Source organism: Schistocerca piceifrons, chromosome 2 (assembly GCF_021461385.2).
Source record: "Schistocerca piceifrons isolate TAMUIC-IGC-003096 chromosome 2, iqSchPice1.1, whole genome shotgun sequence".
NCBI classification, from domain to species: Eukaryota; Metazoa; Arthropoda; class Insecta; order Orthoptera; family Acrididae; genus Schistocerca; species Schistocerca piceifrons.
In genome coordinates this window covers 49671950-49744038 of record NC_060139.1, presented here as the reverse complement: position 1 = coordinate 49744038, position 72089 = coordinate 49671950, and positions in this window count along the sequence as shown.

Below are 72089 nucleotides of genomic sequence, written 5' to 3'. Positions count from 1 at the left end.
CAGATAACTCTTCTTGGAAATGCAGTACTAGAAAGTAACACATGAAAGTCATGGAGGAACCTGCAAAACTCACATTCTAATAGAACAGCGAACTGTAGACATTCTATGGGTATGGTGACGAAGAAATGTTCTGGAAAATGTGATAACAGGGGAAAAAAGATAGCGACTGTCTATATTAGTGCACAACAGCGAATAGAATACGTATAATAAAAGATCATGTTGGAAGTAAAGCTGTGATGCTTGGATAGCTGAGTAAGGAGAGCATTCTCATACGAAAATTAAAGTTACTGGGATCGAATTCCGGTCTGACACAAAGTTTTGATCTGTCAGGAATTTCAGAATATTGCTAGATACTTAATATCAAGTATTGGAACTGATTTATTTTTGTAATTCGGCTTCCGCTATCTTTAGCTTTCTGTTGGAGATATTGATGGTTACGAGACAATCACTTTGTCCACAAGAAAAAAAATTTGAAAAATGTAGACAATTTTTTTTTAATCATTGATATGGCTTATGCGATGAATCTTCTGCAAGCATTATTCCAGACAATTTCCTTTTAAGATATTGGGAGGTAAGTTCATCACTCTCAGTAAAGGAAAGGAGAAATAAAGAGTACCACTGGCTGTAGAAAGTAATTGTCTCGTAGCAAACAACGTCTTAACCGCGGCAGTGAAAATCTTTCTCTGAGAAGGGCTTTCTGAAAGTGATTCATTCTCTGGACCAGTGGAGCATTAATGGGTCCTCCCGTGCCAGCAGCCGAAAGAACTGGAATATTCCAATTAACTGCTCTAACAGGCACCCGCTAAAATTCTCTCGGGGTAATGCAGCGAGGAAAGGGTAAAGGCGGCATCACGAAAGTTACCACAATTATCACACCTGAAGGAACCGCGTCCTCTGCACTGGAAATAACCATTACCGGCAGGAGGCTGGTGATTTAATTTCACCTCATTCTATGTGATTTCTGTAGACTAGGTCCTCTATTAGGGTTATTTCCACAATGGTGATCTTTGTTAGAGAGACGTCACTTCTCGGTAATGTAGGTCATCTGATTTACAAACAGAACTGAAAAGCAGACGTTGTAGCTTATATCGTTGGATTGGCCTTGTGTTTTAGTCGACATTCATATACAATCATCCACTGAAGATATTTAAAAACTTTCATCCATGTTCTTTAACAAATTACCTGTAGTGTTAGAACACCTTGACCCGGTATAGAGCTAAAAGTGTGTAGGAAATTACAAGACTTACGAATAGATTATGTTTATGGATACAGAATTACTTTAAACAAATTACATTATGGGAAATTAACGTAGTTCCCTGCCAACAATCTTAGTTTTTTTTCCTTTTCTTTCCATTTATTTATTTTAGAGGAACCATCTACAATTATCTTACGTCGTTACAGGAAAATAATGATATAGCTCTTCGCTTCTGGTGTACTAAAACTCTTTTCTTACTAACGACGATACCCATCTTCCATTATTAACCTGTCTGTGATATACTGAAGATGTTGAAGGATCAGAAATTAAAATCTGCTGAAGAGTATGCTTACATGTTCTCTAAGCTGAAGGTTTTTGGGAAGATACGATATTTTAAACACGAACCACTAATCAGTAAATTTCTATTCTACAAAGTTTTCTCTCATTCGAAATTGTTCGTTACGTTAACTGTTTAGAAAAATTAATTAACTGGGATGAAGAGTTGTTCATACATGAATGTATTTTCCTTTTGCCGTCCGGTGACACCCAGGTCTACGTTACCTGTTTCCAGCGCCTGTCCCTGAAAACCATCACACGTAAGGTACGAAAACACAATTATTGCCATTTAAAATGTTTATTTGACACCTGTAACGGTCGTCAAGCCACAGTCACTATGCCATTGAAACTTTTAAAAGGTTTCTTAACTAGTTTGAGTTGTCACAAACCCGAATAACTGAATTAATAGTTGCAACCACACTTCTTTCAATTATGACGAGAAATACACTAAAACCAGTAAACTGAAACTGAGTAACGGATGTTATCATAATGGTATCGTAAGATTATCACTTTCTACTGTATTCATAACAATTCAGTTTCAGTTTACTGGTTTTCGTGTATTTTTCGTAATATTTGAAAGAAGTGTGGTTGCAAGTATTAATACAGTTTTCCACGTTTGTGACTGAATTTGAAAATGACGACTCAGTGCGTCTAACTAGTTACCTAACCTTTCAAAAAATTCATTGTTTCAGTGACTGTGGCTTGACGATCGTTTGTGGTGTCAAATAAACATTTTAAATTTCGTTCAGTCACTCTCCTTGATGACAGTTATGTTTAAATACAATAAATAAAAGAATTACTGACGTATTTGACGCATTTTCTGTTGCTGCTTTTGTTGTTGGTGGTGGTGAGGTGGTCTCCAGCCCGTAGTCTGATTTATGAAGCTCCATGCTGATCTATCCTGTGCCAGCTACTTAGCCCTTGCAGCCTATATCCTTTCGAACCTGTTCGCTCTACTCAAGGATTGATCTCAGTCTACAACTTTTTCACTTACACTTCCAATACCCCTGTACCAAATAGACAAATCAATGACACCCCAGTATGTACAGTATCACTGAAAAGTATTTTGTAGTTTAACAAGAAGGTTGGCAGGCGTTTGTATCTTTGCATGGAGTCAAATCAGTCCTGTTGTTCATACAGAAGACTGCTTGACCTCGCCGCAATTGCATGTATTGATTGCTGAATGGAGGTAAGCATGGACTTTAGCTGTAATAGGTGTTTACAGAAGGGTTCATAAGTATTTTGTGGAATGGAAAGTGTCGTGTCCGGCCCACTCGTCTAATATAGTGGTGCATAGGCTACTGCGTGAAGAGTCTGACAGAGCACTGAAAGACCTAAATCGAAATAAGGCCCCGCGAGTAGACAACATTCCATTATAACTACTGACAGCCTGGGGAGAGCCAGCCCTGAGAAAACTCTACCATCTGGTGAGCAAGATGTATGAGACAAGAGAAATACCCTCAGATTTCGAGAAGAATATACTAATTCCAATCCCAAAAAAAGCAGGTGTTGACAGATGTGAAAATTACCGAACTATTCAATTAAATAATGTGCGGCTGCAAAATACTAACACGAATTGTTTACAGACGAATGGAAAAACTGATGGAAGCTGACCTCGGGGAAGATCAGTTTGGATTCCATAGAAACGTGGGAACACGTGAGGCAATACTGACCCTACGACTTACCTTAGAAGATAGACTAAGGAAAGGCAAACCTGCATTTCTAGCATTTGTAGACTTAGAGAAAGCTTTTGAAAATGTTGACTGGATTACTCTCTTTCAAATTCTGAAGGTGGCAGGGGTAAAATACAGGGAGGGAAAGGCTATTTACCATATGTGCAGAAACCAGATCACAGTTATAAGAGTCGAGGGGCATGAAAGGGAAGCAGTGGTTGCGAAGGGAGTGAGACAGGGTTGTAGCCCATCCCCAATACTATTCAATCTGTATATTGAACAAACAGTAAAGGGAACAAAAGAAAAATTCGATGTAGGAATTAAAATCCATGGAGAAGAAATAAAATTTTTGAGGTTCGCCGATGACATTGTAATTCTCTCAGAGACAGCAGTGGACCTGTAAGAGTAGTTGAACGGAATGGACAGAGTCTTGAAAGGAGGATATAAGATGAACATCAATAAAAGCAAAACCCGGATAGTGGGATGTAGTCGTGTGATGCTGAGGGCATTAGATTAGGAAAAGAGTTTTGCTATTTGGGGAGCAAAATAACTGATGACGGTCGAAGTAGAGAGGATATAAAATGTAGACTAGCAATGGCAAGGAAAGCATTTCTGAAGAAGAGAAATTTGTTAACGTCAAGTACATAAAAAACGTTCAAATGTGTGTGAAATGTTATGGGACTTAGCTGCTAAGGTCATCAGTCCCTAAGGTTACACACTACTTAACCTAAATTATCCTATGGACAAACACACACACCCATGCCCGAGGGAGGACTCGAACCTCCGCCGACATCAGCCGCACAGCCTCGAGTATAGATTTAAGAGTCAGGGAGTCGTTTCTGAAAGTATTTGTATGGAGTATAGCCATGTACGGAAGTGAAATATGGACGATAAATAGCTTGGGCAAGAAGAGAATAGAAGCTTTCGAAATGTGGTAGTACAGAAGAATGCTGAAGATCAGATAGGTAGATCACATAACTAATGAAGAGGTATTGAATAGAATTGGGGAGAAGAGAAATTTGTGGCATAACTTGACTAGAAGAAGGGATCCGTTGGTAGGACATGTTCTATGGCATCAAGGGCCACCAATTTAGTATTGGAGGGCAGCGTGAAGGGTAAAAATAGTAGAGGGAGACCAAGAGATGAATACACTAAGCAGATTCAGAAGGATGTAGGTTGCAGTAGATACTGGGAGATGAAGAAGCTTGCACAGGATAGAGTAGCATGGAGAGCTGCATCAAACCAGTCTCTGGACTCAAGACCACAACAACAACAACAATAGGATGCTGTTTTCTCGGATACGTAGACAAGAATTCAAGCAAGTCATATTCATGGAGTTTATTACAGTAAACTGAACTGGCAATACTTAACTTTGCGTATTTACAAAGTTGGGTAGCAAGCAATTGGCGGCATGGAAATAGTTGATGTCCTTCGACATATACAATTTCCATGCAAATAAACTACAACGGTTCATATGTCACTGCTATGGTGTTTACATCAAGGCGCCTCCTCTAGAGCAGCAGCGGCTAGGCGGAGAGGCACTTATTTTCTGTTTGTATAGGGGTCGCTCCTGTCGTGGTGGGGTCCTAGTCAGCGTGTTATTGACTGACGTCGTCTCTCAGCCCCTCTGCTGTAACGTTACAGGCCGACGTGCACGCGCTTGATGTTACGCCTGAACAGGAAGAGTGCAACAAACCTAACTGCCTAAAGCAAACATAATTCCATTTACTCACAGCAAAGCTAAAAACTAAAGAGTATTCAATAGATTTCAGACAAGCAGCCATAACAACAGTGAGAGAAGGCCAAATGCAGTACTTCTTTGCCAAGATGTTCGACATCTCACAACTTGTAGCGGGTGTCTGGGTCTGGCTTTTGTAGGAAAGGGAGACCACAGAGACCAATGCTCGAAGTGTTCAGCCCGAAAAACGGCCCAGAAGGCAATCGATGATTCTTCCCAAAAAGTCAGCCCCGCAGTACGTGATAATCTGCAGATAAAACATGGGGCGAAGGTCCATGTTCCGACACTTAGACATCGCTTAGCAGCTGTAGATCTGAATGGCAGACGACCCTCTCGAGAACCTACGATCATATGTTCGAATGTGTGTAAATCCATAAGGGACCGAACTGCTAAGGTCATCGGTCCCTAGACTTATATACTACTTAAACTAACTTATACAAAGAACAACACACACACACACACACACACACACACACAATCCCGAGGGAGGACTCAAAACTCCGGTGGGAGGGGCTGCGCAATCCGTGACATGGCGCCTCTAACAGCGCGGCCACTCCGCGCAGCAAAACCTGTAGTAAGTGCGAAAAATAGGAAGGCCAGACTAGAGATTACTTAGAAGTACGTATAATGGACCATTGAAAACTGGTCGAGAATTTCAGTTTGCATTTTCAAGTCTCTGTACTTTGGCCGTCATCAGCTATTCATCTACCCAACAGCATACTCATTGCCTAGTTTTAACGTCTCGATTCGTAATCTAATTTCCTCGCCATCGCCTGATTCACTTCGGTAACATTCCATTAGCCCTATTCTTCTACTGATATTGACCACCTTATTATCTCTTTTCAAGACACTATCCATTTCGCTGAGTTCCTTTTCGGAGTCCTCAGCTGTCTGTGACAGAATAACAATGTCGTCCATAAATCTCCCAATTTTTATATCTTCTCCCTAACATTAATTCCCTTTCTAAATTCCACCAGCATTTCCTTCACAGCTTGCTCAATGTACAGGTTGAATAAGTTCCGCATAGGCTACAACACTCTCCGTATTCCATCTCAGCTGTCGCTTTCCTTTCATGTCCTTCGATTTTTATAACTGCAATCTCGATCTCTACAAGTTGTATCGGTTTCGGTCCCTGTATTTTATCTGGGCTACCTACAGAATTTCGAAGAGTGTTGTGCAGCGAAATATTATCGAAAGCGTTCTTTAAATTTACAAATGATATAAACCTAAGTTTGCCTTTCTGCAACCTATTTTTTAGAATGAATGATACGGTCAGTCTTGCCCAGAGTGTCGCTATAAGTGTGCGGAACCCAAACTGATCTTCTCCGAGGTCGTCTAATACCTATTTCCGTTATCCTGTAAATAATTCCTGTCACTATTTTTCAACATATTAAACAGAAACATCTGTAGGTCTCACACCTTCCAGCACCTGCATCCTGTACAACAGCAATTATTATATATTTTCTGAAGTGTAAGGGTATTTCACGTACTTCATATATCTTGCACACTATGTGAAATACGCGTAAGTGCCAAAGAAACTGGTATAGACATGCGTAGTCAAATACAGAGGTATGTAAACAGGGAGATGCGGCGCTACGGCCAGCAACTCCTATAAAAGACAACAAGTGTCTGTCGCAGTTGTTAGATAGGTTACTGCTACTAAGAGGACAGGTTATAAAGATTTACGTGAATTTGAACGGCGTGTTGAAGTCGACCCTCGCGCGATGGGACATAGCATCTTCGAGGTAGCAATGAAGTGGGGATTTTCCCGTACGATCATTTCACGAGTGTACTGTGAATGTCACGAATCCGGTAAAACATCAAATCTCCGACATCGTTGAGGCCGGACAAAGATCCTTCAAGAACGGGCCCAACGACGACCGAAGAGGATCGTTCAACGTGGCAGAAGTGGAACCCTTCCGCAAATTGCTGCAGATTTCAATGCTGGGCCATCAAGAACTGCCAGCGTGCGAATTATTCATCGAAACATCATCGCTATAGGTTTTCGGAGCCGAAGGCTCTCTTGTGTACCCCTGATGACTGCATGACACCAAGCTTTACGATTCGCCTTGGGCGGTCAGCACAGATATTGGACTGTTGATGACTGGAAACATGTTGGCTGGTCGGATGAGTCTCGTTTCAGATCTATAGAGCGGATGGACGCGTATGGGTATGGAGAGAGCCTCATGAATCCATGGATCCAGCATGTCAGCGGTGGACTGTTGAAGCTCGTGGAGGATCTGTAATGGTGTCGGGCGTGTACAATTGGAGTGATACGTCTAGATACGACTCTGGCGTGCGACACGTACGTAGGAATCCTGTCTGATCATCTGCATTCATTCATGTCCATTGTCCATTCCGGCCTACATGGACAATTCCAACAGGACCACACGACCAGAATCGCTATAGAGTGGCTCCAGGAACACTCTTCTGACTTTAAACACTTCCGCTGACCTCCAAACTCTCCAGACATGAATACTGTTGAGCATATCCGGAATGCCTTGCAAGGTGGTGTTCAGATGAGATCTCCACCCCCTCGTACTCTTATGGATAGCCCTGCATGATTCATGGTGTCAATTCCCTCCAGCAGACATTAGTCGAGTCTATGGCACGTCGTGTCGCGGCATTTCTGCGTGCTCGCTGTGCCCCTACATGGTATTATGCAGGTGTACCAGTTTCTTTGGCTCTTCAATGTAAGTTTGTTATGTCTCTCTCTCACAAGAACACCTTAGTACTGAGGAAATGTCACCTAGTCCAGCAGCCTTGTTTCGGCATAGTTTGTGGTTTTTATGTCAAATCTCTGCCCACATTTTATTACATGTTGTTATTACGCTTTAACATACAGTATATAATGATTCATGTCGTTGAAAGCTATCAAGAGTTAATTTAGAAAGGCAGATATTAGACAGTGGTTAGTTGAAGAGGTGGGCATCTTTCTTTCAGCAGTTAAACTGATGAACTGCAAATACAAATAGATCAGTGCATATTAGAAGAGAACTCTGAATTTTAGTTTTGTTGTATTGTATGGTATATTATAAACATTGATTGTGAACATCCCATGTGATTATTGATTACGCATGATAAGCTCCCTGGACAAAAAATTATTCACCTCTACAGATATAAGAACAGGGATCATTTAACACCTTGTAATTCCACCCCTGAACTTGATAACCGCCTGGATTCGGTTAAGAAACGAATTCGCAAAGTTGTGGAGGTGCGCTTCATCCAGGTGAAGCCTCTTCCTGTGGTTTTGATGGCAGTATTCCACCAAACCCGAGACAGCTGACGTCGGTGCTTTACTCTCTGTTCTGCAGTGTCTATGAGATTCAAGTCAAGCGATTACGCAGGCCAGTCAAAATGTAATAGGACTGCCGTGTGTTCAGGAAACCTGTCACATATTAATCCAGCCCGATGGACTTTGCTGTTGTCTTTATGTGTCTGTGTTAGCTATAGTCTCTTGCGAGGTAAACGTCTTCAAAAGCTCATTGTATGCAGTTACCTTCGCAATGTTTTCTCGCTAACAGGTTGGGAAGAACCTCCATTCACTGTGTGTTGTCATTGCTGTCAGGTTTGGAAGCAATGTTGATTCACAAGCCGTCAAACGCGTCTGCTGTCCCTCTCAGTCCCAATCTGTTTTGTAGCACAATATGAAACGTCCCCTTAGAAAAATTAATGAATTACTGTGCTGATAAACCTCTAACATTATTTGATTTTCAAACAGCTGAGCAGAACTGAAAGTACTCAGACATTTCGCTCTTTACCTATTCTGATCAACACTAAACTGACACACAATATTTTTAGCGCAACGCAATCTGACTTTCAATAATCCCTACAAAAGAATGGCCCTGACTGATATTAACCTATACCTTTCACATATCAGGTACCTCACAAAAATCTTCATTACTCGAACTACTGCAATACAGCAAGCGTCACTGCCAGCTAAATAAAAGATTCAAACTACTGAAGGCACTAACTACTGATAGGCATAGTTAGCAAATGAAAGATTTTGGTAGAGAACAAGCAATGTATTTACCTTAATAGTGTTCAAAAGTCATAATATATATATATATCAGTTCATGACATCCAATCTTACAAATTTACTATCTCTGATGGACACACATCCAGATCATCCACTCTCAAAACTCCGCCATCTCTCTCCCCACATCCACCACTGCTGGCGGCTCACCTCCAACTGCGCAACGCTACGCGCTGTTAACAGCCAACTGCCCAACACTACAACAGCAAACAACAATGCAAACCAGCCACAGACTGCACAGCACAGCCAGTGATTTTCATACAGGGCGCTACGTGGCGTACCAACATAAAAAACCTAAACAGCCTACTTACATAGCCCTCATGCTCCCCAGAAAAAATTTTACATATTGTTTTGGTCAGTGGCCAATCATGATTTGATACAATTTTTCATAATTACAGTAACAAAGATATCAAATGCAGACACTTATTGATGCAATGTTGGTCAACGGCAAAAATTGTTCTCATAAAGACAGTCCTGATCATTTATCACAATAGTGATTGCATTGCACAAAGTCTGATCAGAAAAAGAAAATGCACACGGAATTAGTGGATTTCCATGCAGTCTTGAAGAAGTAGTGAAAGTGACACACAATATTTTTAGCGCAACGAAATCTGACTTTCAGTAATCCTTACAAAAGAATGGCCCTGAATAACAATAACCTATAACTTTCATGAATACTTACCTCACAAAAATCTTCGTTACTCGAACTACTGCAATACAACGAGCGCCAATACTGCCAGCTAAATAAATAGAGAAATGGAGCGGGCTGCAAATAATGGTGTAGACAGTGAAACAATTTGAACAGGGAAGCATTATCGGTCGATCGGTCGGCAACAGCTCGCCTCAGAAATCCGAAATGACAGGACACAATCTTGCACATACTGTTGATTCAGGTTTTGTGTCCTCACCGTTTTCTCAAATAAGTCAAGACACATTTTCTGCTTTTCAAAATGCGAATATTGCCGGTTGAAATGCACTGTCGAATAGCACCGAGGAACATGTTTCAGACACCAGTGCATTCTTATTACAGTTAATGCAACAAATGGGACGAAGGCTACAAAAGTTAGACACAACGCTTGAACAAAATCAGCAACAAATGGGACAAAATCTTCAAGAGTTAGACACAATGGAACAAAATCTTCGTAAGTTAGGCACAATAGAACAAAATCTTCAAAAGTTAGACACCACGCTTGAAGAAACACGTGAGGATTTAACTACTGAGTTACATAACATTGAATCGAAATGTCAAAAAGCCTGTAATGACGTAAAAACACAAATTTGTGAGCATTTTCAACCTATTTTTTCGCGGCATGAAAATGCATTACAGAATCACGAAGCAGCCATAAAAGAACTGCAAACTGTTTTAATGAAAATCATGAGAACTTGTGGGCTAAAATTGACTCAGTTGCATCTACCAATTCGGCTACGCTACTTGCAAAAGCTCAGGAAAACCTAAAGGACACAGAAGATACTCTGAAAATTGGTTTAGAAAGACACATGGAGGAAATTAGTTCATTATCAGAGAAAATAGTCGAACTTTCGGATCAGCTAAATTATTTATCTACGAAGGTACATGATAATTTGAATGACACAAGACCGGTAGTCCTTAATGACACAGAAGAGTACGAACAAATTAGGAAATTCAAACAAAATCAGAATCAAATTAATACGCAACACCAAAGAGAAATCCGGGAAGTACAAGATCAGTTGACACAGGTAATATAAGAATTACGTATTTCAGAGGACACTCGCGCTGCAATACAGGAAGAGTGATATAGAAATACGGAACAGCCACAAAATAATAACACGGGGCACTTCGGAAATTATGAAAGAAATTGGCAAGGTACACCGAATTTTGAGATGGAACCGCCGAAACGAAGTAACAATGACCGATATGCAACTTGCTGACATATTGATTTTGACTATAAGCTGTTTATTACTACACGTAAATTCAAAACATTTAAGAATTCCGGCAACGACATTCATCCACAAGCGTGGCTTCATCAATTCTCTCATTGTTTTCTTCCCAACTGGTCATTAGAGCACAGATTAGAATTTATGTGTGGCTATTTAGAGAATGAACCAGCTCTAAGAATGCGATCGGTCATTTACGATTGTCACAGTGAAGGAGAATTTTATCATGCCTTCCTCTCAGCATATTGGTCTCAAGCTACACAAGACCGAGTAATACATAGCATCATAATGACGAAACATTTCCAACAATCTGAATTTTCCAGTCTTGTGAAATATTTTGCAGACATGTTGCACAAGAATCAGTACCTGTCAAACCCATACAGCTCCTCAGAACTCATCCGCATTCGCTTAATCAAATTGCCTGAACATTTACGACATATTATTTTGGCAGGACGTTGCAAAGACGACATTGAAGCTTTTCATGGCTTCCTACAAGAATTGGAAATCGACATTGACAATCGCGGGACGCGAAAACAGGAACACAACAATTTCAGGTCACATCTGTCACAATTCCGCGATGAAAGAAGTAATAACTGGACACGACAAGGCTATTCTTACAACGTAAATCGTGACCAAAACAGACACCACCCGTATGACAACCGTTGGCAGAGTAGTAATAATTACAGAGAAAGATCACCTCTCCGCGGTAATGACTATCACCGAGACAATCAGAGAAGCAGACAATACGGAAACCAAGATAATTATTATCAAGGGAGACAGAATAACGTCAGACGCAACGGTCCACCGTGCAGTTACGATTCCGGGAGAAATTCTCCACCACATGACCTACAAAAAAGGAACTATGTAAACTACCTTCAAAACGACAGACCTGAATTTCATCAGAACTGGCGGGATTCAAACATGGCACGGCCTTCTCGTCAAGGTGAATTTGTAGAAGTTAGGTCTCCTAATCCTAATAACGATGCGCGCTAACAAAGAGACAGACAATGACTCGCACCGTAGACAGCCACGTGCACTGGCTGGATCAGAGAAAAATAACATAGACGCTAACCTTGAGAAAAATTCCAATATTCTTTACCGACGTGTACCACATGATAATTGCGTTGAAGTTGAAACTCTGCAAACTAGGAAGAGTAAAGGATTGCACCACAATTCACATGTAAAAGCGTTTATAGAAAGATAATTTGTTTTTAACTTAGTCTTTGCCATAAAATTTTTCACTTCACGCCACTAGTACTCTTTGTCACACTTAGAAACTGTTAACATGCAACTATTTTCTAAAGTTAACTATCCAGTCTAGAACCTAGGGTATATTTTTAAACAGAAATTACGGATGCATTGTTATAGTGAACAGACGACACAGTGTTGTTATTTGTACATTCTTGCTTGTTACTTGCACGATTACGTAACGAATATACGGCTTACATACTTAGAACATACACTACTAATGAGATTTTAATGCAACATTTTGGTTTACTTGAAAAGATATTCTTTATTTGAAGTACATTCTGTGAGATTAAAGATGACTTAGCATTTGGTCTCTTTGATAGTTACACGATTATATCACAACGCTACTAATATGGGACACAATTTACATTGTTGCTTTTGTGGTGTATCTGTTTTACATCTGCACAGTTTTTCTGTATTATTCTGGAAAGTAAAACATGTTTTAGTAGTAACTTTGTGGTATAGTTACAATGATACAGCCTTTTCTGTAGCACAAAAATACGTTACAGTACAGTACTTACCTCATCACGGCAATCAGCGTAATAACTAAGATATCTATACGCAAAGCATTTCACTTTTGTTTATGATGAGGTGAGTACATTGACTTCAGCTGAACTTTGCTTACAGAGGACGGTAACTACGACACTTCCACAGAGATTATCTTACAGCAAGACGCACATTTAGCGCTACAGGACACGCATTTCAGTGATTAATTTTGTCCTTAAAACATTTATTTTTAAAGATTTTTTAATCACAAAGATACAAAGAAAGTTTTCGGTGATACATTTCATTCGATTGATGTAATCTGTAACACCTGAGGGTACAATTACATTAATCCTCAGGGGAGTACACGTTTTCTTTGTGTACCATGTGTTTGGCATGGACAAGGGGCCCTAGCTAATATGGTATTTGCTTATACAACATTACACATCGGTACCATATTTCTCTAACACAGAAATTACACAGCTATCTGATCATTTAACTGAAAGAGACAAACATTTTTTTACTACGTCAGTGACACATGTTTAAGCAATTACACAGTTGGATAACTTCACACTTATGAAATTGTGTTTTGTCTGTACTTTGTGAACTGTTCATATTTTTTTGGAACCCTTGTGATACTATGAGAACTTTGAATGATGTAATTGGTATGGGATCATGATTTTTAAAGTACTTTTGAGGTAGATGACACTATTGAAATGAGCAGAGAATTTTTTTAGATTTTGAAATTATTGCAGAAAGCTACGACGTTTGTGAGATTTGACAGAGGTGTTAGGATGTTATTATTACGATGACGATGTGTATTATGATGTTGAGGTATGTTTATGATCAATAAGATGATGCTATATGAGGAATCTGATTATGCTATGTATTTATTATGATGAAATATTGAAGACATGTTGATGAATATGTATATGTGTAATAAAGTAAGGAATAATGAGTAGTGGTTAGGGACTCTGGTTTGTGAAAAAGTATGTTGGAAACCAAAAATCGTACTTTAAGAGTTATGAAATGTGTGTAAATGCGTGAATGTTTCACAATGCTGCCGAAAATTTTTGAATACTGTTATATTTATAGGATTTTGTTTCTACACATTTGTAAAGCAAATTCTCGACTTGTGAAATTTTTTATATGAGACTGCCACTACTGCCAGCTAAATAAAAGATTCAAACTACTGAAGGCACTAACTACTGATAGGCATAGTTAGCAAATGAAAGATTTTAATAGACAACAAGCAATGTATTTACCTTAATAACATTCAAAAGTCATAATATAAATATCAGTTCACGACATCCTATCTTACAAATTTACTGTCTCTGATGGACGCACGTCCAGATCATCCGCTCTCAAAACTCCGCCATCTCTCTCCCCACATCCACCACTTCTGGCGGCTCACCTCCAACTGCACAACGCTACGTGCTTTTAACAGCCAACTGCCCAACACTACAATAGCAAACAACAATGCAAACCAGCCACAGACTGCACATAGCACAGCCAGTGATTTTCATACAGAGCGCTACGTGGCGTTACCAACATAAAAAACCTAAACAGCCTACTTACAAATTCTGACATAGTCTTTCATGGCCACGCGTTAACACCACTGTTTGTCGACGCACTGAACAAATGATTCAAATGGCTCTGAGCACTATGGGACTTAACATCTGAGGTCATCAGTCCCCTAGAACTTAGAACTACTTAAACCTAACTAACCTAAGGACATCACACACATCCATGTCCGAGGCCGGATTCGAACCTGACCGTAGCGGTCGTGCGGTTCCAGACTGAAGCGCCTAGAACCTCACGGCCACAAGGGCCGGCCGCACTGAACAGCCTGCCAGGAACATAAGTATATCTTAAAATGGTATCTGTTCTTTCGGACATATCCGAAAGAACAGATGCCATCTTCATATATATATAAGACTCACCGACTCTTCTGTGCAGATGCGCTAACAGTGCCCGAACTCTTACGCCTTACGGGAATCGGCAGTAAAGCGGCGAGTAATGAGTGTAATGGGCAGGGGTACTATGAATATAGTGCGGGACAATAAGTTGCGAATGTCGGTCTCACGGGAGGCATGCCAGAGACAAGTCCCTGCAGTCGCATTACCCTCTGTTTCGTCTGTGGCTCATATGGAGCAGGCACGGTAGCTCAGCGTGTTCGGTCAGAGCGCTGGTTGGCCTCGGTAATAAAAAACTGAGTGGAAGGGTCAACAAAACGAACTTGAACGAATGTCATGTGACGTCTGCAATGACCAAACACAACGATCAATAAACAAAAAAAAAGATGGATAGAGCGTTTGCCATGTAAGCGGGAGAGCACACATTTTCAACTGTACCCGTTGACTTATATCAACACCCGTATGCAATCAGGGGTATTCATTTCATTGTAATTAAACATAAGTGCCTCACTCATCGCTACTGCCTTACGCTCACGTAGGGGCAATAGGCACACGGTTGCACAGCTGACATTCGCTTAGCCATCCTTAAAAGCTTTACACTTAATTTGTGCATGCAAACTAATCTTTTGTCCGCTGAGTTTATTATTTGTTATGAACAGTGAATGTTAGGAGTGGACAAGGTGAACTGTCGTTATGAAACGAATTCTATGAACAGTGATTGTAGGGATACTTTAGAAACAACACAGAGGTAATATTATGTAAACTGAAAGAGAAAGTAGGGGGGGGGGGGGGGGGAGGAGGAAAAGGAATGAACTCATTACATCAGCTGTCTCGGGATTTAATGCTGATTCAGCAGCACCGCGCTTCAAACCTGGGATCACCTGCTTACTGGGCACTTGCGTTAACCACGGCATTCATCGCCAATTACGCGGATTATCTCGGTACACGCCTTGGAAGATGCACATTCCCACTTAACGCCACCTACCCGCAGTCCCCGTCAACGTCCCTCATGACCACGACTTTGAGATTCCCGCCGGAGGTGGATCGTGATCCTGCACTTGCTCTGAAAGCGTGGGACTCATACTCCATCGAGGCGACTCATTTATGTGAACGCCGAAACAGATGGCGCAATTGCGATAAACACTGTGTCTTGGGGTTCGGTGATTAACGCACGTGTCTCTTAACCAGGAGATCCTGCGTTCGAAGCCCGACCTAGCACACGTTTTCACTCGACATCGCTGACTGAGCATAAAGTACCGATGCAGCAGATATAGTTCGTCCCCTTCCGTTTCCATTCTCCCCCTTCCACCTTCAATTTACTTAACATTTTTCGTGGGAAGTGCTACTTGTGTCAGTTTCAGCGACAGAATATTCAAGCCCCTAAGAATCTAAATAAACGATACTAAATATTATTAAATTCTAATAAAACTTAATTATGTAGCCTTTTGTTATTAAAAAGAATCTGGTTGCAAAATCTCAGCTTTCTGGCTGGGGTATTTCCTAAATTAGAGGAAATTACCTAAAATACCAAAAACCGACACTCAGGGAATTAAATTCAGTTAAGAACTATAATAGTTTACCTTTTGGTATTATTTGAAAACATAAACAGAACTCTCAGTGTACAGAATTAATTAATTCCGATTTTCATATTAAATTTTCATTTTCGTAATATAAAATTCACACAAAATTATTATTTGTGTCTTATGTCACTATCGGAGTAAATGAGAGTCAGTGAGAGTGTGTATGTGGAACTTACGTTAAGTTTCAAGATTAATTTTATGTAATGCATTGCACAATCATAGCATGGGAAAGATGTTTGTACCCACATTGCTGATGACGTATGTCCAAGTGTACTTGTTTTTGTAAGAAAGCAGCTAGAATTGTTATTTGTAAAGTAATGTTTTCCTAAAGTTGTCTCAAAATTAATTTTCGTTTAGTTTCAATTAATAAACATTATAGTAATAATTTGCTTGTCGAAGTGATGCCAATGAATCTGATGTAGAGATTGGCTCAGAACAGTTTAGGCGCGAATATGATCTTGAAAGATTGATGTGATTGGATGTTCATTTCATCAACCAATCAGAGTGAAGTCTTTCCAGCGCTCCATTAAGCAGTATATGCGCTGTGAGCAACGGCATTGAGAGAGTCGTGTACTAGCTTTTAAGACACGAAAGTCATGTTAAATGTGTCCGTCCGTAAGATGTGTAAGATGAAGAAATATTCGGTCCTTCGCTTCCAGATGGATTTGTAATGTTGCAATGAACATTTTGTAAAAGTTTTAGAGACGTGGGATATTTTGTTCGGTAGATATGCACGTGTTAATTGTTTCACTTAGAAAATTCCTCGTGACGATGTTCTGTGTCTATACAGAATATATTTGGCGAGCAATCTTTGTGACTGAAATCCACTGAATGACTTATGTAAGAAATCAACGTTATGTGACTGTATATTCGAGTATTATTCTCCGAATGGAGTATTCTGGCTGTTTTACGTGTGACGTAAACTGGGAACTTATAATAGCAGTTTTGCATACTAAATGTGGGCTGATGACACACGTTTAAAGAAAGAAAATAAAACCTACTTTTACCAGGTTTCCGAACTTTCAATGAAGATCATGACTCCGTTTTCCACCCGAAAACTTATTATGAATATTTACAGGAACAATCATAACGTGATCTAAGCGCCCTCAGTAATTGTAGATATTAGGTGCTCTTTTCATTACCGCTGCTTTTTCATCACTTTGTAAGTATGTACGTTGCAGAGTGAAGGGACACTGAGCAGACGCCGATCTGAGGTAGGTGAATATGAATTTGCAGCTTGCTTTAGTAACAGTGAAACGCAGAGGCAGTTCCGTCACATGTGGTATCTGTTCTTTCAGACATGCCGAAAGAACAAACACTATGCTTTCGTATAAGATTGAGTTAAGCTTTGGTAGATGAAACGACAAGTAATAAAGAAACCATTCAAAGGACTATGTTAAATATTTGATGAAACAGCATGTTAGGACTGCGTACGATGCAAGTGCTAAGACAATATTTATTCTGGCGTAACGAGAAGCTCTGGCACGACGACAAAGAAGGGAACAGCAGAGAGTGCTGTGAGGCGACGTCAGCAAATAGTACGCTGACTAGCAGGACACCAAGTCAGGAGCGGCCTCTACACGAAGAGAATATAAGCGACGCGCCTCCCAGCCGCAGGCGGAGTAGAAGAAATGACGTCATCCAAACGCTGCGGCAGTGACTTTTGAACTGTTTTGTTTTGCTTGCATTAAAATTGTATATACCGATGGACACTGATTATTTGTATATCGCCATTTGCTTGCGACACACCTTTGTGAATACAAAAAGTTAAGTAGTGTCAATTTAGCTTACTGTAATCAACTCCATTAACATGATTTGTTTGAGTCGTTGTCTAGCGATCCGAGGAAACGGCTTCCTAGGCACCCTATATTGGACGAATGGGCAGGATACTACAGTATTGCTGGCTGAAGTGGCCGAGCGGTTCTAGGCGCTACAGTCTGGAACGGCGCGACCGCTACGGTCGCAGGTTCGAGTCCTGCCTCGGGCATGGATGTGTGTGAAGTCCTTAGGTTAGTTAGGTTTAAGTACTTCTAACAAGGGAACCTCCCCATCGCACCCCCGTCAGATTCAGTTATAAGTTGGCACGGTGGATAGGCCTTGAAAATCTGAACACAGATCAATCGAGAAAACAGGAAGTAGTTGTGTGGAACTATGAAAAATATACAAACTGAGTAGTCCATGTTAATGATAGGCAACATAAAGGATAGTATGAGCTCAGAAGTGCCGTGGTCCTGTTGTTAATCTGAGCAGCGGTGGAACGAGAAGTCCTTGGTTCAAGTTATCCTTAGAGTGCAAATTTTAATATTTTATTTTCAGACAATTATCAAAGTTCAGGCACTCACACATTATCAACTTTGCTCTCCAAAATTCCAGGACATGTTCAGATTTGCTTGGACATATGCAGTATTTGACGGTCTACACACGGAAATATTTGAAAACGTTAAAAACATACGTTTTGACAGAGCACAAGGAATACTGTGCGACTGTGAAACTGTTGCATTCATGTGTTGCAGTTTATGTGACAAACTCTTATGTTTTCATCACTTTTTTGGGAGTGATTATCATATCCACAAGAAACCCTACATCGGGCAAGGCAGAAGAATCTTTTTACCCATTCGCCAAGTGTACAAGTTAGGTGGGTCGACAAAATATTCCTGTCGTGTGACGCACATGCCGTCACCAGTGTCGTATAGATTATATCAGACGTGTTTGCCTGTGGAGGAATCGGTTGACCTATGACCTTGCGATCAAATGTTTTCGGTTCCCACTGGAGAGGCACGTCCTTTCGTCTACTAATCGTACGGTTTTGCGGTGCGGTCGCAAAACGCAGACACTAAACTTATTACAGTGAACAGAGACGTCAATGAACGAACGGACATATCGTAACTTCGCTAAAATAAGGGAAGTAAACTTTTCACTCGAGTGAAGACTTGAACCAAGGACCTCTCGTTCCGCACCTGCTCACGCTAACCGCGGGACCACGGCGCTCCTGAGCTCAGACTATCCTTGATGTGGTCTATCATGCACATGGACTACTCAGTTTGTATATTTTGCTTATTTTTTCATAGTTCCGCAGAACATCTTACTGTTTTCTCGATTGATCTGTGTTCAGTTTTTCAAGGCCTATCCACTGTGCCAACTTATACCTAAATCTGAGGGGGGTGCGATGGGGAGGTTCCCTTGTACGTTACAGGGGTCTGATGACCTCAGATGTTAAGTCGCATAGTAGTCAGAGCCATTTGAACGAATTTTGAACTACAATATTCATGGAACATCGAATAATATTGTGAATATTAGGTGGATACTAATTGCCACACCATCAGTCTAGTGACGAAGAGTGAGGTGAACCTGGACGATTGGAAGCAGCTCGCATACTGAACGGCATATGGTCGTCTACATGTACGGTGATGACAGGTATGCAGCACCGGTGTCCAGAGAGAGTTGTGGGTAACTAAAGCAGATCGGCGACAGTGGCTCCAGTTTGGTGTCGTCGGCGGTGCGCTGAAAGCTGTGCGAGACACTTCACGTGCGGCAAGTTACTGGAAGCCCTCTGTCGGTAACCGGCGGGGTCCGACAAGTTAGGCGAGTCCAGGAACTTAGTTTCGACTTCACCACAGCACGGGGGCGACGCCAGACTTTGCCGGCATTCATGTAAGTTGTGCTCACATCCTTGTTACAGAAAGAACGTCTCTTTGTACATTTGGGAGGAGTCGCCTCGCAATTTCAGAATTTATAATCTGGAATTTTGTGAATTACTGCCATAGCAGGTGAGTTCTATTAACGACGATGTAGGTTTTCAGATCACCGCTCTAGCATATGTCGATAATAGTGCACACAATATTAATGAGTGAATTAATAAGTACAATAACGATGTACTACTATTCAGCAAATTTCATAACGTAGCATATGACGGCACTGTTGAGGCAAGTGAGGAACAAGATGTTAATGACAGGGACTGATGACCTCAGATGTTAAGTCCCATAGTGCTTAGAACCAACCATTTTGTTAGTGACAGTGTAATTCAAGTTGAATCAACAGAATGGTTAACTAGTGATGATGAATTTAGTGAAACTAGAATAAAACATTCTGGCAACCAAGGTCGTTATTTTTCAGCATTATGTTTGAAGTTTCTTACTTCTAGCTTTTGAATGCCCATGCTTTTGACTGGAGGTCTTGGGGATCACGGCCGTTCACAACTGAAAAAAATGAAACGCCTACAGCCGTCCTTATGATCTTATTTATTGTGTAGCCACCAGTTTCAGTGCTTCATTGCGCCATCTTCAGGCCGTAGTTGATTCTGAATGGATTAACACGGTCCATATATGCACTGCATCAGTAGACTACGCAGACTGTGTCTAAACTTTGGTGTCAGCACTCCAACCATCAACTGCCAACTCTTAATACTTACTTTTTATTTCTACTCGTAGTTTCATATTCATTTGAATCGTCCTCTTAGGGGAAGCATATTAAGCGTAGATGAAATTAGTGTTGAGAGTCCCAAAAAGCGTGACTTTAGGAGTGAAAATGATAATTTATTTCACTGAATTAATATTGGAACGCAGAATATAACGTAATACTTTTGACAAACAAGTGGAATTTTATTCAAGAGAAAGACTTTTAAAGCGGTTTTGATGTCATGTCACGTTGGTATTTTAGTATTTATTATTTATTTAATTTTGTACATTGTAATGGCAAAGAAATTTAACCAATAATCACTGGCATGGCAACAGAAGGTTGTGACGTTTTTCCACTGCACAACAGGTCACGAGAATATCAATGAAACAGACTGTAGCATTCCCCTTCCTAATCGGCCCAATGAACTGCGATATAACTGACAGTTATCGCATATGCCTAATGAAATTATACAGTGAACAAGGCTATCAGTATCGAAGGAAAATAAGACGGGTTGGCTGGAGGAAAGTGCACAACAGATCCTTCTGAAGGAAGAATCTATTCTAAACATAATCTAAATACTGATGATAATTTAGAAATGGGTGTAATATAGTGCAGTCGCTCACGAACGGAACAGGGAGGTAAAAATCGTACCAAATTATATTTGCTGCAAAAGTTATTGATAATACAAAGAAAAAACAGAATAGCTAAAAATGGAATAATTAAACAGTCGCCAGACCGCTAGGACAACGAATATACAGTCTTAAGAAAGGTAATAGCAATGAAATTTAACCAATAATCACTGGCGTGGCAACAGAAGGTTGTCACGCTTTTCCACAGCACAACAGTTCACGAAGAAATAAATGAATCAGAAAGCACTGAGTCTGAAGTTGCTTACTTTGAAACACTAAATTTTAAAAGTAAAATTAAATTAGGTTACTGGTTAAATAAAGGACCGGCTTAAATAAAACTTTGTCATGTATAAATGAGTTCCAATAGCCTCAGTGTAATGTAATGCAAAATTTAGAAAAAGGCAAGCAGTCTACTTTTGATTATTGAAAGATTGAATTTAAGCAAATGAGCAACTGGTTTTGCTTTTAATATAACAACAGTAAGATACATACCAAGTCAGCAGAATTCACTCGCTATGCTGAATACAGAAGAAATGAAATTGCGCACTCTTAATTTGTGCTGTATCTTTAGTTATTTGTTTTGCCAGTGAAATTTTACCTCACTTTAAGTGAATGACGTTAGCACTTAACATTGAAAATTAAGCAAGTTACGCCTCTGTTATGCAATGCAAGAGTGAACAGTTACCCAGGAAGAAAATTTAGACTCAAACTGGTCATTAGCTAACAGACAAAACTGGCAGTAAATAGTTAATTTCTTTTCGTATTCTTACGACAGTCGGTGACTACATGGAAAGAAAAGGGACCTGCCTGGTAATAATGCCTGACGGCAATGACAACACAGTTGCCTCAGAGATTTTAACTATTGTGGGATATTATTGATGTTAGTCCTACTTTGTGAGAGAAATATCGCTGCGTAATGCCTAAGAAAGTTTATAATTTTTCATTTAAAGGTCTTACGATGTTGTAGCTGTGCGGACGACGAAGAATGTGGCCGCAGTTAATGCTGAGCTGCTACTTGTGCTGTATGAAAACCCCGAGTTGCCTTCAGAGCCATGGATACTTATGGGACAGGTAACAGAATTACCTCTTCCTCCGCCTATCCACTCCTACCGTGCTCCCAATACTCGCGGGTTAACGAATCAGGCGCGCCTACACTGGCACGATCATAGCTGCTCCCCGCGTCTACGGGAGCGCCCAACAAACACTTCGGCACTTTTTCATGACTCAAGCTGCTCTACTTCCCCCGTGGCCGCAAGGCGACAGAGAATCTTTATACGCAAACGTAAACAATGGCACAGCTACTGTCATTTCGTCGTTGCTATCATTATATTTAAATAAAGTTTCCTTGGCTATTACCGAGCAATTTCCAGTATTTTAATTATAGTTACAATCAATTGTATACAGTCAGAAACAAATACACTATTACATCGATTACACATTACATATATTTTCTGTAACAAATCTTACTGATTCAGAATCAGAAATGCAGTACAAGTTATCAACGCATATTAAACGGCGAAAATTTTGGCTGTTGCACAAGGTATTTTATCTGCATTTTCGGTGTTACAAGATCTCAAAAAATTCTCGCAGGAATATCAATTAAAATATACTCGTTTCAACGAAAGAATATTGTAGTTAGGTGGAACTAGTTAATGAGCAGATCTATAGTTAGCTGAAAAAACTAATAAGCAACGAATGAGCGAAGTGATCAGCTGGCGAATTTTTTTATGTATATTAAGAAAGGAAAATGAAATTGCAGTAGGCGAGATATATTCTCAAGTGACGATTTAGAAAGATCTGTTAATTGCTGGAAACATATACACTGAAAATGACGAACTAAATGTTGTACAGAAAACATTAGGAAAAGTTTTGGTAATGAAAATAAAGTTCAGAAACACGACGATAAAATGGGAAATAATGAAGTTCAGAATTATGAAGTTAAGTAATATGTTAATTTTGTAAGTATCTAAAATGAGAACAGAGTTGTTTAAAGGAGAAACAAAGGTACAATATATGAAAAAATGTGTTAAATTTGGTAAACAGAATTATGGTAACACTGAAGTAGGGGAGAATAATTTTAGTCGCCATGTGGAGGGGTGTGATGAGAAAAAAAAATAGCCAGTGCAGCTAATACAGACATGGAGTACCAAATAAAGCTAGTTGTGAGGCAAATAATACTGCCTGTGACATTATAATACAAAGTAGTGACTTTCAGATTTGCAGAATAAAGTATAATTTTAAAAGGCCGAACAAAAATGTTAGTCACAGGATTGATAATAAGACATATCAGATAACAGGCATAGGTAAAATTGTTGAGAAATCACCAGAAAATATTTTCACCAATATAACAACTTCACTTGTAGCAATTGAAATGTTGAGTCAGCTGAGAAGTTAATACCGGATGTAGAGACGTGTCTAGTGTTGCGCGAGGTGACGAACTCACAGCCACCAGATGCGGTCGAGGAAGTAGCTATGGCACTCGTGACAGAGCGCTATTTGGATAACACGTCGCTATCTGGTGTGCCGCGAATCGTAAGAGGTCATTTAATATTTACATTCAAACTAGGCAACTAGTTCATCGTGAAATGAAAATGAGTATTGAAAATTAATAACCAAACTATTTTGTTTAGATTATTAAACAGACACGTAATTAAAATTCTAGTAATTTTTTCATTTCAGGTAGAGTGTAATATTGTATGTGCCTCTTTTTTGTTTTATTTAATGTGAATTACATGTATCGAAACATTGGAGAGAAATAGAAAATGGATGCAAACAACACCAGAGTGACACAGGCGATCTGTGGACCAATAGATGACTCTGCATTTAGCTGCAGAAGACAAACAAATGGACATAATATGGCTGTGTCGTCAGTGTTAATAAAGAAATTTAGTTCTGCAATCAATTAAAAAACGGAAAAAAAGACGAATAGTTAATCTGTTGTACCGGCGTGACTATAAAAAATACAAGAGCCAGATTTCTCAATGAATAGTTACGTACACTGAGATGACAAGAGTGATGAAATACCTCCTAATCTCCTAATAACGTGTCGGACATCCTTTCGCCCGACATACTGTTGCAGCTCGAAGTGACTCGGACGTTGGAAGTCTGCTGCAGAAATATTGAGCCATGCTGCCGCTATAGCCGTCCATAATTGCGAAAGCGTTGCCGGTGAATGATGTTCTGCACGAACTCCGTTACATCTCATTAATGTTCCATGGGGTACATTCTGACTCTCTGGGGTGCCAAATCATTCGCTCAAATTGTCCAGAATGTTCTTCAAACCAACCGCGAAGAGTTGTGGCCAAATGACATGACATCGGTGTTTTCGAACTCCATGACCGGATACGAATGATCTCCATGTTGTTGAATATAACTGATGACCATTTCAGATGGATCAGAGGACCCATTAGATTCTATGTAAACACAGCCCACACCATTCTGAAGCCAGTGCCACCTTGCACAGTACCTTGTTGACAATTTGGGTCCACGGGTTCGTGGGTCTGCCAGCTGCCCCACACTCAAGCCCTACTATCAGCTGTTATCACCTGAAATCGTGACTAATCCGACCAGGCCACGGTTTCCCAGTCATCTACGGTACAACCGATATGGTCACGAGCCCAAGAAAGCCGCTGCAGGTGGTGTGAATGCTGTTAGCAAAGTATTCGCGTCGGTCGCCTGGTGCAATAGCCCATTAAACGTGAGATTTGATATTCTCGGCACCCTCTTGGTTGACGGAATATTGAGTTCCCTAATTATTTCTGAAATGGAATGTCCCATGCACCCAGCTCCACCTACCATTCCGCATTCAACATCTGCTAGTGACCGTCGTGCGACCATAATTACGTCGGAAACCTTTTCACATGAATCACCTGAGTACAAACGTCATTTCTGCCAAAACACTACCCTTTTATACCTTTGCGTACACGATTTGACCGTCATCTGTATATCTGCTTAAAGTTTATCATAGTAATTCTTTGCATTTCATTTGAGATTTCGTACTTGCTTGTGTGGTTGGTTTAACTTTGATGTTGTTTAGCTTTGGGTGACTGTGTACGTTTCCAACTGCGAGAGAAACGAAATGTACCCGCCTGCGAAAAAACAACATGAATTTGGTCCTGTTTTATACTCTTTCTAAAAAAATGTGCAATCTGATTAAATCCTGAGCTCTTTGATTAAACAAAGTGGTATCTGCGCTTCAATGATCTGCCTAATAGTCCTGTTCTTGGAATGGTCCCTGTGATTTGATATTTTCCGAAGCAAACTGTTTCTGAAATGAAAACTTTTACCTTGTAATTGCTTGCGAGCGTGGTGCTTGCTGCTCTCCGTGCGCCAGCTTCCAATTTCTGGCCGCAGTTGCTGAGAACTTAGTGCTATGCTCCAGACAACAAGTGAACTATCACTGAGTGAGACATTCCTTTAAATAAAATTGACTTGGATAGCGGGTGTGGACAATGCTCTTAGTTGAAAAATTCTTTTAACAAACTGTTTTTAAATTATGTGATGTACTAATACTTGTATGCAGTTATGTTACACCACTCGTTAACATTGACAATGGGCAACATTGGTACCAAATTCTGACTCTCACAAATGTTAGACAAATCATTAGTAAACATGATACACACCTTACACTCAAAATTACTCAATATTTAATAAAAAACCTAAACGTCTCATTCAACAACACATCTAACTACTCCCGTCCGCAGTGCCGCTAAATAAAAAAAAAAAATATTGCCTCCATTCCTCTTCATACTGTTTTCATTCTAAATCACTAAGCAAATCCCTCTCCTCTGTTTCAGAATATTCAAATATAAAGCATTTTACTTAAACACAAACATACTTAACTTTACATTTACATTGCCACGAGTCCTCTGTTCCCCGTCCTCGCTAATACCAACTCTCGCGCTCCTCGTTGCAAGGAGCGATGACAAAACAAACACATTATCCAGCGACACAGCTACTCTGACCAAGGGCTGCACGCGAATAATAAGCGATTCAAAATTGTCGCTCAGTGTTTAACACATCCAGAGTATGCGCAAACTCAAGAAATGCAAATAACAAACTCCCAAAAGACCTGTTTCAGTTCATATCGCTAAACCGTGACTTCCGTTACCTCAGTGTATGTACAATAGTCTCCCGACAGAAGCAACGAGCACCTTGGAATTTAAAACATTTTTGAAATACTGAAGAGCAGATTTGTAGGTAAATATCCTGTAACATTGCAGATAGAGCCCTAGTAGTGTTGAAGCTCTCTCTTTTTTTTTTAATTCTCGAACTTTTAACAAAACAGGAAATCTTAAAAAACATATTTTCTGGGGGATATGTGTCGTTTATGCCCCATCTCTGCCTGCATTTTATTATCTTTTGTTAGTACCCTTTAGCTTACAGTATAGAGAGATTCACGTACTTATAAGCTGGCAAAAAATTACGATTATTAGATCTCATTACCCCCCCTTCCCCCCCCCCCCCCTGCACTGCCATCTTTTCAACAATAATTTCAGTAATTCGAAATTCGTATTCAGAAACGAATTGCAATTTTCAGTTTGATATTATTAGTAGACCAATCACAAGTGAGCCTTGAGGGAGAAGGCGCCTAACTACTAAGGAAGTTCTGTAGGAATCTACGATTAGTTTCCTGAGATGGGACACGTGAGTCTGCGTGGGAACTGCGATTTCGCGTCAAAACGGAGCATATTGTAAAAAGCTGTCTCGGGAAAGGTATACAGGGTTCTACAAAAAGGTACGGCCAAACTCTCAGGATACATTCTTCACACACGAATAAAGAAAAGATGTTGTTGTGCATTGGGAGGAGACCAACGCACTAAATTGAGAGGAAGCCGAAAGGCACGCGTTTAAGCTCATGCAGGCTGGCGTGCGGTCTGGAACAGGACAAGGAAATTAAAACTTAAGAAGAATGGACGCAGATGGTGGAATACTTAACTTTAATCCATTCATGTTGAACGTAGCTCTTGTCTGTACATTCTTTACAATATCAATACAACTGATAATGGCGCCTTGCTAGGTCGTAGCAAATGACGTAGCTGAAGGCTATGCTAACTATCGTCTCGGAAAATGAGAACGTATTTTGTCAGTGAACCATCGCTAACAAAGTCGGTTGTACAAGTGGGCGAGTGCTAGGAAGTCTCTCTAGACTAGAACTGCCGTGTGGCGGCGCTCGGTCTGCAATCACTGATAGTGGCGACACGCGGGTCCGACGTATACTAACGGACCGCGGCCGATTTAAAGGCTACCACCTAGCAAGTGTGGTGTCCGGCGGTGACACCACAGATGTTATGTGGACATGTGTTCGGAAACGCTTAATTTCCATGTTAGAGCTCATTTTAGTTTCGTCAGTATGTACTGTACTTCCTCGATTCACCGCCAGTTGGCCCAATTGAAGGAAGGTAATGTTGACTTCGGTGCTTGTGTTGACATGCGACTCATTGCTCTACAGTACTAGCATCAAGCACATCAGTACTTAGCATCAACAGGTTAGTGTTCATCACGAACGTGGTTTTGCAGTCAGTGCGATCTTTACAAATGCGGAGTTGGCAGATGCCCATTTGATGTATGGATTAGCACGGGGCAATAGCCGTGGCGCGGTACGTTTGTATCGAGACAGATTTCCAGAACGAAGGTGTCCCGACAGGAAGAAGTTCGAAGCAACTGATCGGCGTCTTAGGGAGCACGGAACATTCCAGCCTATGACTCGCGTCTGGGGAAGACCTAGAACGACGAGGACACCTGCAATGGACGAGACAATTCTTCGTGCAGTTGACGATAACCCTAATGTCAGCTTCAGAGGAGTTGCTGCTATACAAGGTAACGTTGACCACGTCACTGTATGGAGAGAGCTACGGGAGAACCAGTTGTTTCCGTACCGCGTACAGCATGTGCCGGCACTATCAGCAGCTGATTGGCCTCCACGGTTACACTTCTGCGAATGGTTCATCCAACAATGTGTCAATCCTAATTTCAGTGCAAATGTTCTCTTTACGGATGAGGCTTCATTCCAAGGTGATCAAATTGTAAATTTTCACAATCAAGAAGTGTGGGCTGACGAGAATCCGCACGCAATTGTGTAATCACGTCATCAACACAGATTTTCTGTGAAAGTTTGGGCAGGCATTGTTGGTGATGTCTTGATTGGGCCCCATGTTCTTCCACCTACGCTCAATGGAGCACGTTATCATGATTTCATACGGGAAACTCTACTTGTGCTGCTAGAACATGTGCCTTTACAAGTACGACACAACATGTGGTTCATGCACGATGGGGCTCCTGCACATTTCAGTCGAAGTGTTCGTACGCTTCTCAACAACAGATTCGGTGACCGATGGATTGGTAGAGGCGGACCAATTACATGACCTCCACGCTCTCCTGATCTCAACCCTCTTGACTTTCATTTATGAGGACATTTGAAAGCTCTTGTCTACGCAACCCCGGTACCAAATGTGGAGACTCTTCGTGCTCGTATTGTGGACGGCTGTGATACAATTCGCCATTCTCCAGGGCTGCATCAGCGCATCAGCGATTCTATGCGACGGAGGGTGGATGCACGTATCCTCGCTAACGGAGGACATTTTGAACATTTCCTATATCAAAGCGTTTGACGTCACGCTGGTACGTTCTGTTGCTGTGTGTTTCCATTCCATGATTAATGTGATTTGAAGAGAAGTAATAAAATGAGCTCTAACATGGAAAGTAAGCGTTTCCGGACACATGTCCACATAACATATTTTCTTTCTTTGTGTGTGAGAAATGTTTCCTGAAAGTTTGGCCGTACCTTTTTGTTACACCCTGTATGTGCGATCTTGCGGTTATCTCAAGTTAATGTGACTTATATTCTGTGACTTTTTACGGTCCTCGAGAAATAATGATTAGTATCCAGGAACTTTGCTGTATACATTAATGATACAATGTCTCTAGACACAGTTTTCCTGATTTTGTTATTTCATGAATAAAAAGAAAGTAAAGTTCCATTCTAATAATTCACATTTCTCATTTTAGTGGTGTTGAGGCTTTGCCATGTGCCCTTCCGTTACGCATTGTTTATTGCGTGCACAATAGAGTCTGCGGCCGGCGGAGAAGATATAATTCGGTACAAAGAAAACGAATCAGCTTTACAAGACAAGAGGTAAGGAAACTGCCTCCAGTCGTGCTCGGAGAAGACGGGGAAGTTAAAATGGCTCTGAGCACTATGGGACTTAACTTCTAAGGTCATCAGTCCCCTAGAACTTAGAACTACTTAAACCTAACTAACCTAAGGACATCATACACATCCATGCCCGAGGCAGGATTCGAACCTGCGACCGTAGCGGTCGCGCGGTTCCAGAGTGTAGCGCCTTTAACCGCTTGGCCACCACGGTCGGCACGGGGAAGTTACATTCAGATACCATCCATCTTGCACCTGACATCTCTTTTTGGTGGAAAAGTGTTACATTCAGAAACCAACAGTGTAGTATACGGGAGCTACATTTCGCATCGCCTGTGTATGAATATTACGCTTGTCAGCCGTTGTATCATAAGGACTTGCAGTGCTCTGTCAAATTTTTCTCGCAATATCAGATTTCCACTAGCTTCTTCATCTCTTTCTTTATTTTACTCCCAATTTTGTTTCTGTTATATAGAATCTCTATCATTTTATTCCTTTTACCTTTCAGCCTTCCCTTCGTCCCCTTTGCTGTCCCTATACAGAGTTCCTAGATAACAGGACGTAGCATGTTATTCTCAATGGAGAGAAGTCTTCCGAAGTAAGAGTGATTTCAGGTGTGCCGCAGGGGAGTGTCATAGGACCGTTGCTATTCACAATATACATAAATGACCTGGTGGATGACATCGGAAGTTCACTGAGGCTTTTTGCAGATGATGCTGTGGTGTATCGAGAGGTTGTAACAATGGAAAATTGTGCTGAAATGCAGGAGGATCTGCAACGAATTAAAGCATGATGCAGGGAATGGCAATTGAATCTCAATGTAGACAAGTGTAATGTGCTGCGAATACACAGAAAGATAGATCCTTTATCATTTAGCTATAAAATAGCAGGTCAGCAACTGGAAGCAGTTAATACCATAAATTATCTGGGAGTACGCATTAGGAGTGATTTAAAATGGAATGATCATATAATGTTGATCGTCGGTAAAGCAGATGCCGGACTGAGACTCATTGGAAGAATCCTAAGGAAATGCAATCCGAAAACAAAAGAAGTAGGTTACAGTACGCTTGTTCGCCCACTGCTTGAATACTGCTCAGCAGTGTCGGATCCGTACCAGATAGGGTTGATACAAGACATAGAGAAGATCCAACGGAGAGCAGCGCGCTTCGTTACAGGATCATTTAGTAATCGCGAAAGCGTTACGGAGATGATAGATAAACTCCAGTGGAATACTCTGCAGGAGAGACGCTCAGTAGCTCGGTACGGGCTTTTGTCAAAGATTCGAGAACATGCCTTCACCGAAGAGTCCAGCAGTATACTGCTCCTTCCTACGTATATCTCGCGAAGAGACCATGAGGATAAAATCAGAGAGATTAGAGCCCACACAGAAGCATACCGACAATCCTTCTTTCCACGAACAATACGAGACTGGAATAGAAGGGAGAACCGATAGAGGTACTGAAGGTACCCTCCGCCACACACCGTCAGGTGGCTTGCGGAGTATGGATGTAGATGTAGATGTAGATGTAGATCCCAATGGGGGACTATTCGGGAATATTTTACCAATGGAGAGGTCATAGTGACGCTTGTTTGAATTACACATGCCCCATGCCCCGTTGATACACGTTATGTGTCTTCAATGCAGTGGTTTTCATTGCCTTCTGCATGCTCTTGTCCTTGGTTTATGGCCAATAGTTCTCCCTTTCGCATCCCAAGAGCAAGAGAGTTTTATTTGTTTAGTTTTTACAATCGTAGCGTGTTATCTGAAAAGCTAAAATAGGCCATATAAATAACATTTTCGTGAATAGTAATGTATTAATTTTTCATTTCTGATAGTTAATGAGCTCTTATTAATGGAGCAATTGCTGCAACAAATCTACTATAAAAATCTTAACGAGTTGCTCAACTAGTAACAGTGTTATAAGCACTACCGAGTCTGTTCTGTTTCTTTTCAATTATTTTGGTGGATTTAACCCGTAGATGATTTTTGCCGCATCTGTGTCTGCCCTCATACAGCCACTATTGAAAGCCATTGTCTGCTTGATTGCTTGGGCACCATCATAAAAAGCAATTCTACCAAACACAAAGTTGGGCCTCGAATTCCAAACTTCAGTGATCTTTCGCCCCAACATAATGTAAATTCTTGATAAGCTATTTCATTCGGTATTCGCCGACCTCAGCTGTCTTCTCTCCATCTGCAGACCGTGACCAGTGAGGTAACGTATGTCCACTTTGAAGTGTCCATTTTGCCACAGTTTCAGTATACGATCTTTTAATAACTTTTTCCTACTGGCATCAACGCCAAGCATCCTTCGTACATCTGACTACCTTTCTTCAAACAGTAAAAGGCTCTCTTTTTCCAAATTTCCAGTTCCAGTGGGCATATCCATAGAATTAATAGCAAAGTATCATTCGGGGTAACGAAGCAAGCGTCCGTTAATCTTATTAGAACTCTTCCCTGAACTCTTCTCACAAATGAGGCTGGCTTTACTAACTGCAATCCGAGCCCAAACGCTTGCACCATATCCTACGACTCATGCTAATACAGACTGGTAGCTTGCTCTGATTGTTTTCGAGGGAAGCCAAAAAGACCTATTTGCACTGGTTATAAGTTTATTCACCATATTTCTACCTTTTCTGCCTGCTTCCTCTATATGATGTGCAAAACTACGACGTTCGTCCAGAAATACCCCCAGACATCTCGTTTCTTCGCTTCTATTAATTGCTCCATCGTTTAGTTTTATCTTAGGTTTTTTCTACGTTCCCTTTTAGTAGCAGGTACGTTGTTTCGTAAGATGTCGCTGACATTTAACACTTCACCACCAGCCCTGAAGTTCGTGTAGCACCTCATAACATTTGTCTTCTCGAATCACTGCTTTCAACGAACAAGACACCACCTGCAAATTCTACCAGTCCGCTTATGTTAGTGCTGTCATGTAACTTCTGTAGCACGAGCTCCAGCGCTTCTTTATGTAACTCTAGATCAGACACTGATCACTGTGGACAGCCTTTTCTTACAGTCTGTGCTATTTTTTGTACTGGTCATTTTATAGAAATATGTCGCCCGTGGCAATAATCTCTGAGACAGTTGCACGGTGCTTTTGAACACACCAGCTCCCTACAGCGACCGAAGCCCACAAAAGGCTATCAAAAGCCCCAGCAATATATATCATCATCACTAGAGAGTGCATGGAATGAATATCTGTGGCTAGTGAAATGGCCTTATTAACTGCTTCTTCAGTTGAACTGCCTCTGCTAAACCCATACTGGTTTGGGCTCATTCCGCATAGCAGTCTATGATGTGGTAGTCTCCTACATAATACTTTTTCAAATATCTTGCCTAGAACGTTCAAAAGACAAATTGGTCTTTAGGATTTGGGTATCATAGGATCCTCGTCATGTCCTTTACTAATTTTACCATTCCAGTATTCTTCCACGGTGCCTGGGTCCTTCCTTGCAAGAGACACTCGTTGCAGAGTTCGTGCAGTTAACTGTGTAATTGGTCACAAAGGTCTTGTGTTACTTCTGTAGGGATCCCATCCAGTCCTGTAGACATTTTTCCATTTTCAGTCGTAAAATTATTTGGCTAGTTTCTTCTTGTGTGAAGGGGTACGTAAGTTCATTGCTTCTACAGTCTCCCCGTAATAGTTTTCGTAACTTACGCTGAATTTCTGCCTGAACGTCCGTCGTTAGGAAGTAGTGTTCATATAAGCAGGGCAGCTGACTGTTACGAACTTTTACCGTCCCATCATTCCTTTTGATGAGATTGTTACTGATCTATTTTCTCGCAGAATATACCCCAGGGATCGGTTTCTAAGTTAGCCACCACGAATTGCTTCCATCGTTCCGTTTCTGTTTTCCATAACTCTTCATTGAAATGTTCCTTTATCATACCTGTATCTATGCAACCTTCAGACTCTTTGTTCTTCTGCCATGCTACTCTGGTATAGCTTCCTGGCTCTTCGAAGTTCACATCTTAATTTTGCAGCGCCTTGTCCCAGATACAAGATACTGCTTTAGAATGATCTCCCTTGATATCGATGCCTCCATTGCTCTTTGTACAGCCTCTGTCAGCTCATGCGCCTTAACATCTACATTATTACCCAGCGACGGACTCACCCGACCTGAAACATCTTCTTTGTTCTTCCCATACAGCTTCCCTGAGCTTATGTTTGGTCCTTAAGAGCACGTTTTCTGTGGCGTTTTGGATTTCCCTTCCAGTGATGATACTGTGATACTGTGGTCGGTCGATGTCATTCCATTCGCAAACTTCCAGCCATCTCACGACGCATCGCTGCCGTATTTTCTAAAGTGACGCCAGTATTTGACTCTCCCGTCGTAGGTTGGCTGACTGCTACATGCATCGAGTACCTATAAGCTGAATTCGGTAAGGGATTCTCCTGTTTGTATTCCATAGTAAGCAGTCAGGCGACAATACCATGATACTGATCCCGCATCTGCATCAGTGGAGTACAAAAGAGGCTTAATTCGACCTAGGAACTAATCTCCTTTAGTCTTAGTGTATACTCGATTGTCTCATCATTAAATGCAACTTCCCCACTCGGTTAACATTTGTACACAGCTTGTGTGTTGTACTCAATTCTGAGATATTTTTGTCGCTGTTTTAAATACCGTGAAACTGCAGAAGAATAACAAGATGTGTTGAATGTAACGAACTATGTCTAATGAGTACAGACTGTGGATTGAGAGTAAATCGAAGAAAGACGAAAGTAATGAAAAGTAGCAGAAATGAGAACAGCGAAAAACTTAACATCTGAATCGATGTTCACAAAGTAGACAACGTTAAGGAATTCTACGATCTTGGGAGCAAAATAACCAACGACGCACGGAGCAAGGAGGACATAAAAAGCATACTAGCCCTGGAAAAAAGGCCAACCCTGACGAAGAGAAGGCTGCTAGTATCAAACATACGCCATAATTTGAGGAAGAACTTTCTGAGAATGCACGTTAAGGACACAGCATTGTATGGTAGTGAAACACGGCAAAAAAATGGCAAATGGCTCTGAGCACTATGGGACTCAACTGCTGAGGTCATTAGTCCCCTAGAACTTAGAACTAGTTAAACCTAACTAACCTAAGGACATCACAAACATCCATGCCCGAGACAGGATTCGAACCTACGACCGTAGTAGTCTTGCGGTTCCAGACTGCAGCGCCTTTAACCGCACGGCCACTTCGGCCGGCGAAACACGGCCTGTGGGAAAATCAGAAAAGAAGATAATCGAAGCATTTGAGACTTCGTGGTAGAGGTGAATGTTGAAAATGATGTGGAATGATAAGGTATGGAATGAGGAGATTCTCCGGAGAATCGACGACGAAGCGAAACTCTGATAAGAAGAAGGGACAGCATATGTCGAGTCATCCCGGAATGACTTCCATGGTACTGGAGAACGCTGTTGAGTCTATAACCTGTAGCGGGAAACATACTTAGGAATACTCCAGCAAATAATTGAGGACGTAGATTGCAAGTGCTACTCTGAGATGTAGGGATTGGCACAGGAGAGGAAAGAAAATTGTACTGTTATTGCTGACATAGGACGTTGCTCTTTGGATTCTGAGCAGTTATTGGCATACTGGGGACCTTTCGTGTCTTAGTTTATGGTTCTTAGAGGCACAATACATGTAACTGCATCTCGTCTGCCACTCTTTCTAGCGTCATGCAATACGCTGACACTTTTCATTGCATTAATTTGTTCTCTTTTTATTTCCATTAGGGATGATGTGCATATATTCGACAATCTCGCCCTTCTCGTCTTTGCCACGCGACTGTGTCTCATCACAAAGTAATCATACGACGTGTGTAAGAAGAATCATTTACTTCTTCTGTTAGAAACCTGTTTCAGTAACTTCTCAGGTTTTCCGTGTCTGTTCGCCTATTGTTTCTCTTTGAGATGGATTCTGTCTACGGACTTACGTACAGGAAAAGTGATATAATCCACTTACCACATGTCTTAACGCTGTAGTAAGCGTCATTGGCTCTTCCAGGCTAGTGAGTTGCATTAATCTGCAGCGGATTTGTTCCGGTCTGTGTTTTACTGTTTAATTCTGTGTAGTAGGGTTTGTTTCCTGTGCGAACTGGCTCTGAGTCTCGTATTGTATTTCTTCCAGATTCGCTTCCTGCATCTACGTATCTTTATTTACTTCTGTAGGCAGCGCAGTATTTTTCTCATTTCCTCTGCTGTCGCAGTCTACATGCAACTTCCCAGTTCGTGTCACGAAATCCTGATCGCCTGTGCTATATGATACTTACAAATCCGCCTTTAATCTGGCTTATCTGCTATACCACATAGTTCTGCCTTTTCGCCTACAACGTCTTTCCTCCATTTTCGTAGGTGCATTATGCTCCACTTCCGGCCTTGTCACAAACTCTTTTCTATGATACATGTGATAAGTTTTGCCAGACATTCCTCTCCGTTTCGGCACCCCTCCTTCTCCTGGATGGTGATTTATGTCTCTTCCCTAAATGCTTCGTAGTGTTACGAGACGCCTATCCATCATCCGTTCTTAAAATCTGCCTTGTTAGGAGAGTTTGGTATGTCTGTCATTCATATCTGCTCATGAGCACTTTTTGCCCCTATATTTACATGGCACACACATTGCCACTTGCTTCATTTTATTGCATTCTTTCCTAATATTACCTTGTTCACCACAATGGCCACAACATACTACTGATTTATCACAATATTTTGCCACATGACCAAGGTCTTGTCTTGAACGCACTGTCTCACTACTCGATAGTCTTTCGCTGAAACAGGACAAAATCCAAGATATATTTCTTGTCGCTTCAATAGAGCTGTCCTAACCTGAGGGCAAGAGAGTGTCCTGAAGCCCTGTCCGCTCCTCAGTCGGTATGACTAGATCGGTGGAAGAATGAGGGTGACTTCTTATGCCGGAAGTCTTCAGCCATCATTGCTGACGATTTTAATTTAAAATATAAGCAGTGAATGGATTTGATACAGTCATACAGTAGCCTTAGACCAAAGGTGGATCACCTTTCTTTTTTTTTACGTGCCCTAAAGGAACCTAATCTTACAATGAGGTAGGGAGACGGTGGGAGATGCGAGTAGTCGCGAATATTTTTTTTTTTTGTCTCCTGGTGTGTTTTCCAGGTTCTATGGTCGTTATCCATGAAATTTTTCCTTCCCTAACACTTTGTCTCGATTGCGCTAGACTTCTTCACGGGATCTCTTGGTTTCACTGGGTTTTTTGACTGACGGGTCGGATGTTGACAATCAATATAAATAATATGGAAAAGCGGCTTGGTCGAAGTTTGGATCCGATTGGCAGAGATAATCCTTATCGGAGATAAAACTTAACAATCGACTGTCATCTGTTAAAGAGCAGTGTTATACGTCGATTCTGTATAGCCAGTGTCCATGCATCACTAAATATCATGGCTTATTTTTTTGTTTAGGTATTACGAAATTTAAGTTTTATCTTTGGCAGTCGATAGTCGATATCTAAGTTTTATCTGTTGCAACGATTATCTCTGCCGATCACGAGTAAATTACGACCACGTCCCATTTTCGTGGCATTTACGTCGCTCCCCGACATCCGACCCGTCATTCAGGAAGACTAATCCTAACAGGGAGCAGCTTTGAAGCTGTCCAGTGTAGCTCTGGATGAAACGTTAGGGACGGAAAAGTTTTGTTAACCACAGAAATACAAAAATGAAGTGTCTAAGACATCCGGGCGGTGTATCAGATTTTTTATCGTTTTATTTTAACTTAACACATCCGAACAATCGACTGCTGCTGTTTGATTTCCAGCACATAGGAAGACATCCAAGTTTCATCTCTTGTTACGACATTGTACACAGACTTTTTGAGCTTTTCCTTAAAACAAATGATAAGAGCCTGTTTTTAACTTGAGTGAAACTGTAGGGACTCTGTCGGAAACGTATCTTTTTCCCAGATAACTTTTTATGGAAAATCGAATGTACTGGAGACTTCGATGTACTTTAGGACGCATTTATGTTACTGTATGTCATATGCCGAAATTCGACAACAATGTTACGCACAATATTGGCACGTTTCGAGGCAACAGTCGAGTTCGTTCGGGCTTCGCGATATACATAGCTGACGTTTGGATGCTGCAGAAGGTATTTTGGAAATACAGAAGCGTCCGATCTTACCCGTCGGCTTTGACCCATGACGTCACAAATACCGCGGAAACGACTATAAACAATTCCAATATGGCGGATATAAAAACATCGCATACGTATTGTAAACACTGAAATACACAAGTTTCACAAAAAGCCTAATGACTGTAACGGGACAAGCGTGGGAAATTAGGGGTTTTTGGGTGCGGAGAAACTAAATATACAGAAATGTAGCCACCGACCGCCATTCAAAACCACGCAAAACAACGAAATAAATCAACATCACAAAACTGACCAAATACCAAAAAACACATTCCTATCCATAATCGGACACTTCCCTTAACCTATATAGCTCAACAGAACCTACCGATCACATCCCCCAATAGACAACTAAGAAACGAAAGCTTCCCTTACACCTACATACATCGGCACTTATGCAGTTTAGCAGGTACGGAAAAAATTTTTCATTTTTTTTCAAAATTTGATCATCATGTGTCGTTATGCGGTGGGGGGAGTCTGCAGTGCCCCCCCATCCCCCCACAGGCTTCATTAGTGTCAAATCAATATTTTCGAATCATAGGCGGCCGCTGCCGCGGCCGCATTCCAAAAAAAAAAAACTCCCAACCTAACCTCAAGTGGGCTACGCTACAGATCAATATGTTCATCAAATTGCTTCATATTACGTATACATGTTCATTAGTGTCAAATCAATATTTTCGAATCATAGGCGGCCGCTGCCGCGGCCGCATTCCAAAAAAAAAACTCCCAACCTAACCTCAAGTGGGCTACGCTACAGATCAATATGTTCATCAAATTGCTTCATATTACGTATACATGTTCATTAGTGTCAAATCAATATTTTCGAATCATAGGCGGCCGCTGCCGCGGCCGCATTCCAAAAAAAAACTCCCAACCTAACCTCGTATTCAGGGCTACGCTACAGATCAATGTGTAGGTCCCTTACGTCACGGGTCAAACACTGTTAAGGCGGTCTTTCATATCCATTCCTGAACAAAAAACCACAACCAAATACACTCAATAACAAACTCACCCGACGTACAGCAATGAGCATTAAATTAACCATTAACTCACTAATAGAAATTCCGCTTCAAATCCAACACCTGAGCAACAGAAAACTGACCCCACCACACGAAACAAACGAAACAAACGAAAACCATGAACACACCACCAGAGAGCACGACAAACAAAAACAAGACATCTACAAACACGCCACAATCGCAAATCAAACTCCGCGCCGTAATGACGTCACACACCACAACACGCTTACGTCACGGGTCAAAGCCGACGGGTAAGATCGGACGCTTCTGTTGACCCGGTATTTTATCTCCATTCTCAGCGTTACAAGTGACCATAACGCCACCGAAACGGAAGATATAGACAGGACGCCTAAATAGGGAATCCGATCATCCGAAATCATAACAGAGCGAAAGTTCGAAATACGATTCCTCCTTTCAAGCGTCGCACCAGGCCCGGAATGGTATGTGTAAATCTACACCTACATCTTTGTACATAACCTACTCGGCAAGCCACGTTACGGTGCGTGGCGGAGGGTAAGTTGTACCACTGCTGGTCATTTCTCGCCGGCCGGGGTGGCCGAGCGGTTCTAGACGCTTCAGTCTGGAACCGTACGACCGTTACAGTCACAGGTTTGAATCGTGCCTCGGGCGTGGATGTGTGTTATGTCCTTAGGTTAGTAGGTTTAAGTAGTTCTAAGTGCTAGGGGACTAATGACCTCAGAAGTTAAGTCCCATTGTGCTCAGAGCCATTTGATCCATTTGGTCATATCCCTTCTTGCTCTATTCGAAAACAGAGCTACGGAAAAACGACCGTCTATATGCCTCTGTATGCGCCCTAATTTCTCCTATCCTCGTGATCGTTACGCGAAGTGTACATTGGCGATAGTAGGGCCGTTCTGCAGTCGGCTTCAAATGCTGGTTCTCTAAATTTTCTGAATAGTGCCCTCGAAAAGAACGTCACCTTCCGTACGACGATGACACGGTTCTGAAAACCGATTATAAACAGACTGATTACAAAAAGATGAACGGAGTGATTCCAGATATAGCTATTGTTAGGATCTTCCCGGAAATATTGAAGTTCCATCTAACGAAAACCTTTAAGTGAAATTTATATTTTTTTCGGAACACTTATTCTTTCCATACTAATATTAAACGAACTAACGAACTACTAGTCCAGTTTACGAGCTGCCATTGGTTAAACAATAACAGATAAAGAATTTTAAATTAATAATAATATCACATCGCAACAATGCCATTGGTAAAAACGTAATGGTAATCGACATATTAAGCCTCTAGGTAGAGCGAAGTATTACTTATAATTTCCAACGACGAAAACAAAGATAGATTGTTGCTGAATGTTCTTACAGGACTGGAAAATGGAAATTAGTTATTCTCGTCACCGAGTCAATGCCAAATTCCAGATTCACACTCTCTAACGCCAAAGATATTTTAGAGCTTTTCTTGTTTTGTAAAACCGAGGATGAAATTACTTAGGTAATGATTTATAAGATGGTTATTCTTCGTTACTCACTATCTGGGTCAAAACTGACGCAAACTGTTACAGGGCTGAAAAATGTAGCAAAAAGTGTAATCTTCGAGCTAAAAGCTTCTCCAAGTACTATCGAAAATTTATGAAGCGTGAGAGGCATCTTCTTTCCCGTAAAAGTAAGACAAGCTACAACTATGTAAGTAACGTATAAAATATCCTTTCTTCCTGGTCTCGTGACAACAGTGTAGTACTCGGTCGTTATCTGCGACATTCAGTGACAGAAGCCTTAACGGCCACGCCGTGGGGGAAACAGGAGAAGCTGTGTTCGACACGACGGCGATACGCTGCAAGAAATTGGAAATATCAAGTAACCACAACGAGATAACAGTGAGACGCCTTCCACCAAAGTGCTGAGAGATAGGAGAACAAAAGACGAAAGTCAGCATGTCGATCGCAATGGATCTAACAAAACTCACAACTCGGAGGAAGGCTTATGTGACTAAAAAATAATCAAAGGGAGATGTGACCTTTTTAAATCGAAACGCTTTTAGACTCTTGTTTCGTGTTAAAAGAAAAGAATGTTATCGCCACATGTAGGCTTACTGGATGCAGAAATAGCGTTCTCTCTGTCTTTTCATCAAGATCATTTAATCGTACTCTGTTAGTTGATGTGACTGATAACAACAATAAGCTTTACAGACCAGAACATTGAAGATACACAGTGCTTCTACACCGAAATGCCCTATTTGCAGTTTGTTCCTAACACAATAGTAAATGAAATAAATGTTTTCGAGGGAAAAAATTACATCAGTCAAACCACTTTCACGGGAACCCCTGCAGTGACGAGAAGTATGTCTTGTCTTACTCTATTTCCATCTGGAGCCTATGCAAGATGTCCCGATGGGTGGTACCGACGGCTACCACATTCCGAGTGAGGGGGTCTCGAAGGTCCCACACATCCTGTCCTTCACGTAGGCCCAGAGAAAAAAAATCCAATGATGTGGTGTCAGGAGAACATGGAGGCGAAGTCATGGGTCCATCTAGTCCAATCCAGAGTCCTGGAAATGTTCGATTCACTGTTATCCGACCATCAGACAACCAGCGAGTTGCGGCACCAACTAGTTGGAAGCAAAGATTTGGTTTCAGGCGATCAACCCGGCGAAAAGTAAACTTATGCAGGGTGGCTAGGGTGACAGTCTCTTCAGTAAAGAAGAACAGTCCAGTCATTTCGTCCCATATAAGGCCACAGCGGATGCTCTTTTTATGGCTGTCTCGCACTTTCTCCCTGATAGTGTGCTGATTTTGTGACCCCCAGATGCGAAGGTTATTCGTATTCTTAATACCAGAGACGTGAAATGTGGCCACATCAGGATTCATTACACTTGACAAGAAAACAGGATTCCGACGGATTCGGTTAAGCACATGCAAATCCATGTGGCCGATGTTTGTCATAGGCCTTTATGACACGCAGAATATGCACTTTTTATAAATATAAAACCAACTATTTTTTGACACCGTTATGAAAAGTTGCAGGTGCCATCCAACGTTCCCATGAAGGCCGACGAATTTATTTGCGGAGATTGCTTTGGGATGCTTGGAGGAAATTCCCAATTTCTTCTTCAGAGATTCTACGACCCCCAGCACGCCGCCTCAGAACTGGCAGTGTCCAGGAACTGTCTGTGCCTTGCCTCTTTGCGTCTGGTGCTGCTTTCTCGCTAACAGAATGATACTGCCTTTGCAGCGTAAAAATGGATTTAAACTCTGCCGTACCAGAGCGCATTTTCTGTCTTCTCCTGAACATATGTCATTTTCGCGTAGATGCGCAACAAGGAAACAATAAAAACACTCCAAAAGTTAACAGAAAGTAGGCAGCAGCTACAGCTTTAGGTCCTTCTGCAACGGAAAAGTCAAACCTGAAAGTTAAAAACAAAAAAAAGGCATTTCAGCGTACGCACCCTATAACACTGAATAAGTTAGAGAGAATCAAACGGCGTTCAAACGTACCTTTAATCAGAAAATATCTCAGTAATTTCAGAGGTAATGACTGACGCAAGATGCAGCATACGGGTGATAAAGAATATTACATTTAGATACAGTTCAAATCGTTTCACTGGCTGATTTAACGGCACGTAATTACACTGAACTAACTCAAACCAAAATTAATAGCATTCGAATAAAAAAAGTGAGCTAGTTAAATTTACTTCCGTTTACATGCATGTTTCCGAATAGCCAGATATTCGGTAGTACCGTCAACAGCATACAAAACATCCAATACGGTTTTAATAGTACGAGTAAAAGAAGGAGCTTTAACAAGCAATGATGATACATTGAGCATATAATATGATGTAATTAATATATTTGTTGAAACTTCCTGGCACATTAAAACTGTGTGCCAGACCGAGACTCGAACTCGGGATCTTTTCCTTTAGCGGGCAAGTGCTCTGCCGTTTGTTTTTCTTTTTCCTCTTTTTAATAATTTTTTAAAGAAATTTCAGAACACCACTCGAACCCAGATTTCCTGCTTTATTCGAGCAGTTGCCTTGACCACATTCTTTTGTTTAAAGTAATCTACTATCTCTTTGCCACACTGAACGAGAAAAAAGAATTGGTGTGGCAAGACTTGAGCGAGGGAACCATTTAGTGCATTGAGTCATCAAGCTATCACGATACGATAATGTGAACTAAAGAGTGCCATCTTACCCGCTGGGATCATCTTATCGAAGCGGGCGGCTAGTAAGAGGCGGTGGGCATTATAATGGGCATCATCAGTCATCAACCGTCATACCGTCCGGGGCCGCTGCACACAGTCAGAGACGGTTTCTGTTACCGTGGGTGCCACGCGGGATTAGCCGAGCGGTCTCAGGCGCTGCAGTCGATGGACTGTGCGGCTGGTCCCGACGGAGGTTCCGAGTGCTCCCTCGGGCATGGGTGTGTGTGTCTGTCCTTAGGATAATTTAGGTTAAGTAGTGTGAAAGCTAAGGGACCTTAGCTGTTAAGTCCCAGCCGGCCGAAGTGGCCGTGCGGTTAAAGGCGCTGCAGTCTGGAGCCGCAAGACCGCTACGGTCGCAGGTTCGAATCCTGCCTCGGGCATGGATGTTTGTGATGTCCTTAGGTTAGTCAGGTTTAACTAGTTCTAAGTTCTAGGGGACTAATGACCTCAGCAGTTGAGTCCCATAGTGCTCAGAGCCATTTTTTTTTGTTAAGTCCCATAAGATTTCACACACATTTTTTTGTTGCCGTGGAAATATCACGTTTACAGGTTAACTTCTTCTCACACCCGGCACACCCCATCTGGGCGGTGGGTCATTGAATGACGACCCCAAATAGTTAGCAAAAAGGTTCCGGTATTGTGTTCTGTTTGTTAAGACCTGGAACTCGTCGATCATGTATTGCCACAAATCGAGGACTTCCTTTTCGCTGTTGCGGTACGTATATTCCCTGTACCCAATTGACCGCATTCATCCGGGTCGTCGGGAAACAGACGGCGTCGGGATGAAAGAGGCCCGGGGGCAGAATCGAAACATTGGGGCGGCGTAAGAGGAAAGCGGATCAGTTTTCATCACTCGCGTGCGGGGTCACAGTTCAGTCTGTATTCGTCCGTATCTACCGTCGAGCAACCAACGCACATGGGGTAGTCAGTTAGGTGAATGGCATGTAGCCTTCGTCGGGTCGGAAATTTGTCGTAAGTGACCACATACCATGGCGACCGAACTAAAGTGGACAGGAAGGGCACGTGGATGGACCGCCAAACCCAATTCCTCATTACATTCATTACGCGAAGACGGAGCTTCTGGTGGCTGTAGTAGGATCCCGTTATATACACTCCTGGAAATGGAAAAAAGAACACATTGACACCGGTGTGTCAGACCCACCATACTTGCTCCGGACACTGCGAGAGGGCTGTACAAGCAATGATCACAAGCACGGCACAGCGGACACACCAGGAACCGCGGTGTTGGCCGTCGAATGGCGCTAGCTGCGCAACATTTGTGCACCGCCGCCGTCAGTGTCAGCCAGTTTGCCGTGGCATACGGAGCTCCATCGCAGTCTTTAACACTGGTAGCATGCCGCGACAGCGTGGACGTGAACCGTATGTGCAGTTGACGGACTTTGAGCGAGGGCGTATAGTGGGCATGCGGGAGGCCGGGTGGACGTACCGCCGAATTGCTCAACACGTGGGGCGTGAGGTCTCCACAGTACATCGATGTTGTCGCCAGTGGTCGACGGAAGGTGCACGTGCCCGTCGACCTGGGACCGGACCGCAGCGACGCACGGATGCACGCCAAGACCGTAGGATCCTACGCAGTGCCGTAGGGGACCGCACCGCCACTTCCCAGCAAATTAGGGACACTGTTGCTCCTGGGGTATCGGCGAGGACCATTCGCAACCGTCTCCATGAAGCTGGGCTACGGTCCCGCACACCGTTAGGCCGTCTTCCGCTCACGCCCCAACATCGTGCAGCCCGCCTCCAGTGGTGTCGCGACAGGCGTTAATGGAGGGACGAATGGAGACGTGTCGTCTTCAGCGATGAGAGTCGCTTCTGCCTTGGTGCCAATGATGATCGTATGCGTGTTTGGCGCCGTGCAGGTGAACGCCACAACAGGACTGCATACGACCGAGGCACACAGGGCCAACACCCGGCATCATGGTGTGGGGAGCGATCTCCTACACTGGCCGTACACCACTGGTGATCGTCGAGGGGACACTGAATAGTTCACGGTACATCCAAACCGTCATCGAACCCATCGTTCTACCATTCCTAGACCGGCAAGGGAACTTGCTGTTCCAACAGGACAATGCACGTCCGCATGTATCCCGTGCCACCCAACGTGCTCTAGAAGGTGTAAGTCAACTACCCTGGCCAGCAAGATCTCCGGATCTGTCCCCCATTGAGCATGTTTGGGACTGGATGAAGCGTCGTCTCACGCGGTCTGCACGTCCAGCACGAACGCTTGTCCAACTGAGGCGCCAGGTGGAAATGGCATGGCAAGCCGTTCCACAGGACTACATCCAGCATCTCTACGATCGTCTCCATGGGAGAATAGCAGCCTGCATTGCTGCGAAAGGTGGATATACACTGTACTAGTGCCGACATTGTGCATGCTCTGTTGCCTGTGTCTATGTGCCTGTGGTTCTGTCAGTGTGATCATGTGATGTATCTGACCCCAGGAATGTGTCAATAAAGTTTCCCCTTCCTGGGACAATGAATTCACGGTGTTCTTATTTCAATTTCCAGGAGTATATATATATACGAGGGTTATTCCAAAAGTAAGGTCCGATCGGTCGCGAAATGGAAACGACTATGAAAATCCGATAAAGCTTTGCACAGATGTGTTGGGTAGTGTCTCTAGTATAACCCCAGTTAGCATCACGTCGCTCTTCTCATTTCTGAGCTCGCAGTGAGTGCGTAAAGATGTCTAGAAAATAGTGTCTGCCGCCAAGTACGAGGGCCTGGTGAGAAATTTCGCCTGAAGCTATGCACCCAACATTACATAACTGTCGTGCTGTTTCGTCTTCACGACAATTCTCAGCCGCATTCTGCAGGGGCAATGAAGATGCTCCTGCATCGTTTTCAAATGGAAATGTTAGATTACCCACAATACAGTCCGCAATTGTCTCCCCCTGAGTTTCATCTCTGGTCACATGAACCGCTGTCTTTGAAGACAACATTTTGACACAGACAACGAGGTGTAGGCCAGCGTGGAGAATTGGCGGAAAGCACTGGCGGCTGCCTTCTATGATGAGGCTATTGAAAAGTTGGTACAACGCTATGACAAAAGTCTAGCTGAAAGGTGTAGCTAATTGTTACAAGTAAAACATTTCTGATGTTCACTGTGGTTTCAATTTGGCAATCAATCGGATCTTACTTTTGGAATAACCCTCGTATATATATATATATATATATATATATATATATATATATATATATATATATATATATATATATGTGTGTGTGTGTGTGTGTGTGTGTGTGTGTGCCTGTGTGTATATGTATATATAAGACCAAATAAATACTTGGGAAATACATGTAGATATACAGGGTGTTACAAAAAGGTACGGCCAAACTTTCAGGAAACATTCCTCACACACAAAGAAAGAAAATATGTTAGGTAGACATGTGTCCGGAAACGCTTACTTTCCATGTTAGAGCTCATTTTATTACTTCTCTTCAAATCACATTAATCAAGGAATGGAAACACACAGCAACAGAACGTACCAGCGTGACTTCAAACACTTAGTTACAGGAAATGTTCAAAATGTCCTCCGTTAGCGAGGATACACGCATGCACCCTCCGTCGCATGGATTCCCCGATGCGCTGATGCAGCCCTGGAGAATGGCGTATTGTATCACAGCCGTCCACAATACGAGCACGAAGAGTCTCTACATTTCGTACCGGGGTTGCGTAGACAAGTGCTTTCAAATGCCCCCATAAATGAAAGTCAAGAGGCGCAGTTGACGATAACCGTAATGTCAGCGTCAGAGAGGTTGCTGCCGTACAAGGTAACGTTGACCACGTTACTATGTGGATAGTGCTACGGGAGAACCAGTTGTTTCCGTACCATGTGAGGTGACGTCGGACAATGCCTTTAGCCGGATTCCAGCGTTGGAGAACACTATAATAATTCTTGGCTGTCGGATTCCGTGCCTCCTGTATAACCCCCAACATATAACTGTGCTCCGTGGAATACGTCCTAATACGTGATAGCGAGGGCGATAAATGTCCAACGGGTACTGCTGGGCACAGCGTGTGTGGGGGCCACCTCTGCTACCAGGATGCCAGGAAGACTGTCTGAAGGTAAAAGCCAGAGTCGCCGCATTGGGCGAAGGTACAGGGCCAACGCTCTGTGCTTGACGTGAATGAGTCCAACACCTCCTTTGTGGAAGAGTAAAGTAAGAGTAACAAAACGGATCTTAAAAACTGCACCAGCGTTGACCCATGTCCGAACACTGCCTGTATCCTGGAAGCCATTGTGTCTGTCATCGGTAATACGTGGGCGTTATGGTTGAGAAGCCATGTACACATTCATATACTGAGCGCGTTGCAAAATGTCCAACGATTTAAATTTGTTGAGGCGAGCCTGTATGCGGAGTCGTCGTAAGATCTTACGACACGTAAAGTCCGCCGTACTTTGTATCTGTCGATGGAGCGATATCCCTAAACATTTGAGCATTGAGACTTCTGTCAGGTGTGACGTCTCGTTTTGTCTCGGCTCGATGGTTACGGTTGTCCCAGTCGAGATGACGTGGAACGGCGTCCGTCGATCACGACAACGCCAATCTGTAACTATTATAAAAACAAACTCCTCGTGCGGTTTGGTTATTTTTCAGATGCTGTCTCTCAAAACTGATATCAACGTCTCGATGGAACAGCACCCTCGAGTGTGTGCGCCGCCCTTGCTTGTAATTAAAGCAATGGTGTTCGATATCTATTGATCTTCTCAACTTATAAATATAGCGACTGCACCACTCGACTCCCTTGATCTGAAATGATAACCAAAAGTCTTTTGGGTGTTCGCGACAGACTTTTCAGTTTACTGACTTTTCAGTTTGCTGACTGTAGTTCTTATGCCCGGTTTGACAATCGGTATTCAAACGATGAAAATATAATGTCTTGAATCATCGCCCAAGCCGATCTCACATCATAATTTTTGCTAGGATATTGAGTTTTTAATTATTATTCCGTGGTCAATGCGTCGATACGTCGCGTATTCAACAACTACACCCCGTAATTCCAGAGATAACATACCCCTGAGCAATGTTCAGAATGCGTCGTATTTCGGTGTAAAATTATGGCTGTTTACACTTAAATTCTCACTAAATCACTTTTCACTTTTATGTTATCGGAATAATCAGTTAATTCCACAAATACACTTTAAATGTCCATTAAATAATGTATGCCATAAGAAGAATTAAAGTTGAATTAGAGTTTATTGATCTTCGTAATTATTCGTCCCTACACTGAGCACACACACCGCTTTTTCATTCAGGAGATTGCGACTGTTAGCATCAGCAATTAAGACTTTGACGATAGCTTCTGACAACACGGCGCAATTCTTAGTTCTTCGTGATTGCGTTTTTCTGCAGCCTACTCAAGTCTAATAATTGAGTTTATGTCGGCGATCAGTCTCTGTTCTTTGATGTTCGTGACCATTAAGTATCACGAGGGCTAAGTCCCATCACAAATCAGCAATCACACGAGTTATTTTCTGTCACATATATCAACTATCTCGTTATCTGTCTAAACGGTAAAGATGATTTACTTCAGACTGACGTCTAACTAATACTTCCAACCGTAAAACATTGAAACTTCAGATCGGTTTTAAAACAATCTAGTAGCGCTTAACATGCGTACTACTATTGCAAGAGTACAGGAGAGCAGTGAAGTTAACATCTCCATTGCCGAGTTACGAGGGTGAGTCAAATGAGAACCTTTAATTTGTAATAACAAATCGAAATTTCTTGCCGTTATCCTGTAAGTTGGTAAGCGTGCTACAAACAGCGTGCAGAATGGCCTGCAGGTGGCAGCATAGTACAGATGCACGCATACCGTGGCAGTATTAGTATAAAGATGGCCGCCCGACTTGCGACTTGCACCAGGGAATAACGGCATTCAGTTATTCGGTTATTGCTTACTGAAGGTGTGAAACCTATTGAAATTCATCGACGAATGAAGGTTCAGTACGATGACGCATGTTTGTCACAGCAGCAAGTCTACGAATGGAGTACGAAGTTCGCAAACGGTGTGACTTCAGTGGAAGATGCTCCTCGTCCAGGTCAGGCACAACGAGCTGTGACTCCACAGAACATTGCAGCAGTTGGAGCCATAGGGAAGGAAAACCGCCGAGTGACACTGAATGACATTGCAACATGTTTGCAGATTAGTCATGCCGGCCTTGTGGCCGGGCGGTTCTAGGCGCTTCAGTCTGGAACCGCGCTACCGCTACGGTCGCAGGTTCGAACCCTGCCTCGGGCATGGATGTGTGTGATGTCCTTAGGTTAGTTAGGTTTAAGTAGTTCTAAGTTCTAGGGGACTGATGACCACAGATGTTAAGTCCCATAGTGCTCAGAGCCATTTGAACCATTTGATTAGTCATGGGTCAGCACACCACACTATGTATGATATGCTCCAGTTTCACAAAGTGTCTGCAAGATGGGTGCCACGGCAGCTGATTCTTGAAATGACAGAACAACGTGTTGATGCTTGTGAAGAACTTCTTCGGCGCTTTGAAAGAGAAGGGGATGGCTTCCTTGCAAGAATAGTTACTGGGAACGAAACTTGGCTTCACATCCACCAACCGGGAACGAAGAGAGGGAGCAAGGAATGGCGCCATTCCTCATCACCAAAATGATTTCCGTATGTTTGGACCACTCAAAGACGCAGTGGGAGGAAAGAAGTTCCCTTCTGATGAAGAGGTACGCCACGCTGTGCATGAGTGGTTCCGCGGATTACCAAAAGAATTTTTTTCTAAAGTAATGTATGCACTATATAAGCGCTGGAGAACTTGCATTGAGCGTGGGGGAGATTATTTTGATAATTGATACAGCATTGTACCACTTCTGCACAATAAATAATATGTAAAAAAATATTTAAGGTTTTCATTTGACTCACCCTCGTACATTGTAGTCATAGCGAACTTACAGCTCGATGCCGCTACAAATCTCTTCTAGGATAAGCGTTATCTTTGGTCAGATTATGGTCTGGGCTTTAACCTTCGTAAATAATATTTTTTTGAATTCTTTCTTTAAAGTTTCTGTTTCGTATCATGTGGTATCCTTTCATTCATTCCTTTCTTTATGACAAGCATTAGCATTTACATAACATTCTTGTTAATCAAACTGTCAAGAGTGTAAATTTTGTTGTCAGTAGCTGTCATCACTGTCAGGATGACTGATTTTTCTATTTCTTTTTGCAACAAAAGCGTGTTCATTGTGGGTTCTATAACTGGGGTGTTACGCGGGGGTACATCCAGTTTTGCAGGCATACACCGTCGCACCTCCATGTAGCGTGAGGCTGATCACATTGCCTGACACCGCTCCACACTGTTGGAGCCAGGAAAGCGCCGTTCGTATTTCGTCACCAGTCCGTGCTAAGAACATCGCATCATCGGCGTATGCGCCACATCGAAAGGTCACAGAGTGGAGGCTAAGACCTGTCAAGCGTCTTCTCAGTTGTTCAAGAGCGGGTTCGAGGGCAATGGCGAATAATATGGCAGAAACAGGACAACCCTGGGTGACGGACCTGTTGATGCGGACGGGGGCCGACAAGCAGCCGTTTACCGTAATTCTCGTGACCGCACCATGGATCAAACGAAGCACAACGGATGTCGTCATGCGTCCATTACGGCACGCCGAAAACCATGTTCGACGCGATCGAAAGCGTGGTCAAAATCCAGAGCAACTAGAGCGCCGTGGTGACGGCATGTTTGCATCAGCGCCACCACGTCTCTATACGTGCTCAAAGTCGTAAACACTTTAGTGTTGCCTCCGAGGCAGGTTTGAACTGTGTAAATGGCTGCCATTTCTGTAGATCTTAGTCTCTGACTGAGAATGCCTCTCAACAGTTTGTAGTCGGTGTGTAGCGTTGTCAATGGTCGAAAATCGAGTGGGCGATAGCTTCCTCCGGGTTTGAGCATCCGAATCAAGAGGCCCTCAGTGAATTCATATGGTACTTGAAAATCGGGGCTCGGGAGTTCTCTGTATATCCTGACCACGTTTGGCCCATAAGTTAAAAACACCTTTTGTAAAATTCAAGAGAGAGTCCGTCAGGTCGTGGCGTTTTGTTGGAAGCACCGCGCAATATAGCCTTTCGTAGTTCTTCCAAAGTCACCTCCGACAAGAGCGTAGCATCATCTTGCGGGTTCCGAGAGACGGGTAGGTCGAATAGGTCGTTTTTGACTCCTACATTCATATTTCACTGAGCTATCCTAGCACAGCTCACGACCCGTCTCACATCTTCAACTCTGCCAGTGCCTCGCCTACCACCTGTGACGACGGCTCGTGAGTTTTGCCTGGGTCGCTCAATTGGGAGAGCACTTTCCCGCGAATGGCAAAGGTCCCGAGTTCGAGGCTCGCTTCGGCCCATAGTTTTAATCTGCTAGGAAGTTTCATATCAGCACTTCTCCACCGCAGAGTGAAAATATCATTCTCGAATATATTTGGTGTAGACACAAAGAAGCCACAGATTACCCCTTGTAAAATAAGTATCTTAGCAATCGCCTGGGCTAAATGCTATTTCCTCAACCGTTGCTACGATGTATCTGCATAATGTGACTGGAGGGAAATTACTCATTTTTTTACACTAATCCTAATTAAGGCGTAGTTCAGTATGAAGCAATATGTGCAGCAAGCAATCACAGACTCTGCACGGCATGGTAAGGTGTCAAAGAGGATGCATCAAACGTTCCTTAGGATCCCCCATGCATTTGATAACTTAAAAAGACTGGTAGATTGTGAGAAACAAACTGCCGATAAACCACCTCACAGCAATCTTAATATTTGCCAGTAATTATAATTTTTTTTTTCGTCTCTATTCATATGACAGTTCTGATTCGGTGCGGTGTAACAACGTCCCTCGTGTCACCATCTTCGCCTCTCTAACTCTTTCAGACTCTCAGGCTACAATTGTGTACATTAACTTTTACTGTGTCTCAGCTGCAACAGAAGTATTTCTTTCTCCAATTTAGAATTGAGGTTTTCATTTGTGAATGTTTGAGCTCTTCATCATGTGAAAGTGCTGCCAACTGTTAAGCATCACAATCAAATTATCAGCAAGTCAATGTAGCAGTGCACAGTGGCTCATGACCACCAGAATACATGGATGTAGTTAGTTCACTATATTCCACTGCATAATTGAATATTGTTATTATTATTTTGCTTGGTTATTATTGAATGATCATTTTAGTATTTATTACAATAGAGAATATTTCATAATTAGTTATTTTAGTCCATAAAATGAAGCCAAGTGTACAAAGTATGTTTTGAAAATGGGTACATATTTTTGTACAAATTTTGCATCTAAAATCATTAAAAGATCACCTAAGAGCAATACCACATAAAGAAAAGTTTTCCTTCCCCCAGGAAAAACTCAGGTCTGAAAGGTTTAAGTAGCTCACAAAAGCCTAAATCATTTGAAGGACACATTTCAATTACTGTATTCCCCTATAGTTCTTACGATCTACAGCTACATATAGTAGCATGAAAGTTACTCCTTAATGTCGTAACACATGGCATATCATCCCGTCCTTTCTTTTTGTCTCCCAGTCCGTAATGTGAGCTCACCAGACTGTTCATCCCCTTCAATATGACCCTACATTTCTTCCTCCCTTTCACTGAAAATAACAATGTCATCAGCGAATCTTATCATCGGTATTCTCTCATCCTGCATTGTTATTTCTACTCCTGAACCTGTCTTTTATAATCGTCATTGCTTCCTCGATGTACAGGTTGAATTGTACTGGGAAAGGTTGCATCCCAGTCTTACACCCCTCTTAACCAGAGAATTTCGTTCTTCGTTTTCCATTCTTATTGCTCCTTCTTGGATCTTCCACATACTGTATGTTATCTGTCTTTCCCTACAGCTTATCCCTATTTTTATGACAACCTCAAATATCTCATACCATTTTTTATCGTCGAACGTGATTCCCAGAAACGCGTCATCTTCTTTTCAAGGCATTCATCAAGTTCAGTGTCAGAACTGCCTTTACCTTCCCTAAAGTCAAAATTTTTAGTTACATAAGGGATCTTCAATTTCTTGTTACATTCACCTGTACAATATTTTTGTCATCAACTTGCAAGCGTGCTATCTGAATAGTCGTTTGGTTTCTATTTCCACTAATTCTCTCTCTCTCTCTCTCTCTCTCTCTCTCTCTCTCTCTCTCTCTCTATATATATATATATATATATATATATATATATATATATATATATCCGAACAGGCCTTGGAAGGCCCAACAGGACCGACAGGCCGCCGTGTCATCCTCACCCCGAGGCGTCACTGGATGCGGATGTGGAGGGGCATGTGGTCAGCACACCGTTCTCCCACCCGTATGTCAGTTTACGAGACCGGAGCCGCTACTTCTCAATCAAGTAGCTCCTCAGTTTGCCTCACAAGGGCTGAGTGCACCCCGCTTGCCAACAGCGCTTGACAAGCCGGATGGTCACCCATCCAAGTGCTAGCCCAGCACGGCAGCACTTAACTTCGGTGATCTGACGGGAACCGGCGTTACCAATGCGACAAGCACATTGGCATTTCCGCTACTGATTTTAAAATTTCCGAAGGAATCTTACTTATGGCTTTCGCCTTATTTAAAGGTGAGACTTCCAGAGCGCTGTTAAACTCTGGCGGCAATACGGGATCCACTATGGGTTCCAAATTTATTTCCCTTTCCTCCTCCCCGTCGTAGAGGCCATCAGTAAATTCTTTCCATGTATCCGCTCCCTTCTCTGCGTCTAACTTTGGAATTCCTCTTGGTCTTTTAATTTTGAGAATTTTCCTTGTAAGTTCACTCAAGATTGTTTTGATTTTTCTATATGCTCAATATATCCTTCACATGACCACACCTTTTCCATTTCTTAAAATTTTTGTGCAGCCTTGTGAGTTTAGCTTCCCTGAATCTTATATTTATTTCCTTTAAGTTACAAAACTGAAGGGGACTCTTTCGGTAGCTTCACAGAATTACCTACGAAGTGACCACAGACTTACTAACAAAATACTAACCAAATAAGAAATATGTTAAAGAATTTTGGCTCTCTTCTGCACAAAACGTAATCCCTGAAAATAGATTTTAGGATACGTCACGTGAAGGTGTGCTTTTTAAACAGGTCGCGCAATCAGCTACAATCCTAATGTTGTGGGCACATTTCGACGGTTCAGACCAATACTATCGTAACTAGCACTTCTTAAACTTTGCAGTATGACAAACTGAAAGCTCCAGTATTTCTCAGAAATCAACCTGGAAACTAACACTTCCGAATACTGCTGAGAATGTCCTGTTGTTCCATTGTTTTTAGCTGCTTCATAGCAAAAAAACGTTCAAGATGTTATTTTGGAGATGGGATTGTTGATAAAATTGTTGATGACTGACATTAAGTCACGATCAAATTTCACTGAAATTGTAGTACATCAGCAAGTGGCTACTAATGTGAATATCCTTATTTCATAAATTCTGTTGACAGTAACAATGCCTCTATGACATTTCTTATTTCCAAAGTCTTCTAGCACAGAAATACGGTAATATGAAAGCACAAAGAATCAACAAAAAATAGTTCCCAGGACAAAAACTAAAGGCTATGTGTTAAACCTAATATTGAAATTAAAATAGTTTAACACATCATTTGTGTTCTTCTTCTCCAATGTTATGAGCTTCCCGACGCTTCTGATTGTGATAGACATCATGGTAAACTGATAGAATAATGTTCTTCTGGCAGAGGAACATCAGATCAGAAAACATATCCTCTGAAAATGACAATGATGACAAACATGCACACGTTAAGTCTTGTAGAGCGTGCTCTGTGCTTGGTCGGCGTCCTCGAAACTTGTGCGAGTCATATTCATATTTAAATGACATCATCCATGGTTCTTCCTTCCTGACTTCTTATTTTGATATCAGACCTCCTTACCGTTTCTCCATCTTTGGTTTCAGTCCAGTTTTAGACCGTCGATAAAGCCTGTTTAAAATCAAAAAAATCCTTGTGTGACATATCATGTGCATCGCACCTTTTTTCGTTTGCTCGACTGTGGCTGCTGCTGCGTACAGCAGCTGTGGAACACAAATGCTTAGGCATTTTTTTGCCCTCCTGATAACAGTTTGAAGGCCTTCTCCTTCATTCTGCGTGTGCCCCGTCTCAAATAAGTGATGGGTAATTGAATCTGTTTGTAGACTACTCATACTGTAGGAATAGACGGAAAATGTAAATATGATGCGGTTCTGACCATGGCAATTATCAGAAATGATAGAAACATTTTCACTTTGCTGCCTTAGAAATTTGTAGATTCAGCCAGCTATGTCTGTGTTTTCTCTACGTCCAGTTCCCTCGCACCACATGAAGTATATTCGCTTTCGTATGCCCATGTTGTAAATTGTCAGATTGTAGGTGCTCAGCTATCAGTTGTAGTGGAGGAAGCCTAGCTCACAATGTGGAGCGTTGAGTAACTGTTGTAAATCAATACAGGCACGCAGAAAGGTATTGTGAATTTACGCCTTCAACTTGTCAGCATCTTTTTCTGCTCGAACCACGTCTTTGTTTTTCAGATGTCATCATACTTTTTCCTGAAAAGCGGACTTATGTTGTGGCTCAACGTTCTTGCGGTCCACACATCATCGCTTCCACCATTTTTGGTTTGAAAAACCCAAGTTTATTTTCTGTATTGAAAACCTTCTCATACATAACTGTCGATGCATGTTGCTTACATTCCTTTTTGTACTTCTGAGCGTACATTCTACAAGGTGCGATAATAAAGTATGTCGTTGTTGTTGTGGTCTTCAGTCTCGAGACTGGTTTGACGCAGCTCTCCATGCTACTCTATCCTGTGCAAGCTTCTTCATCTCCCAGTACCTACTGCAACCTACATCCTTCTGAATCTGCTTAGTGTATTCATCTCTTGGTCTCCCCCTACGATTTTGCCCTCCACGCTGCCCTCTACTATTAAATTGGTGATCCCTTGATGCCTCAGAATATGTCCTACCAACCGATCCCTTCTTCTGGTCAAGTTGTGCCACAAACTTCTCTTCTCCCCAATCCTATTCAATACTTCCTCATTAGTTATGTGATCTACCTATCTAATCTTCAGCATTCTTCTGTAGCACCACATTTCGAAAGCTTCTATTCTCTTCTTGTCCAAACTATTAACTGTCCATGTTTCACTTCCATACATGGCTACACTCCATACAAATACTTTCAGAAATGACTTCCTGACACTTAAATCTATACTCGATGTTAACAAATTTCTCTTCTTCAGAAACGCTTTCCTTGCCATTGCCAGTCTACATTTTATATCCTCTCTACTTCGACCATCATCAGTTATTTTGCTCCCCAAATAGCAAAACTCCTTTACTACTTTAAGCGTCTCATTTCCTAATCTAATACCCTCAACATCACCCGACTTAATTCGAGTACATTCCATTATCCTCGTTTTGCTTTTGTTGATGTTCATCTTATATCCTCCCTTCAAGACACCATCCATTCCGTTCAATTGCTCTTCCAAGTCCTTTGCTATCTCTGACAGAATTACAATGTCATTGGCGAACCTCAAAGTTTTTATTTCTTCTCCATGGATTTTAATACCTACTCCGAATTTTTCTTTTGTTTCCTTTACTGCTTGCTCAATATACAGATTGAATAACATCGGGGAGAGGCTACACACCTGTCTTACTCCCCTCCCAGCCACTGCTTCCCTTTCATGTCCCTCGACTCTTATAACTGCCATCTGGTTTCTGTACAAACTGCAAATAGCCTTTCGCTCCCTGTGTTTTACCCCTGCCACCTTTAGAACTTGAAAGAGAGTATTCTAGTCAACATTGTCAAAAGCTTTCTCTAAGTCTACAATGCTAGAAAAGTTGGTTTGCCTTTCCTTAATCTTTCTTCTAAGATAAGGCGTAAGGTCAGTATTGCCTCACGTGTTCCAGTATTTCTACGGAATCCAAACTGATCTTCCCCGAGGTCAGCTTCTACTAGTTTTTCCATTCGTCTGTAAAGAATTCGTGTTAGGATTTTGCAACTGTGGCTTATTAAACTGATTGTTCGGTAATTTTCACATCTGTCAACACCTGCTTTCTTTGGGATTGGAATTATTATATTCGTCTTGAAGTCTGAGGGTATTTCGCCTGTTTCATACATCTTGCTCACTAGATGGTAGAGTTTTGTCAGGACTGGCTCTCCCAAGCCCGTCAGTAGTTCCTTGGAATGTTGTCTACTCCGGGGGCCTTGTTTCGACTCAGGTCTTTCAGTGCTCTGTCAAACTCTTCACGCAGTATCGTATCTCCCATTTCACCTTCATCTACATCCTCTTCCATTTCCATAATATTGTCCCCAAGTACATCGCCCTTGTATAGACCCTCTATATACTCCTTCCACCTTTCTGCTTTCCCTTATTTGCTTAGAACTGGGTTTCCATCTGAGCTCTTGATGTTCATACAAGTGTTTCTCTTATCTCCAAAGGTCTTTTTAATTTTACTGTAGGCAGTATCTATCTTACCCCTAGTGAGATAAGCCTCTACATCCTTACATTTGTCCTCTAGCCATCCCTGCTTAGCCATTTTGCACTTCCTGTCGATCTCATTTTTGAGACGTTTGTATTCCTTTTTGCCTGCTTCATTTACTGCATTTTTATATTTTCTACTTTCATCAATTAAATTCAATATTTCTTCTGTTACCCAAGGATTTCTACTAGCCCTCGTCTTTTTACCTACTTGATCCTTTGCTGCCTTCACTACTTCATACCTCAAAGCTACCCATTCTTCTTCTACTGTATTTCTTTCCCCCATTTCTGTCAATTGTTCCCTTATGCTCTCCCTGAGACTCTGTACAACCTCTGGTTCTTTCAGTTTATCCAGGTCCCATCTCCTTTATTTCCCACCTTTTTGCAGTTTCTTCAGTTTTAATCTACAGGTAATAACCAATACATTGTGGTCAGAGTCCACATCTGCCCCTGGAAATGTCTTACAATTTAAAACCTGGTTCCTAAATCTCTGTCTTACCATTATATAATCTATCTGATACCTTTTAGTATCTCTAGGGTTCTTCCATGTATACAGCCTTCTATCATGATTCTTAAACCAAGTGTTAGCTATGATTAAGTTATGCTCTGTGCAAAATTCTACCAGGCGGCTTCCTCTTTCATAATAAAGTAATGAGACTTATTTTCTTTGCCAGATGTGGCAACCCTGCAGGCTTGCGTAGGCACAATATCTTTGATCTTGGTCAATAAGCTGCTTCCAGTCCAAGCGGCACATCGACGCAACTGCTCAGTCGTGAGTTGTGCTGTAATAAGTTAACATGTGTTTGTGTCTCTTGTCACGGAAATGGAAAAGCATAATGTTGCGCAACTGTATGCCATTTCTTTTTGCGTTAAATTGGGTGAAAACGCAACGACAACTTACTGTAAGCTTCCGAAGGCTTTTGGAGAGGAGATTATGTCAAGAGCTCAAGTTTTTCGTTGGCATAAAATGTTTAGTGAAGGCAGAACAAATGTTGAAGATGAACACCGTAGTGGACAACCATCAGCCTCACGGAAGGATGTCAACTTGGTCAGGGTTCGTGAACTCGTACGATCTGATCGAAGAATATCCGTGAAAATGATTGCAGAAGAACTGAACATCAATCGAGAAACGGTTCGTCTAATAATAACTGAAGATCTTAGTATGAGAAAGATTTATGCTAAAATGGTCCCCAAAAATCTCACACCACAACAGCGAGAAACACGAAAAAATGTGGCAGCCAATCTGTTAGAGCAAACGGAAATCAATCCAGAATTGTTCAGCCGTGTTATCAGTGTTGATGAAAATTGTTTTTTTTTAGTACGATCCAGAGACAAAACGCCAAAGTTCCCAATGGTGCTCCAAGGGATCACCCAGACCAAAAAAAGCTCGCATGTCAAAGTCTAAAGTGAAAAGCATGCTTGTGTGCTTCTTTGATTCCAAGGGAATTGTTCATAAAGAGTGGGTACCTCCTGGACAAACAGTTAACCAATATTACTACAAAGAAATTTTTGAAAGACTTCGTAAAAGAGTTCTTTGCCGTGCCACCATTGCTGATAATTGGATTCTGCATCACGATAATGCGCCATCTCATACTGCTCTGTCAGTACAGCAAATCTTAACATCAAAACAAATTTCAGTGCTACCACAGCCACCTTATTCACCAGATATCGCTCCGTGCGACCTTTTTCTGTTTCCAACAGTCAAAATTGCGGTCAGAGGTCACTATTTTCAAACAACACAAGATTTCCAAAAAGCTGTGACGAGGGTCTTGGAGGATATTGCAGAAGATGAGTTCCAGAAATGTTGCTATCAATGGCAGAAGCGCTGGAAAAAGTGTGTGCAATAATAAGGGAACTATTCTGAAGGAGACAACACTAAACTTAACTAAAATGGAAAGCAACATTTTGTTTCACATCTGTCTCATTACTTCATTGTCCCACCTCGTATGTATCTTTCGAACGATGAGGGCGCTATCTAGGTATTGCCATGAACTATCCTTTCTAAATGAATCTATGTGATTTCTCATACATTTAAAATGTCACATGATGTTCGTTGACGGTTGTTGTGCTTGCCACCCCTTTGCTCTCCCTCACTACACCTTCTGTACTACTTTTCCCTAAAACTCTTTTTACATACTTATCGGTAATACGGAATTTATGGAAGAACATAGTTTTGCAAAACTTTACTGCTTTATTTCCAGGATTAAATGTACACTGTAAAGTGCAAGTACACGCGGACATAATACCAGCTTCCAATCTGCTACAAATTCATTTTCTTGCAGTTTTCGTGGTCACCTTGCTCACATAATCATGTTTCCTATCTGTATCTCCTACGCCGTAAAATTATCAAACAATTCCTGTCTTTGATCTAATGATACTTTATCTTTACACTTGAACCTTGCAGTTAGACCCCAACCTGAACCCATCTGCTATTCTTGCACTTCTTTTCCGCCTGTGTTAAAGTATGCTTTTCCTTTCTGATAAGCTTCTTTTCTAATATTTCTCCTTCATTTGCACTGTTTGCATTTTCGTTTCCAAGTTATTTCCGTAAAAAAAATCTGGCATGACTATGTTAGGAATCCAAAGGGTTGGTTCGAATGTATCAAGCTTATTATACATCTACATCATTTCACCTGTGCTTTTATTTACAGTTGTTTCGGCTGTTTCATCAAGATTGTCTGCTGTCTGCCCACCTGAATTCTCAGTCATGAGATCCTGCACTTTCTGGTGAAGATGTGGAATGCCTATAATAATAATAAAAATAATAATAATAATGATAATACCTTTGCCCAATCTGTGCAACAGTACTTAGCCTGCAACCGTATTCTTACCTCCTTGATTGCTGGTTTTTGGTGCTTAGATAAACGGTTGCTCTTACGCAATAAACCTTCATGCCTTTTATTTCCTGATAACAAATCCGTTTCAGAAAATCTTTCTTTTTTGCTTCCTCTAAAGCCATTTGTAACATTAATTTGTAGTGGCTTATTTTATGCTGTTAGCAGAAAGACAAACTGTAAGCTAGGTTAGGCTATGTACAACACATTGTACTGTACCCTGATTCATTCATTATTACTAAAAACTAAGTAATCATAGTTACGGCACGGATGACTGTGTGATATTATACAATAAACACGAACTCCTGTTTCAATCAACACCTTTATCCCCGCATTACAATAACAAAAGAGTGCAATGATACCAACATAACTGTGCCGTGATACACAAACCAAGTTTTTTTAGTTCGGTGAAACAAAATCGTTAAAGCAGTTTCGATAAGGGCCATGCAAGCTGCCAAGGGTATGAGAGTAAGAGGATCGTAACAGCAGCTGCAATGGTATTACACTGATAATACACTGCGTCAAGAAGTCACGAAGTTCGAGAATCTTCTTTCTATAATGGATCAGTAAGCCTAGCTATTACAATTTTATTTGACAGACAAAACGGTAGCTTGCACACACAGTGACACTGTAAGCTCGTGTACTCTCTAAGTATGGTTACGATAGCAATGCTCTGAACCGTCGATTTATCTATGAAAAAATAGTAAAAACAGGCCCTCCTATTATCTCGATAACAATTGACGCCTTTGACTTTAATACTGACCATTTCATTCTCAAGAAGAAAGAAAGGCCTGGAAGTCTGAAGTAGCCTGAATCAACAAAGATTTGACAGATTCCCTAGCAATAGTCTTCTCACTCAACTAGCTACATTCTAAAGCGTACGTTACCATTTCTATAATCCAAAATGAGACTGTTGGGGTGCTAGGTCTAAACGTGAAATGAGCGAGCAGATGGAAAGGGCAACACACTGGACCCGTATAAAAGACGAGCGACATTGAAATCCCCAATTATCTAAATGTAGATTTTCACTAGATATAAATACTGTAAATGCGTTTGAAATCAACACTACGAATGATATCAAGCCTCACACTGCATAGTTCCAAGCTGAGTGCACCTCCAACGACGATGAAACTCATGGGTTAATAGTAACTGATTTTCCATCCTTGCGAAATACAGCCTGTTATTCAAGCAAGCTTAGACATTTAATAGCCTATTTCGTAATTCGAGAATCGGTAATTAGTGGATTTCAGTTCATCTCTTTGTTGTAAGTTAATGAAATAAGGAACGTATAATTAGCGACTGTTATCTGCTTTCATTCGAACTTTATACTCGGACTTTCAAGCATCTTGAGGCTATAAATATAACGTATCGATGTCATAAGGCTGATACTGCCATTGCTATGGCTGCGCAGTTTGCCTGCTTTCCTTCCTGTGACATCGATGAAACATAGTGAGTCTTATCAGGCAGTTTACGGCTCACCGATGACAATAATTTACTTAACTGGCCCCTCAAACGCCCGCTATCTACGCTCTTCACATGGTAGTACAGAAAGCTTGAAGCAGGCCACGAATTTGTCGTCACTGTGTGTCATGGTCACTTGCGTGTAATGCGCTACTTTGCATTAACCGCAAATTTTATTGTGTTACCAATTTGAAAAATATACTTTTTATATTTTCGTTCTGCTGTTGCCTTTGATATATGTCGTAAGTCCTTCCACATATATTCTCATATCGGGCTGCAGCACGGGCATGGTAATCTAAGCAATAGTGGTTTGATGCTGCATCGCTCCTGTCCCACGAATTATCATCTCTCTGAGTCATCTGTCGCATTTACTCCCGCTTTCACTCCTCACTAACAGAGCAGGGGGATTATTTTATTTGTAGATCATTATGTTACAACAAGAAGCCACTGTTAATAGTCTCTTTAATTTCACTCCTAAACAGAAGATATACGTACGCAGGTGTGACTGTATGGATTGCTGTGGCACTTTAATCCATCACAAATGTTCGTCTTACACTAGCAGTCATGTGAATTTGTTTTCGTCCGTACTTTTTTTTTCATCGAACGAAATGAGGATGAAATGGATAATGTAATACAACAAAACACAAGTATAAAAGGCAAATATTTGAGACACAATATAGAGGTGGTTGGTTATATATTTTTGAACACTGGACACATTGCTTATACTCTGTGTCTTTAGTACTACATAAAATTCACGGGGATCTGGGGAACTCTGTTTCATACGCAACAGACCGTCACCTGTCCTTTACGTCCTAATTAGTAACGTGCTTCGAGTTGTGGAAAGACTGCAAAAAAACAACTTCTTTAATCAATTATGCGAGAACAAGCCGATACTGATGGGATCGATAAACTGTATCAATTTTTGCGTGTCATTTTATACTACGCTTCAGTGAAGTTTATGTGCAGAGAAATTTGTCTTTGACTTACTTTGTTCAGAGTTTTTAAGGTTTTCACAAAAATTATTCACGACCGATTTTCGAATATAAATCAAGTTTTACTGATCATGAGGTAGCTTCTGTGTATGTGATTTGTGATTAAAAGAATTAAAGACGCGGATGGTTACAAGTACAACCGTTCGAAAGTTATTCAAAAGACGGATTAATTCAGTTTGTTGTATATTTGCAGACTGCTCAGGTATATTAATTACCATGGTACGTGTTCCACTAAGTAAAAGAGCGGAGCACTGAGGTGACAAAGTCATCAGATATCTCCTAATATCGTGTCAGATCTCTCTTTACTTGAAGTAGTGCAGCAAACAGACGTGACGAGGATTCAACAAGTCGTTGGAAGTCCCTTGTAGAAATATTGAGCCATGCGACCTCTATAGCTGTCCATAACTGCGAAAGTGTTGCCGGTGCAGGGTATTGTGCACGAACCGACCTCTCGTTTATGTCCCATATATGTTCGTCGGGATTCATATCGGCCAAACCATCCGCTCGAACGGGCCAGAATGTTCTTCAAACCTGTCGCTAACAGTTGATGACCCGATGACATGGTGCATTGTCATCCTTTAAAATCCCATTGTTGTTTGGGAAAACGAAGTTTATGAAGGGCTGCAAATGGTCTGCAAGTAGCCTAACATAACCATTTCCAGTTAATGATCGGTTCAGATGGACAAAAGGACCCAGCCCATTCCATGTAAACACAGTCCACACCATTATGGAACCACAACCTGCTTGCAAAAAAATGGCTCTGAGCACTATGGGACTTAACATCTATGGTCATCAGTTCCCTAGAACAGAACTACTTAAACCTAATTAACCTAAGGACATCACACCTGCTTCTACATCTACATCTACATCTACATGACTACTCTGCAATTCACATTTAAGTGCTTGGCAGAGGGTTCATTGAACCACAATCATACTATCTCTCTACCATTCCACTCCCGAACAGCGCGCGGGAAAAACGAACACCTAAACCTTTCTGTTCGAGCTCTGATTTCTCTTATTTTATTTTGATGATCATTCCCACCTATGTAGGTGAGGCTCAACAAAATATTTTCGCATTCGGAAGAGAAAGCTGGTGACTGAAATTTCGTAAATAGATCTCGCCGCGACGAAAAACGTCTTTGCTGTAATGACTTCCATCCCAATTCGCGTATCATATCTGCCACGCTCTCTCCCCTAATACGTGATAATACAAAACGAGCTGCCCTTTTTTGCACCCTTTCGATGTCCTCCGTCAATCCCACCTGGTAAGGATCCCACACCGCGCAGCAATATTCTAACAGAGGACGAACGAGTGTAGTACAAGCTGTTTCTTTAGTGGACTTGTTGCATCTTCTAAGTGTCCTGCCAATGAAACGCAACCTTTGGCTCGCCTTCCCCACAATATTATCTATGTGGCCTTTTCAACTGAAGTTGTTCGTAATTTTAACACCCAGGTACTTAGTAGAATTGACAGCCTTGAGAACTGTACTATTTATCGAGTAATCGAATTCCAACGGATTTCTTTTGGAACTCATGTGGATCACCTCACACTTTTCGTTATTTAGCGCCAACTGCCACCTGCCACACCATACAGCAATCTATTCTAAATCGCTTTGCAACTGATACTGGTCTTTGGATGACCTTACTAGACGGTAAAGTATAGCATCATCTGCGAACTACCTAAGAGAACTGCTCAGATTGTCACCCAGGTCATTTATATAGATCAGGAATGGCAGAGGTCCCAGGACGCTTCCCTGGGGAACACCTGATATCACTTCAGATTTACTCGATGATTTTCCGTCTATTACTACGAACTGCGACCTTCCTGACAGGAAATCACGAATCCAGTCGCACAACTGAGACGATACCCGATAGGCCCGCAGCTTGATTAGAAGTCGCTTGTGAGGAAAGGTGTCAAAAGCTTTCCGGGAATGTAGAAATACGGAATCAACTTGAGATCCCCTGTCGATAGCGGCCATTACTTCGTGCGAATAAAGAGCTAGCTGCGTTGCACAAGAACGATGTTTTCTGAAACCATGCTGATTACGTATCAATAGATCGTTCCCTTCGAGGTGATTCATAATGTTTGAATACAGTATATGCTCCAAAACCCTACTGCAAACCGACGTCAATGAAATAGGTCTGTAGTTAGATGGATTACTCCTACTACCCTTCTTAAACACTGGTGCGGCCTGCGCAATTTTCCAATCGGTAGGTACAGATCTATCGGTGAGCGATCGGTTGTATATGATCGCTAAGTAGGGAGCTATTGTATCAACGTAATCTGAAAGGAACCTAATCGGTATACAATCTGGACCTGAAGACTTGCCCGTATCAAGCGATGTGAGTCGCTTCGCAACCCCTAAGGTATCTACTTCTGAGAAACTCATGCTAGCAGCTGTTCGTGTTTCAAATTCTCGAATATTCCACTCGTCTTCCCTGGTGAAGGAATTTCGGAAAACTGCGTTCAATAACTCCGCTTTAGCGGCACAGTCGTCGGTAACAGTACCATCGGCACTGCGCAGCGAAGGTATTGACTGCGTTAATGCACACTGCCCTATTGACAACATGGGTTCATCGGTTTCATGGGGTCTGCGCCACACTCTAATCCTACTATCAGCTGTTACCAACTGAAATCGGAACTCGTCTGACCAGGCCACCGTTTTCCATTCGTCCAACGCGTATCCGATATGGTTAGAAGCTCAGGAGAGGCTCTGCCGGCGACGTCGTGTTGTTAGAAAAGGGACTAGGGCAGTCGTCTGCTGACATAGCCCATTAACCCCAAATTTCGCTTCGTGTCTTAAGGGATACGTTCGTCGTACTCTCACATGAACCATGGACATTGCCGTTGGTGGGGAGGCTTGCGTGCCTCAGCGATACAGATGGCCGTACCGTAGGTGCAACCACAACGGAGGGGTATCTGTTGAGAGGCCAGACAAACGTGTGGTTCCTGAAGAGGGGCAGCAGCCTTTTCAGTAGTTGCAGGGGCAACAGTCTGGATGATTGACTGATCTGGCCTTGTAACATGAACCAAAACGGCCTTGCTGTGCTGGTACTGCGAACCGCTGAAAGCAAGGGGAAACCACAGCCGTATTTTTTCCCGAGGTCATGCAGCTTTACTGTATGATTAAATGATGATGGCGTCCTCTTGGGTAAAATATTCCGGAGGTAAAATAGTCCCCCATTCGGATCTCCGGGCGGGGACTACTCAGGAGGACGTCGTTATCAGGAGAAAGAAAACTGGCGTTCTACGGATCGGAGCGTGGAATGTCAGATCCCTTAATCGGGCAGGTAGGTTAGAAAATTTAGAAGCTTTCGAAATGTGGTGCTACAGAAGAATGCTGAAGATTAGATGGGTAGATCACATAACTTATGAGGAGGTATTGAATAGAACTGGGGATAAGAGGAGTTTGTGGCATCAAGGGATCACAAATTTAGCATTGGAGGGCAGCGTGGAGGGTAAAAATCGTAGAGGGAGACCAAGAGATGAATACACTAAGCAGATTCAGAAGGATGTAGGTTGCAGCAGGTACTGGGAGATGAAGAAGCTTGCACAGGATAGAGTAGCATGGAGAGCTGCATCAAACAAGTCTCAGGACTGAAGACCACAACAACAACAACAACTCTCACATTGATTAGTATGGTTATTTCACGCAGTGTTGCTTGTCTTTTACCACTGACAACTCTACGTAAACGCCGCTGCTCTCGCTCGTTAAGTGAAGACCGTCGGCCACTGCATTAGCCATGGCGAGAGGTATTACCTGAAATTTGGTATTCTCGGCATACTCATAATGTGTATATCGCAGTATTGAATTCCCAAGCGATTTCAGAAATAGAATGTGTCATGTGTCTAAGTATAATTAACTTTCCGTTCAAAGTCTGTTAAATCCCGTCGTGCAGATTTAATCATGTCGGAAACTTTTACACATGAATCAGCTGAGTACAAATGACAGCTCCACCACTCTTTGCCCTCTTGTGTGGGCGCTATTACAGCCATCTGCATATTACTATCGGTCACTTTTGCCACCTCAGTGTGTGTTACAGAAGTCGCTTAAGTCGATGAATTGAAGTCTTCTGCTCCAGACTGTAATGCACTTAGGTTCCTTTCAGATTATTCTGAGGCTATGGCGTTATAATAGCCTTGTACAAACACCTGCTCGAAGGTATGTCCTTACGTAATAACTGGGGAGTTTGCGAAGGTATTCCAATACACAAGAAAGGAATTATAGGTCCATTTCAGTGACACTGATGCACAATTGCATTTTGATACGTATAATTTGTTCAAACATCGTGACATATCACGAGGAAAACGGTCTGCTGACACATAAGAAGCAACTGCCTCGTCATTCGTAAGAAATAAATAGTGATATCGACATGGCATCTCCAATTGATCTCATACTTCTAGATGTCCAGAAGGTTTCTGACGCAGTTGCTTCTTATAAAATTGCAGGCGTAAGAAGTATCGTCTGAGCTATGCAACTTGATACGCAATTTACTGTCAGAGAGATAACAGTTCGTATTAACTAACGGGAAGTAAACTTGTGAATAACTTATCTATGGGATGTATAAAGCAAGATTTAGAGGATGTCCCGTGTTCGCAATCTATATAAAACATTTAGGAGACCATAAAAGCAGCCCTGTTACAAGGAACTCCTCGAGTGAGAGGTCGCGAAAGGCTAGTGATGTTTACGACATTCAATGTCCCACAGGCTAATTATCAGGCAACCACAAATTGGCTGCTAATGGCAACTGGGGCGGGACTGGCGGTATCCAATAGCGAGCATAGCATGAGGCTCGGGAGCGTAGTTTAACTGCTTGTTCGACGAGTAACTCTCAACAGTGCTGCAGTGCTTTTGGTGTTTAGGCGAAGCAGAGCAAAGACAGTGATAACGAAAGCAATAGCAGTTGCCGAAGTTGACATTTCTTCGGAAAGGAACTTAAGGAATTTCGCAGAGTGAGAAACAAGAGGCCAATGAAATGCTAGTGTTTCTGCAAAATGAGTCAATGGAGTTTGTTGTGTCGTATGCGCTCGACTATTACAAAATGATGACGAAACGTTCTACATAACTGAAAGTGATATTAAAAATGGTGTCGAGCCATGTAGCTCATCATCCTTGCCGAACAGGGACCCACAAATCCCGTCCCAAGTGAAACACAGTAAAGGAAAATCGCCGTCCAAGGAGGGGTTACTAAACATAACTACGTTCAAGGAAAATCATCCACATTACAGTATAAAAAGCAAAAAACAAATATGAACAGATTTAGAACATGTCTGCAGGAATAACGCAGTTTAGTGCATAAGTAAACCTACTGACGTTCAAGGGAAGACAAGGAGCAGTTGTTATAAGAACTGTTGTTCGCACGTTTCAAGCTTAACTTTTTAGGTACACGATAAATCACACAAATTTAAACGGTGTCGATTCAACTAAATGATTGGGAATTTTAATTGGGAAAACTTAAATTGTAGTGATTATGTAGAAAATGTTGAGGAGAAGGTGAACCGAAGACTGCGTTTCTGTGGCAGTACTCTGCAACAGACCTATTACAGTTAGTGCATATGGTACGCTTGATCGTGCTCTTCTAGAGTACCGCTCCGCGATATGGAAACCATACCATACATAACGGACGGCAGACCTAGAGAATGTTCAAACAAGAGCGGCTAGTTTTTCTTTTTTTTATTATTTCGAAATAAGAGAGGAAATGTTGCGATGTTAAACCAGCTGGGGTGTCACTCATTGAACCCAAGGCCTTCAATCATTCGAATCTCAAATCGCCACTTTTCTGTTACGAATGTCAAATACTTTTTTTGATTTCCTCGCACTTAGAGAAAAACGATCATAGCAATAGAAAAAATCAGAACACGCACGGAAAAAATTTAGATTTTCATTTTTCCCACGCGGTATTCTGTAATGGAACGGTAGAGTAATTGTCTGAAAGTGGTTTTGAGAGCCTTCTGGGAAAACGATTAAGTGTGAGTAGCAGAGTAAAGAGTAATCGTGCAGACGTAGAACTGTGTGACACACGTAAATATAAGACGCACTGCCAGGCCGCGGCAGCTGCAGCGACCCTTTCGCTGATCGGTACAGTTGCTCGTGTGCGAGCAGCCGCGTGACGTCACGCGGTGTATCGAGGGGCCGCCACTTTGCCCACCTCCTTCGTGCATTTTTATAAATCCATCAGCCGCGACACGCCCGCAGGCGACTGTCGCCGGCAGAGGGCTCTCAGCAGACACCGCCACGATGACCTGAGGCACCCCACTCGCCGCGATCCCTGGAAGCACTTCCAGTGGAGGCGAGCAACGATGGCAGTGCCACAGCCGTGGAGACACGATTTCCTCCAGAAGTTTCCTCTGTGAACTCGACGCTGCGATCGCTACACGTGAACGAACGGGTTCGCATTCAAGTCCGAGCGTTTTATGTTTATTGTACTTCAACCACTGGTGTCCAACAAAGACCACAGAAATGTACAGATAAGCCAAAACATTATGGCCACTAACACACCGCGAAGCTCGACGCCGCACGGTGGTTCAGAACGGCCTAATCCGTGGCAAAATTCGAAAAGTGAGAATAATAATTCCAAAATTTCCGATTTTAGGTTTTTGGGGTCGCTGACTACGAATATGATATCAAAATTATGAAACTCAAAATGGCGGACAAAATATGGCGGAGATTTAGGAAAAATAATCACTTTATCGGTCCGAAAATTTGCGCCTTAGGTTTCCAAGGTCGCTGATTACGAATTTCATATATACAAAAAGTAAAAATATTATAAGCAATCAAACAGACAAGAACAATATATTTAAAACCTATATTATTGATTTACAAATTGTGTTTATTGTCCATGAACAATGTTTGAAATAATATTTGTAATCATATTTCGATATTTCTATAAAAATGGTCATTACGGTTGGAATTTTATTCAAAATGGTTCAAATGACTCTGAGCACTATGGGACTTAACTTCTGAGGTCATCAGTCCCCTAGAACTTAGAACTACTTAAACCTAACTAACCTAAGGACATCAGACACATCCATGCCCGAGGCAGGGTTCAAACCTGCGACCGTAGCAAAAGTGCGGTTCCAGACTGCAGCGCGTAGAACCGCTCGGCAACTCCGCCCGGCGGAATTTTATTTAAAATCTATATTCAAAATGCTACACCATTGCAATAATATACCGTACTTATCTCCACAATACTTAAGAAATAGATAGAAAACATCTGCGAAAAACCCTTCATACCTGGGACCTTTGAAGCCTCAGGTATAGAAAGTTGAGGAGAGAATATCACCATTAGTCACACTGCGTGAAGCGCACGGCGGCATGCACGGTAACACTAAAATCGTTATTATTCAAAATGAGGAAGTTAGGAGCAGCTAATTCTTGAAAATTTCATTAATAGATAGTTCGACAAACATGTCACCAGCGTTAAAATGTGTAAAAATTTTTTATATCGACACAAATGTGATTCTAAAGAAGCGAAACAACATGATAATCACGACTACCATTAGCATAACGTTTCGTAAATAACAACAAATATTTCCGAAAACTGAAGTACATAAAATGTTTCTACATACGTTTACGAAAATTTTCCATTTTTTTAAAACAGGAATCAGAAGCGGCATTGTAAAATACTGTATGATTTTCTGAAGCGCTGTGTAACTGGGCACTGAAGCGTCACGCGTGTGTTTCAACGAGAGGCAACTTACGACTGTCGCAGGGAAGCAGGTATACAATATTGTGACCTCTGCTTATACCATGCCCCATACCTCCCCTCTACAAGAATAAATTCCAAACACATCGATCTTTCAACCTTCCTTTCTCGACATTTGGCCAGGGAATCGGCCGTTCTGAACCACTGTGCGACGCCTGGTGGCCTTGCGGGAACGTGACGTGGTAAGGAAAGTACGGTATATAAGTGGATCAGAGAGGGACGGGGAACCATGCTAGCGACGACACGGGCCGCAAATGGGGAAATCTCCTGACATAAGAGACTTTGACACAGGTGACATTATTCTTACTCAGAGCCTGTGAACGAGTATCTCGAAAACGGCGTAGCTGGTCGGAGGTTTAGTGCTGCTGTAGTCAGCATCTGTGGAAAGTGGCAGAACGGCAGTGAAACTACCACTGGCCGATAAGTGGTTAGACGTCCACGACCCTTCACAATCCCGGGGGTTTGGAGGCTTTCCTGCTCTGTAAACCAGCATAGGTGTCGATAATCTCTGGCGAAAGAGCACAGTGCTTTGCAAGCAGATGTGTTTCGGAGCACATCATTCATCGTACATTATTGAGAATGGGGTTCACCAACAGGCGACGCCTACGTGTTCACATTGTGGCCCAACGACATCGTCAATTACGATTGCAGTGGCCACGGAATCGTCGAGTTTGAACCGTGAACAGATGGAAATGTGTCGTATCGTCGGATGACCCACATTTTCGCTAGACCTGGTCGATGGTCACCTCCACGAATGCCGTCATCCACGCTAACGCCGGTTCGAAAAGTGCACCGCCCCAAGCACGCAGGCCCGGGGAAGCAGAATTATGCCGTCGGAGACATTCTGCTGCGCTTGCGTGGGACCTGTGATAGTAATAGAGGTCACGCTGACAGCTGTGGACCACCTGCACCCCTTCGTGCTTAATGTCTTCCTCGCCGCGATGTCATCTTCTAACAGGATAACTGTCCGTGTATCAGAGCCAGAACCGTGCTACAGTGGTTTGTGGAGTATAATTGTTAAATAGCGTTGATGTCTTGGCGACGAAATTCACTTGATATGAATCCAATGCAACCCATTTGGCTCGCTATCAGGAGCTATCACCGCGCGTATACGCATCAGCGGCCCACTTTTTAAGAAAATTGCATGACTTGTGCATGAACATCTGGTGCTACATACCTCCTCAAACCTACCACGAAACTGTCGACTCCATGCCCTCCCACATTCACCCCATTATAGGGACTTTTCGTAGATGCGACCTCTTTATTAAACAAATACAGTGAGGAGACAAAAGTTATGAAATATCTCCTACTATCATGTCGGGCCTCCTTTTGCCTAGCCTGGTGCAGAAAGTAGGTGTGGCACGGACTTCAGCAAGCCATTGGAAGTCCCCTGCAGAAATATTTATCCTTGTTGCCTCTATAGTCGTCCATGATTGCGAAAGTATTTTGTACCCGAACTGACCTTTCGACTTTGTCTCATAAATGTTCAATGGGATCACTTTCAGTCAATGATCGGTTCAGTTGGATCACATGATCCAGTCCATTGCATGAAAACACATACCACATCACTATGGAGAGCGACTTGCTCACAACTTGGGTCCATGGCTCCGAGGGGTCTGCACCACACTTGAACCATACCATCACCTCTACTGAATTTAAATCGTGACTCGTCTGACCAAACCATGGTTTAGTAGGCGACTATGGTCCAACAGATGTGCTTCAAAATGGTTCAAAGGGCTCTGAGCACTATGGGACTTAACATCTGAGGTCATAAGTCCCCTAGAACTTAGTACTATTTAAACCTAACTAACCTAAGGAGATCACACACATCCATACCCGAGGCAGGATTCGAACCTGCGATCATAGCGGTCGCGCGCCTCCTAGAACCGCTCGACCACAACGGCCGGCCAACCGATGTGCACCCGAGTCCAGGAGAGAGGCTGCAGCCGGTGTC